Genomic DNA, 72089 nt, shown 5'->3' on the forward strand with positions numbered 1-72089 from the left:
ATTTAAAGACATACTGATAGTTTCTTTTGCATTTGTGTAATGTTGAGATTTGATTACTGGCCATTGTTTTCAAAGCCCCTTAGAATCTGGAAAATAACATTTCTTCTGCCATCCTACTGCCTGGATTGTGATAAGATTCTATTGCACTTCCTCACTCCCAGAATGTGAGGGGGCTGCGTGCATTGTTCTAGCCACATAGGGTGTGGGAAGGTGTGAGGGCATATACCCCTTTTTTGGAGGAACTCAAGAAAATAGCTCCTGTGGGGAAGCAATACATGTAGGAGACCCTGAGTGTCTATTAACATAGTTGTGCATTGACATTAACACGTTCTCTCTACATGCCTCAAGTGCCTGCTGCATGATGCCTCTCCTTCCTCCTAGTAATTATTTCCTCTTCATGGGCAATCCAAAGGAGACGTCAGTAAGTGGTTCTGGCATTTCTGATTGCCCTTTCAACAACTGCCAATGTGAGTCTTGTGTTCTCATAGAATCAGTTCCTCTCCCCAGAAGAGCAAAGCACCTATCACACTTGTAGCGCCTGTCCTTCGGGTTTTGTGCCCAATTCTGGCGGCCTCTAGCACAGGTGCTCCAGACAGGGACCAGGCTCAGGGAGCCCTCACACACCTGTTCAGGTGCAGGCAGCTAACAAAGCACTGCTTGCATTCCTGGTGAGCGAGGGGAGTTACAGCATCATTAGATGTGCCCAAGCCCCTGCTAAGGGAATGAGCACGTGTGTGCAGGGCTCTGCCCATCTCTGTGCACCAGCTAGCAGGCTAAGGTTATTTGCTGGGGGGACCACATGCTGCACCTCCAAAAAGGACATGTAGAAAGCAGTCCTAAGCACCCTTCCCTTGCCTCACTTCTCCGTGCACCTAGAGGTCCAAAGGCAAAATACCTCTAGTAACTGCTACCCAAGCTCTGCACCTCTACACCCAGCCGGGTGCACTAAAATGCCTAATCACTCTTGCTAGTCTAGACAACCTCTTAAGGTGGCAAAATTGGGACCTAAGTCAGTACAGTTCTGCACCCCCTTAATCAGAAGTCCGTTTCTGCTAAGACATTAATTTTGTTGGTCATTTGAGTGGTTGCTTAAGATTGATTGTACTGTACAAAATGAAGATTTACTATGTAAGAGTCCTAGCAGTGTTTTATTTATTAGGCCTTAAGTCTTCTGTTCAAACAGAAATCCCATTGGACCAGTATTAAAATAAATAATGTTGTCAGGAACTGTCAATGAAGATGGAAAAAATGCTCTTCTCTGGCTAACAGGAAGTAGATTATTGAAAATGGATATTGTCACAGAGCTCACTCTGTGCTGGAGAGTTATTATGGACATTCTAAATGATTTGACAGGGAGGCTTGGACTGATGGCTTTTGTGCAAAAAAGGCAGCAATCAATGCTATTTCTCAGAAAGTTTTAAATAAAATGGAACGGCAAACTAGCAGGACTGGCATGTTTTCTGCATTGATGCAACAGAACTGGTCTGAAGAATGACTGCCGGACTTAAATCCATATTGACTGCAATAGTGATTATAGTGCACTGAATAGCATTTATAGATGTCTTAACTTTCTTTAGATCAGAGAACGGGTCCCTGGAACAGATGGGCAAATGATGGAAAAATAAAAAGCCTATCATTACTGCCCTCAGGGCCCGATCCTGCAAAGTGCTGAGTGTCCACACCTCCTATTGACTTCAGTACTCCACAGGGTCAGATCCTCAGCATGTTTTTTTAAACACTAGCCTCAGTTTTGAAGTCCACTTTAAAAGAACACTGATAAGTTATTTTTAATATTTTTAAGTGAGCGTATGGCTCAGGTGGTTAGTAATGGGTTACAGAACTTCTCAATGCTTTTATGCCTCCAGTTCAAATTGAGCCTAAGTCCATTAGTGATCAAAAGTTACCATTTGATGTTCCTCTGGGTGCACCAGCCCCTAATGCTACCAACTAGTGTTCTAGTTGGAATTCTCAGGAGACAGGCCAATTCCCCTTTTACCCAGGTCCGAGTTGGGGCACACGCATGAGGCAATGGGAAGAACCCTGCCACACATTGCTACTGTCCAGGGTGTGTGATGTCACTAACCCACAACAGATCTGTACAACTAGTCAAACAGGACTGTGGTACATAGTACAGCTTAGGGAGATCATTAAAACACACTTGCATTACAAATGTGAACAGGGTTTTAATTGTCATCAGGGAATTGTAACCAGTTCCAAAAACCTGACTGTTTTTAGTGTGGAAGGGCCTCAAGAGTGTTGATGTTTTAAGGAGGCGATTGTAGGCGGCATAGGTTTTGTACACATAAAAATTAAGTTTGTAAGTGAAAATCAGCCCGTTTGTGCCACATTAATCTATTTACTGGTAGAAGCAGCAGTCTCTCCAGTTGGAAAAATATACTGATCACAAGATCATTGGTCATGTGTGTTCAGTATTCAATGAAAATCAAAGGTTAATGTTTGGTATTCAGCTGCATGCCCCCCAAAAAGTGAATCCCTGCAATCCCTGGGCAACTGCTACTTTAGGAGATTAGCCACGATGTAGGATTAATACTCATTAGTAGTTATATAGTGAACAATTTTATTCCTCTTTGGCAGCCCACCTTATCATTTTGCAGAGCAGCCTTTACAGTGGCAATGTATCCTAATCTTCAAATGTAGGACCTGATCTTGCAACCTTTATGTGAGTCATCCAATTGAAGTAAATGGGATGACTCCCATGAGTAATATATGTAAGAATTTTGGGCCCAGAAGGCTGAGTGCCATGAAGAGAGCCAGGGCAATGATGACTTTAGGTTAAAATACCTGAAATGCAAACTGAAGACAGTCCAGAGTTTTGATGTTCTACCAATCCCTGACCCTTAGCCTGACACTGACCTCCTCCAAAAATGAGGCTAGAAATATCCTTCCAGTCAAAGAAAACCCCAGAATGTTTCACTCTGTGTATTCTAAGATGTACATTCCTTACTCATGTAATATCACTTTCCCTGTTACCATAAGCCATAGTATTCCAATTGCTCATGCCTTCTACATGTTTTTGTCCCCAGTCGATATTGAAGTAAAAAGTTAAAGTGAACAGAAAGCAGAAATCTAGACCCAGGTATTCTACCAGTGTAAATCTGCATGACTACATGGAAACCAAAAGACCTACACTGTTTTATATCTGCTGAGGATCTGGCTCCAAGTTTTTTATATTAGCTGAATTAAGGACTGAATCCTATTATGCTTAGATCTACTATCAAAACTGTGGGAAAATAACTTTTCCCTATTATTTTTTTAACTAATTGCTTTTAGTTTATTCACTGTACAATGTCTTGCCATTGTTATTTATGTAAAATGGTAACTGTAGATGGCCCTTAACTGACAGGTACATTTTTCTAAGGCTTTGTCTACACTGGCAAGTGAAAGACAAAACTTTTGTAGTTCAGAGGTGTTAAAAAACCACCACCAACAACCCTTCCCCCCCGAAAGACAAAAGTTTTGCCGAGGACAAGCAGTGGTGTGAACAGCGCTTCGTCTCCTGCCAACAATGCTAACACTGCTCGTTGGGGATGGAAATTTTTTGTCGGCAGGAGAGCTCTCTCCTGCCGACAAACAGCAGTTACACTGCACGTCTTTTAGCGGCACAGCTGTAATGGCACAGCCGTGTTGCTAAAAGCTGCGTAGTGTAGACATAACCTAACAGTGAGCAAAATCCCTGCTGTTCAGAGCCACAAGCAGCTACAGTGCAATGTAATACAGTGCAATACAGTGTGGCATGTGGTAATTATAGTTTCATGAGAAAGCAGTGTTTTCAGTGGGCTGGGTTTTTTTTAGGCACTTAGCTGTTTTTTTGTTTTTTTTTTAAATCCTGTTGTTTTCTGTAATTTAGATCCATATACATCTTGCTACATAACTTGTATTACTTAACCCTGAAAAGAGTTGGGAGAGAGTTTATATGAGAGATACTGTACTAAATACACTTGTATTCTAATGCATGCTATGAGCTGGAAAAGAGCAAGCCCTTTGCTGGCAGTAAGAATAAAACTCCTAGTTGTAAACTGTCTCTCTCAGCAGTTTGCCCTGTGTGTGTGTCTTGCGTCACATGCTGTCGTCTTGCAGTCATGAGTCACTTACTTCAGTTCCCATTGCTCTGGGATATAAGCTTAGTGAAGCCATGTCTCTACATATTTTATGCCCTGTAGAAATGTGCACACAAAGCAGTAGAAACTCAGGCCACTGCTGTGATTTAAACGGAACAGATTTGCATTTGAGTTAGAACTCCAGGGGGTGGATGGTAAGCTGAGTAATATTGCATCTATTTTCAGTCTTGTTACCTGGGTGATAGTAATTGTTTTGTTGCTCTTTTCCTACAGTGCTCGAAAAAATATCCCCTCTACTTGAAGTGAATGGAATTTAGATTTTTAAAAATTCAGTCGCTTCCCCAAAATTTTAACATCACTGTGTACAATATAACTGATCAGCTAAATGCCAAATATCCAATATAAGACAAAATCTTGGAGTTATAAGGATGACTGTTTTGTGTCACATTGCACTTCCTCTAATGAAGGATGTAAATATCTTTTAAAAAGATAACCATATAAACTATTAAAATTATATCGTTTAACTGATTAAAGGGAGAGGGGCCCTAGGTACCTAGTTTGTCTTGATTCAGCTTCTACGGATGCTCTGTGCCACCCCAGCAGCAGCAGCTGCTTCCTTTCACTGGCACAGGGGGAGGCCAGGGACTACTTTATCCCCCACAGGACCCATAGCCCCTGCCCACACTCCCCGGCCTCAATGCACTCCCCTTTCTTGATTGGCCATCCCCCACGAAGCCCCTAGCACGGCCTAGGGCGCGCCAGGGCTGGTCGGTGTGGCCTGGGGCTGGAGAACCGGTTCGAGACCTGCACACAGAGGGGGTAACGGTTAGGGTGGGTTAACGATCAGACCAATACTTACCAGTTAACCGTTTAATATTTTACATTCCTACCGCTAACTTGCATTTGGTTTGCCTGTGTAATAATGCAACCTTTATGATATCACAGCTCTGCTTTTACTGACTAGCCGTGGCTGTATGCTTGTTTAGCTTTGAAGGATTCCTGCCCTTCCCTATCTACTTCAAAAATATATTTCTAGGGTGAAATCAGTTGATTTAAATGAGGCCACGATTTTACCCCTACTATCTGGTTTCGCTCCCAAATGTAACAGGCAGAGCTGTGAATGGTTTCAGAAGGATCCTAGGTTTGAATAAACTAACAGATTTATTTGGGAAGATAAGGTTAGTGGAAAAGTAAACTATGGCTTTGATACCTGCTAGCATCCTCAGACAACCCCTCCCACCGCCCGCTCAAGTAAATTGCAAATTCACATGAACTGTCAAATCCAGGCCCAGATCATCATAAGTATATGTCTTTCCATTCTGAAGTCATGCTGTACCAAATCCCACTCTGGGGAGCTAACTGCAAGCATTTGGGAGAGCCCAGAATGTTCAGTAGGTGCCATAATCTGTATATAAATCCCCCAAATAATCTATACCATGTTTCCATTATTATTCCTATACTTGTGCAAGGTGACAAATTGTAAGAAAATGGAAGGAAGGCCTGTTAGTACTGCCCCTAGTTTAATTAGCTCTTAAACCCCAAACTGTCAAAAGGCAATCGATGTATGCAGTGTTGTTGTAGTCGTATTGGTCCCAGGATATGAGAGAGACAAGGTCGGTGAGGTCATATCTTTTATTGCACCAACTTCTGTTGGTGAGAGAGATACGCATTCAAGCAACACAGAGCTCTTTGTGACCTGAAGAACAGCTCTGTGTAGCTCAAAAGCTTGGCTCGCTCACCAACAAAAGATGGTCCAATAAAAGATATTGCCTCACCCACCTTGTCTCTCTAAAAGGCAATAGAGGCAGTCAAGTGACTTAAAACGATTCTGTTCTGGGGTTTTAGAGGAACAGGTAATGACATCTCACGGTCATACCCTCGAAAGTCAGAGATGCAAAAATTGCGGTTCCATTTTCTTTTTCCCTGAAAAAGTGTTTGCTCTCTGATATCAGTAAACAACTTGAAAAATTCAAAGGCAGCCCCAAGAAGTTTTAGTAGCAGTGAAAGGGATGGAATGAAAAACCAGAGAAATGTGGACATTCAAATAAAATAGAATAGAATTATAACTATGAGTCTATAAGTCTATGAGTCTATAACTTGTTTGAGAGCCACAGAATCTGGATTTGGATAATCTAAAGAGAGAAATCATGATTTTGACGCATTTTAGCGTCAAAGGTGGGATCCATGAAGGGACTCAGGCTGCAACACTGAGTGTCGTGGTGCCTCATTTTTAGAAAATCACAGGAACAACACTGAGATCCACCAAGCTGAGTTAGGTGTCTAAGATCCCTATACAATGAATAGGGAGAGATAGGTGCCTAAGAATGGGATCCACAAAAGCCAGCACTCTAGGCAGGGAGCTCCCTAAGCCAGATAATGTGAGCTTCTGTCCTGGGGGCTGAGTGCTAAGCCCTGCATCTCCTCAGAGCCTAAGGCCAGGCTGCAGGGACATGTGCATCTTTGCTTAGCGATCCACAAACGGGAACCCGGTACATGGAGTCAGGCAGCTTAGGTGCTGAAGGTGTTTCTGGAGGGAGGGAGTTCGGCACCTGCCTTGCTCCACCCAAAATGGCTGAAGGAGCAGTACAGCCACCAAAGCTCTAACTAGTTTCTTACATAGCTTATATAGCCCCCATTACCTGCTATATGTTAATGACAAAAAGACGTTAAAATTAGGCCCTGGGAGGTGGAGTTTTGCTCATCATGCGCTGCTGGAAAGCATAAGATCTCCATAATCTTGAAAACTGCCTCTTGTTTACATTCCTTGTACATCACAGCTGTGCTGAGGAGTTAGAGCCAACACATAACATCTCCCTTGGCTGATCTTAGGCAGCAACTATAATTCTATCCAGCTGAGGAAAGCGATATCCAGCCCAAATGTGCACACACGCAGTCAGAAGACTAAGGGACTAAAACTAAAAAATTCCATGATGGCTGGAGTTCAAGATCCAGTTAATGCATAATCAGTGAAAGCTCATCCAAAGCTGCAGCTACAATAGGATTTTGGGGCACAAAATTTTCCAAGGGGTGTATCTCCACTAGTGGAGACTGGAGTGTATTCAGGGCTTGGGCAGGCTCAGACATTTTTTCCATTATTGTCTGATCCAATAGAAATTGGTCAAACTGCACCCTCAGCCATTAGTATTCTGAACAATCCTAGATTGGGCACAACTTCTTTGACAACATATTAAAAAAATGAGGAGGTACCAGTAGGATTCCACAGGGGAAGGATCTCAACATCTGCAACTGGGAGGACAGGACAGGGAGACAGCAAGATGTTTAAAAGAGTGATGTGTATGAATCATAGAAATGTGGGGCTAGAAGGGACCTTGAAAGGTCATCAAGTCCAGCCCCCTGCCCTGAGGAAGGACCAAGTAAACCTCTTAGACCATCCCTGACAGGGGTTTGTCCAAACTGTTCTTAAAAACCTCCAGTGATGGGAATTCCAGAGCCTCCCTTAGAAGCCTATTCTAGAGTTTAACAATCCCTAAAGTTAGAAAGGTTTTCCTAATATCTAACCTAAATCTCCCTTGCTGTAGATTAAGCCCACTACTTCTTGTCCTACCATCAGTGAACATGGAGAACAACTGATCACAGTCCCCTTTGTAACACCCTTAATGTATTTGAAGACTGTTATCCAGTCTCCCTTCAGCCTTTTCTCAAGACTAAACATGCCTAGTTTTTTTAACCTTTCCTCATAGGTCAGGTTTTCTAACCTTGTCGTTTTTGTTGCTCTCCTTTGGACTCTCTGCAATTTGTCACTATCTTTCCTAATGTGTGGCATCCAGGACTGGACACAGAACTCTAGCTGCGGCCTCACCAGTGTCAAGTAAAATTGGACAATTCCAAACTGTGTCTTACATATGGTACTCCTGTTAATACAACCCAGAATGACAGTAGCCTTTTTTGCAATTGCATTATGTTGACAACTCTCATTCAATTTGCGATCCACTATAACCTCCAGAGCCTGTTCAGCAGTTCTTCCAGGTTTTCAGTTATTCCCCATTTTGTAGTTGTATGTTTGATTTTTTCCTTCCCAAGTGAAGTACTTTGCACTTATTATTACTGAATTTCATCTTGCTGATTTCAGACCAATTCTCCAATTTATGAAGGTCATTTTGAATTTTAATCTTCTCTTCTAACATGCTTGCAACCCCCTCAGCTTGGTGTCATCTGCATACTCTCTACTTCATTGTCCAAGTCTATTAATGGGGTCTGGCTAATTCAGCTCTGTAGCCATTTTCTGCCTTATTCATGGTTCCATAGCACAGCCATTGGGAAATGTTCATTGTAGAATGCAGACTTGAGATGCAAGTGCTTATAGTAATTTTTGATTACTTTTCACTATGAGCAAATTTCACCCATGTGAATGAGCCCATAACAAGCCCTTCCACATCCCTGAAACCTCATGACAGGAGGGGCAGGATCCACAGAGGAGGTCTCAGTGTTAGATCCAAATTGGGTGACACAGAGAGGCCATGAGGGAAAATGCCCTATGATTTTGCTTACACATCCAGTCACCAAGAACCCTTATGCAAGAGGCACAGAGGGGCAGCAGGTGCTATGCTTGTGAATAGTGGCTGTGGAGGCACGGTCTTCCAGCCCTGTAGCTGGCCTGTGATTTGGGAGGAGTAAATTCCAACCCCCTCCCACAAACGCACATACAAAGGCCAAGTAATGGGATTGTGTGTGAAGAAAGGTTGGATTTTATTCTAACTAAGCAGAGAAAGTAGGATTCTAGGGACAGTACTGTGAATACTAGGTGCAGTTTTTGTTAATGAGTTCTGCAACTGTCCTAAGGCATGGTTAGGAATGACACCTACATCATATTCACACCCTAAAAAGTCTGCGGGCTGGTCTACACTGGAAACTTACCTTGGCACAGCTCACTCTCTCAGGGGTGTGAAAAATCCACCCCGCTGTGAGAAGTAGCTGGGCCAACCTAACCCCTGGTGTAGACAGTGCTAGGTCGAAAGAAAATTCTTCTGTTGACCTGGCTACTGCCTCTCAGGGAGGTGGATTAACTACAGCCACAGGAGAACCTCTCCCATTGCTGTAGTGAGTGTCTACACTGAAGTGCTGCAGCTGTAACACTATAGTGTTTTCAGTGTCGACATAGCCTCAGGCAATGCTATTGGTCTGCCAAGAAGCATGGTTGATGGCAGTGATATATATGTGAAGGAGTCTTTATCTAGTATTGACAATACCTTCTCAGTGAAGGAGGAGGTTGTCTGGAATCATTCATACAGTATATCCTTCTCCATGTAGCTTTTGTATTCATTTAGCTTGTTTAATGATAAACATTGAGCATTGAGATAACAATTGGTTGCCCTTGTGATAAACATTGGTTGCCCTTGTGAAATCTCAGAGTTGTCTAATCTTTTTGCCATGGACCACGTGTCTTGCTCTTTTTACAGAGGAAGTGGAACAATCTACTGGTTTTTCTAATGCAAGGCTCAGCAAAGGGAGGGATTTCATAGGAAATCACAGAATGATGTGTGTGCCTTAAAAAAGCATAAACATTTGGGGTGGGATCTACAAAAGTACTTAGGCACCTAAACCCTAGACTTAGATGCCTAAGTCCCTGTTTCAGGCATCTAATTCCATTTTGGCTCAACTATGATTCACAAAACTTCTGCTGACCCTATAGGTGCCTGCTTTTTGCTGTAAAGGTTCCCTGGGCGCCTACTTTCCTGCCTCTGTGCATGTGCACTGCAGCCTGACTCTGTGTGTCCAGATGCCTAGCTCTCACCTAAGCCCCAGGGTGATCCATGAACTGGGGAAAACAGGCATTCGGCTGCTTAAGTCACCTGCAGGACACTATCAGATAGGTGTGCTCAGAGGCCACTTACTATATTGGGTCTGATTCAAAATCTGGCAGCTGGAGGAGGAGGTGCCTACCTTATGACTTTAAGCCCAGTGGTTAGAGCACTTGCCTGGAATTTGGGAGACCCAGGTTCAATTTCCCCCTCTCTGCCAGAGGGGAAGAAAAGATTTGAGGTGGCGGCGGCGGCTGGCTGCATCATTTCCATGGGAAGTTTCAATTTGGCTGAATCAGCATTGTCTGATGAAGAACTGTTCTCCTCAGAAAATTTTTGTCCAGCTCTGCAAAAAAAGCTCAGAAAGGACGCTACGCAGGAAATTCTTTCACACAGTTTACAAAATAGTAACTTCAGGCCAATCTTATTTTTATTATTTGATATGCACATCTGAAAAAACATCTTACTAAACTGTCCATTCAGCTCATGAACTGGATAATTATACCAGGCTGTGTTTTGGGTGGCATTTTCAAAGTGCTGAGCTTTGGCTTAACTCTGCTCCCATTGGAGTAAGTGAGAGCACTTTTTCACACAACTCTGAACTAGACTCTGGAACTCACTGCCACAGGAAGTAGTTAAGACCAAGAACATAGCAAGATTCAAAAAGTCATGGAACTTCTATGGACAAGAATATCCAGAGTAATATCCAAAAATTTGGAAGAGATATAAACCTCATGTTTCAAGTCTTAAGCCACTCTCTAACTAATGGGTGAGATCTAATATGGGGGACAGATTATTCAACATCTGCCTACTGTGGGATTTTTACATTTTCCTCTGAAACAGCCGGTACTAGCCACCTTTGGAGGAAGGATCCGTTTTGCCAGATTTCAGTGGAAGCAGAGTTAGGCCAACATTGGGCACTTGAAAATTCCATCCTTCCAATTTAGTGTTACATCTGCTAGATTTTTGGAGAGCAGATGGTATTTACTATAAAGAGACAACGTCATCTTGAAATCCAGGTAAAAGTAGTTTCAGGTAATATACCCCTCAAAGTTCCCCTGCCAACTTATGTGTTTTTACAATCACATTTAAAGTACTTTTCTCCCTTGCTACTACGTGAAAGACCCACGCAAAACAAAATAAACTAATTGTATGTGGGAAACCACACCCTAAATTTTCTAAAGTCACTAGAGATTTTGGGTGCTTTCATTTTTGGGTGCCCAAATTCAGGCCCCTTATAAAGGGAGCTGATTTTCAGAGGATGTGAACTCAGCACTCTCAAAATCAGAGTCCTTTAAGGTGTCACAAGTTGGGCACCTAAAAATTACTTTTAAAAATCTGGGCCGCCCATGACTATACACCAAGTGCTGTCAAATATACAACTGAAGACAGACACATTTCTTCTCTAATCTTTCAGTTTTAGTCATCTTTAAATAAAAAAATTCAGACAGCCGTGCTGGGTTTTTTAATCCAAAAGAAAATATCAAAGAATAAAAAAGGTCACACATGGTAAACAGAACGTACAGTGTATATACAGCATAAAAACAAGTGGAAGTTTGTGTATTCTTGATTAGGAAGAGAGTGACCTTACAGAATGCTAATTTCTTAATCCAGTTTAAGCTTTATCACACGTGATTAAGGTAGCTTTGCATTCCAAAATCGGTCACATGAATTTGCTTTTAAAGCTAGTGACTTTTTCTATGCCTCAACCCCACCAGATTTTCACAAATCACCTGCATTTGGTGCATTAAAATCCCCCTCCTCCCCCCAGGTCATAGCAATGGCAATCCTAGCAACTAACACCCACCTTGGCAAAGATGGAGGAGTACTTGTTAACACCTAACAAAGCTAAATACAAAGAGTCTCATTTAAAATTAAGTTGCAATGTTTCTCCGGAAAAACAAACAAACCCCTCTCTCTCTCTTTTTTTTTTTTTTTTGAGAATTCAACCATATATGATTCAGGAACCCAATTGTTCACAATCTCTCCCATCGAAGTCATGGATGGAAAAGCCTGCCCTATATCATGTGTTTAGAGTGAGGTAAGAGAAAAAGAATTTGATATTAAGTAATCCTATAATTCAGAAAAAGACTTTTTGCACATACTGAAAACCAAATGCTAAGCTTATGAGTGTTAGAAGCATAGAGATCTCTTTGCCAGATCTCCATGCAAACATAGCTATTAAGTTTAGTTCAGCACCTAGTAAACTCTAAATGTTAGCCTGTGGCCAAACTAACCTTACAATGTACCCTATCTCATCTGTCTTGGAAGATAACCAGCTTCACACTTGGTGAGCACTTGGATGGAAGCAGCATGATTTTTAAGGTGTTTCTAGCTTAGTAATGTTTCTTTGAGTGAATTAATTGCTTTGTAAAAGAACTATTCTATGGGAAGATCTTAGTCAGATGGCATCCTCCCATTGCTAGCTATGGTGTTTGCTGCATTCTTCTTCTGGAGATGAGATAACAAAGAGAGAAAAAGCCCACAGTCAGGATATAAAGAAATGAATACAAAATAAAGATAAATTCTTAATAGTGTATTGGACAATTTGCAGCAATGTACATTAGAAGTGAGCCTGTATACTTTAGTTGCATATTCTTATTTTTTCTTGGTCATAAGATACAAGTACAGCTCAGTGTGTGCCAGTGAAGAAGTCTGACACTAGGTGGTGGCTGCAGGAAGTACAGATTGAAAACCCGTGTTCTTTTGTTTTTGCCAAATACTGTAAAATGTATTCTTCTTCGAGTGATTGCTCATATGTATTCCACAATAATTGTGCGTGCTCACCACGTGCACCGGTGCCGGACGTTTTCCCCCTAGCAGTATCCATGGAGTGGCGCCTGCCTTGCGCGGTATAAGGGGAGCTGCGCGCTCCCCCCACCCTCAGAAGTTCCTTCTTGCCGCCAGTGAAGGTGCGTTGGAACTGCTCTGCTCCAGCTTCGCTGTAGCTCGTCCCCAGAACTGTTCGTTTGTTTAGTATGTGTAGTTAGTTAGCTGTTTAGTTAGTCAGTGAGCCCAGGGCGGGGCATGCCCCGAGCCCCAGGATTTAAGTCTTGCGGTTCTTGTCGGCATTCTATGCCAAGGAGCGACCCGCACACAGATTGTTTGTGCTGTTTGGGAGAGATCCACATCAGCGAAAGGTGCAAAATTTGCAAATCGTTTAAGCCCTGGACCAAAAGGGAAAGAGACATTAGGCTCCGGGCCATTCTGATGGAGTTGGCGCTGACCCCAACCCCGGCACGCCGCTCCGAGACGGTACCGGGCACCGCGGTGTCAGTATGCGGCGATCAGCCGGTGCCTTCGACCAGTGGGCACCGCTCTCTGTTCACGGGACACACTAAGTGGACCAAGATTCCCTCCTTGTAACATCACCGAGGGAAGTCTGGGAAAGATGCTAGGCCCATGTCGGGCAGTCCTCGATCCCCATCGGGCCCCAGGCCTCCGACTCACGTAGAGCGGAGTAGCCCAGCCTCTTCGGAACAGGCCTCTCCAGATGTCCGGATACCTTCCACACCCAAAGTCCTCCAGGCGGCCCAGGACGTCATGTCCATGCCGGTGTCCAGAGCCCCGCCGATGTCGGCCCAGTGCTCCAGAGGCAAGCCGCCGCTGGGATCTCTGCAGTCGTCCCCGGCTTGGTACCGGTCGCGGTTGAGGGAACGTTCCCGACGCCGATCACCGCCCAGCGTCTGCTCGGGGCAGAGTCCATGTGGATCACCCCCGACGCCGGCTAGACTGTTGCGCTGGGTTCCGTCCGGCCGGGACTCAAGGCACCGGTCCTCCTCAGAGAGCGGATATCAACAGGACCACAGCGGATGTCATCATTGGTCATTGTCCCGGAAAAGATATCGCAGTCGGTCACGGCACGGTCGTCGACGCCATTCCCACTCGAACTCCCGCTCCGAGTCTCCACCAAGACATCTCAGCCCCGGGCGTCGATCGCCGGTGTCTTGCTGTCGTGGGTCTGCCCGTCGAGGCTGTTCACGGAGCAGCTATTACCATCGGTACCGGTCCTCCACGTCGAGATCGCGGTCCCATGACTGTCGCAGATCCTGGCACCGCCGCTCCTCTTGGTCAAGAGACAGCAGCGGATCCTATGCCAGCCAGGTCTCCGCTTGTAGCCGCCCTTCAACAAGCCAGACCGGCCACCCCGGACAGCTGGCCCCGTCGGTGCCACAGCAAGTGCAGTGGCATTGAGCGTCGTGGCCGGCCCAGTGGTACCAGTGGGCACCGTGGCCTCCGACGCAGCCCCCGGTGGGAGCTTGCTTGGTGGCCGGAGCTTCAGAGGCTCTGTCGGCCTCCCTCTCCAGACCCCCAACGAAGGAGTCGGTGGGACACACGTCCTTGGCACTGTGGCCAGAGTCCGACCAGGTGGTGGATCCTCCGGTGCCGGCTGACACCCAGGGCACCGCACCGGCCTCTTCACCCCGCCTGGAGGAGGCGATTGCGGCCCCGCCCCCCTCCATCCCGCAGGAGGGCTTTAGGGCCCACCAAGACCTCTTAAAGAGGGTGGCAGCAAGCCTCCACCTCCAGGCAGAGGAGATGGAAGAGCCTGCGGACTCCCTGTTTAATGTGTTGTCCCTATCAGCACCGAGTAGGGTGGCCTTGCTGCTCCATGAAGGGGTGGCTAAGATTTCAAATGCCCTGTGGCAAACACTGGCCTCATTGGCCCCTACATCAAAAAAGTCTGAGTGAAAGTACTTCGTACCCGCTAAGGGGCATGAGTACCTATATACCCACCCGGCGCCCAACTCCCTGGTGATCGAGTCAGTCAACCACAGGGAACGACAAGGTCAGCCAGCCCCGACCCCAAAGAACAAAGACTCTCGGAGACTGGACTCTTTCGGAAGAAAAATTTATTCATCTTTGAGCTTCCAGTTATGGGTGGCGAACCACCAGGCTCTCCTGGACCAGTACGAATTCAATCTGTGGGGCTCCCTGCCCAAGTTTGAGGACTCCCTCCAGGAGTGTGATAAGAAGGAGTTCAGGGCACTTGTGGAGGAAGGGGCAATGGTAGCTCGAGCTTCCCTACAGGCTGCTTCGGATGCCGCAGACATGGCCATGCGGTCGATGGCCTCAGCGGTGTCCATGAGACGGGCATTGTGGCTCTTACTCTCTGGGCTGTCCAGCGAGGCGCAGTCTTCCATGCAGGACCTCCCATTTGATGGGAAAGCCCTGTTTGCAGAGGAAACAGATACAAGGCTGCATGGCAAGAAGGACTCCCGCACGACCCTCCAGACACTGGGGCTATATGTCCCGGCTCCGGCTAAACCTAAATTTAAGCCGCAGCAGACTTCTACCCCAGCTGCCCTCCCGAAGTATGAGGCCGCCCATAAGAAGCAGCAGGACTATAAGAGACGCCCTCACAGGCAGTCTCGACCTGCCCCCCAGCCTGGACCCTCTAAGGGTAAGCAGGCGGGGAAAAGGCGGTTTTGACGGGACGCTCAGGGACAACCCGCCAGTCCTCATCAGGGATCCAACCCCAATAAAGCTTCCTTTGTCCAACCGGTTGTGTGCTTTCCTTCCGGAATGGTCGTGGATCACCTTGGACCGATGGGTCCTCAACACCATCTCCCGGGGTTACACCCTCCAGTTTACCTCCTCCCCACCCAACCACCCTCCGTCCCTCCTGAGGGACCCTTCTCACAAAGCTCTGCTCAAGCAGGAGGTGGGGCGGCTCCTGGAACTAGGAGCGATAGAGGCGGTGCCCGAGGAGTTCCTGGGCAAGGGGTACTACTCCCGTTACTTCCTTATCCCGAAGGCCAAAGGGGGGCTCAGACCCATACTGGACCTACAGGGCCTAAACCAGCACATGGTGAAGCTCAAATTCCGCATGGTCTCCCTGGCCTCCATCATCCCCTCCCTGGATCCCGGGGACTGGTACACTGCCCTTGATCTATAGGACACGTACTTCCACATCCACATATTTGAGGGGCATGGGCGCTTCCTCTGGTTTGTGGTGGGACACAATCATTACCAATTTACGGTCCTCCCGTTTGGACTGTCCACTGCCCCCAGGGTGTTTACAAAATGCATGTCGGTGGTAGCGGCCTACCTGAGACGGCGGGGGGTACAGATATTTCCTTATCTGGACGATTGGTTTGTCAAGGGCACCTCCCGGTCGCAGGTGAGGGATCACGTGGTGCTCCTCCTGTCCACATGCACCGCCTTGGGCCTGCTGGTAAACAATACCAAGTCCACGTTAGTCCTGGTCCAACGCATCGAGTTTATCGGGGCACTCCTGGATGCAGTGTCAGCCAGGGCCTCTCTCCTGCCAGACAGGTTCGAGACCCTGAAGGGTCTCATCGACTCAGTCACAAGGTTCCTGGTTAAAACAGCCAGGGTTTGCCTGCAGCTCTTGGGCCATATGTCAGCATGCACGTTGGGATGAGGCCCCTCCAGCTCTGGCTGGCCTCGAATTTCTCCCAGGCCATGGACAGGATGGACAAGGTCCTCACAGTGCCAGACTCGGTGATCACCTCCCTGAGGTGGTGGTCCACCCCAAGCAACATGCTCCAAGGGGTCCCGTTCAAGGACAAGGCCCCGTCGTTGGAGCTGGTGTCCAGTGCATCGGACCTGGGTTGGGGAGCGTTCAGACCCAAGGCCTGTGGTCAGCTCAAGACCTGACCCTACATATAAATGTCAAAGAACAGAAGGGCGATGCGGCTGGCGTGTATGGCCTTCCGCTCGCGCCTGGACAGCAAGGTAGTCAAGATCCTCACGGACAACATGGCCTCCATGTTCTAGATCAACAGGCAAGGTGGGGCCCGGTCCTCTGCCATGAAGCCCTCAGGCTGTGGGACTACTGTATAACCCACGGTATCCACCTGAAGGCCTTCCACTTACCGGGCGCCCGGAACGAGAGGGTGGATCGCCTAAGCAGGGACTTCTCCTTGCAACACGAGTGGTCCCTCCACCCGGAAGTGGCCCACTGGCTCTTCTGAAGGTGGGGAACTCCCCAGATGGACCTGTTCGCGTCTCGACAGAACCGGCGAGGCCCCTGTTCTGCTCCGGGGAGGCCTGGGAAGGAGCTCTATCTCTGATGTCTTTCTCCTGTCCTGGTCAGGCAGGCTCCTCTATGCTTTTCCCCCGTTCCCTCTAATCAGCAGGGTCCTGGAAAAGATAAAGTTGGACAAGGCCCAGGTCCTCCTGATTGCCCCCGCAGTATTGGTACGGGACCCTCATGAGCCTGGCGGTAGCTCCGCCGTGGCGGTTACCGCTCCGCCTAGACCTGCTCTCACAGGATCAAGGCTGCCTCCTCCACCCCAACCTGGTGGCTCTCCATCTCATGGCATGGCTGCTCAATGGCTAGGGGGAGAGGAGAGGGCGTGCTCGGAACAGATTCAGCGCGTCCTCCTTGAAAGTAGACAGCCCTCCACTTGCCGTGCTTACTTGGCTAAGTGGTCACGATTCTCTAAGTGGGCGACGGACCAGGGTGTCCCCCCAGTGTCCGCCCCATCCAGCTTGTCCTTGATTAGTTCCTCCACCTGAGGGCCCAGGGCCTGGCGCCCTCGTCGGTCAAGGTGCACCTGGCGGCCATATCGGCCTTCCATCCGCCAGTGCAAAGGCACACGGTGTTCTCCCACGCTATGACTGGCTGGTTCCTTAAAGGTCTGGAATGCCTCTTTCCATACTCTAGATCCCTGGTTCCACAGTGGGACTTAAACCTAGTCTTAGCTTGTCTCACGGGGCCCCTGTTTAAGTCGTTGACCACGTGCTCCTGGTCTGACCTTTCGTGGAAGGTGGCATTTCTGGTTGCTATCACGTCGGCTAGAAGAGTCTCGGAGCTCAGGGCCCTGACCTCTGAACCCCTGTACACGGTTTTTCACAAGGACAAGGTCCAGCTCCGCCCACACCCCGCGTTCCTCCCTAAGGTGGTCTCCGCATACCACATGAGTCAGGACATTTTTCTACCGGTCCTCTAACCCAAGTCTCACGCATCCATTGAGGAACGCCGCCTCCACACGCTCGACATACGGCGAGCTTTGGATTTCTACCTCAAGCGGACTAAGCCATTCAGAAAGTCCTCGCAACTGTTCATCGCCTCAGCTGAGCGTGTGAGAGGCCAGCCAATCTCCACCCAGAGGCTTTCCAACTGGATCACTTCGTGCATCTGGTCCTGTTATGAGCTGGTGGGCGTTCCCCCGCCACCCATTGTGAGGGCACACTTGACCCGGGCGCAGGCCTCATCGGCTGCCTTCGTGGCCCACATCCCCATCCAGAACATTTGTAGGGCTGCCACGTGGTCCTCAGTTCACACGTTCACCTCGCATTATGCAATCGTATCCCAAACCAGGAATGACGCTGGGTTCAGCAGGGCCGTCCTCCCTCCTGGGAACTTGTGAACTCCTACCCACCTCCAACAGATATAGCTTGGAATCACATACTGTGGAATACACACGAGCAATCACTTGAAGAAGAAAAAGCAGTTACCTTTCCGTAACTGGTGTTCTTCGAGATGTGTAGGTCATGTCTATTCCACATCCCACCCTCCTTCCCCTCTGTCGGAGTTGTCTGGCAAGAAGGACCTGAGGGTGGGAAGAGCGCGCAGCTCCCCTTATACTGCGCCAGGCAGGCGCCACTCCAGAGGTTGCGGGGAGCGCTCCCCCCCTACGGGTACTGCTAGGGGAAAAACTTCCGGCACCGGTGCATGTGGTGAGCACGCACACCTACTGTGGAATAGACATGAGCAACACATGTCGAAGAACACCAGTTACGGAAAGGTAACTGCTTTTTCCAGGTGCCTAAAAAAAAAAAAAAGACATTTAGGGAAGAAGACTGCAAGGATGTATGCAGCTGTTTAGTACCACTAGAGATCCATATCTGTTCTTTAAAAGGGACATAGTCAACCTCAATTTTTTGAAAACTAATTTTCCGTTTTCCTGATATAAAAACCCTGTAACTAGTATGTCCTGAAATTAAAAAAAAAAAAGTCTTAAAGAATCTTTAAGAAGTTTTCCACTCTTCTACTTATAAGAAGTAGGGTCTGTTCTGCAAGTTAACTCACTATATGGGGAAACAATGAAAATTACTATGCACAAAGTGCTGTCAAATGCACAAAGTAAACAAACTTCTTCCCCTGTTACTCCACCACTAACTTCCTTCAGTTTTACTAATCTTAGGGGTTACTTGCAACAACAGTAAGTTAAAAAGTTTTCAACTAGTTATTTTTAGAGTTGACATCCTTTTAACTTTCATATGTCAAATGTTTTATGTTAATTCCTATAAAGGAGAGCAGGCTCCTCTGAAATATCCCTGCTGGTTACAGGAAGGTCCAGATATCTTTCAAGTTCTGTTACCTGAATTCCATGAACCATGAAATCCAAGTCTTCAGTCAGTGCAGTGGCTCTGTAGGCCTGATACCAGTACACTATTGTCAAATAAATATGTTCTAGGGACAGATAACAGGGGCACCGCAATTCTGGGAACAGAACCCTCAGTTACCATATTTGCATCCTCTTCAAAATAGCAGACATCAGAATTATTTTAGCATTATTTTTAAGTAAGGCTACATTTTAGTCACAGGTATTTTTAGTAAAAGTCATGGACAGGTCATGGGCAGTAAACAAAAATTCACGGCCTGTGACCTGTCCATGACTTTTACTACATACCCCGATTAAAACTTTGTGGGGACGGACTGCCCGGGGGCACCCTGGTGGCCTGAGACAGTCCCAGCAGTGGCTGGTGCGACTGGGGCTGAGGCTGCCTGAGCTGCCCCTGAGCCAGGCGCATGGGCCACTGCAGAAGTCACTGAGATCACGGAAAGTCACAGAATCCGGGACCTCTGTGACAAACTCGCAGCCTTATTATTAAGTAATGAAATCCAGGACAGCTGTAATAAGATTCCAATCTTAACTGCAAAAATATTTAAAATAGTTATGCTGTCACTTGAAAAATATACAGATAGTCCTGTGGCACCTTTAAGACTAACAGATGTATTGGAGCATAAGCTTTCGTGGGTGAATACCCATTTCGTCACATGCGTCTGTGACCCCACCCAAGACATTTATTAAAGTCTGAAGAAATGTATTTTTTTATCTTTCACATTGCAAGAGATCCATTGCCTGTAACAGATTTTATTTGGAAAGAAGTCACTCTTTCTGGGGTCTTTAGGATATTCATTTTACATTACTCCCACAGCCTGTTGCTGTGGGTGGACAGATCACATTTTCGTGACTGAAGAATTAGATTTCCAGTATCTCTCAGATACTGAAGATTTAGTTCAGTCAGGAAAATGTGACCTGACAGTGTCTTAGATCAGGGGTCAGCAACGTTTGGCACGCGGCTCGCCAGGGTAAGCACCCTGGCGGGCCGGGCCAGTTTTATTTACCTGCTGACGCGGCAGGTTCGGCCGATCGTGGCCCCCACTGGCCGTGGTTCGCCGTCCCGGGCCAACGGGGGCGGCGAGAAGCGGCGCGGGTGAGCGATGTGCTGGCCGTGGCTTCCCGCCGCCCCCATTGGCCCAGGACGGCGAACCGCGGCCAGTGGGGGCCACGATCGGCCGAACCTGCCGCATCAGCAGGTAAATAAAACTGGCCCGGCCCGCCAGGGTGCTTACCCTGGCGAGCCGCATGCCGAACATTGCCGACCCGTCTTAGATGCATGCATATAGCATAGTTCTTGGAATTCTTAGTACTTATGTGATCATTGTAATTGAATACATTATGTTTTACTGCTGGAGAATATGCAGAGAACCATCACATTGCCCAACTCTACCCATTTGGGCATCTGAGTGAAGCATAGGGATTATAGCTTTGAGGTATACCTCCTCCCACAATACTTCCTCAGCTTGGAGTTTTAATTGCCAAGTAGTTATGGCATCTTACTTTGTTTCTTTTAAGGAGTCTTTATTCTTCTGTTGACATCTACTCAATGGTTCCTATTACAACGGCCAATGTGGACAGGCATGTTCAGCCACTAACTTCTTTACTTCCAATATGCACATGATACCTCCTCAGTTCTGGGTATTACAAAAAAAAGGAAACAGACCCCAGGTTGCTACCAAAAAAAATTAAAAATTCACTCCAAGATACAAACTCCACAGAAATGAGTTTTATTGGACTTGACTAAAAGATCCAATGTTTAACCATCCATATTTATATTAACAGTGCAGTTGAAGATGTACACAAAGTAATGCAAGAAACAATTTCCTGCCTGCAGTAAAAGTTATGTTCAGGAAACAAGAGAATAAAAGGAACAAGAGTGCACAAAGCTTTAAGCTTTGATAAAAAATAAAAGCTTTTACAGCCAGATATTTTAAATACAATTTTAAACAGGTTTTCCTAGAGGAGTCGTTCTGTGCTTTTGAGTTCATCTAAAATTATAAAGAATTACAAACCATCAGAAAAGTTTCACAAGTACAAAGTTGTCCAGATTTATAAAAAAACGGAGAGAGAGAGAGAGAGAGAGAGATCCCCATTACAAAATATTGTCCTTTTAATCTTAACCACATTAATTCCATCCTTCTGTTTATTTCAACTCTCAATATGGTTGGCAGCTACAGATTTGGAATAAAATTATTAAGTGATATCAACCTGATTGGAACCCACTTCTTTTAAAAATCCATCTCTTTGTACTACAATTGTGTTTGCACAGTGGGTATCCCAGATGTTGCATTGATTTCTCCTTTTATTTATCTTCAATGTTTACTGGAATTTCCATTACTGAAATGTTCTGGGTAATTTAATCAATTTAATCTAGCAACTGCATTGACAATTTTTTGGGTTTTCTTAAAAACTTGTCCTTAATGAAATTCCAGGCACCACTGAAGCAAATGAAATACATATTACACATGCATATTTACAAGACATTCCACCAATATAATGGTACAGACACAGAATGCATAAATCCATGAGCCCCAATGAGCAATCATATCACTACAATATTCATTAAACTGTGACTGCCATTTTTACCCACACCATTTAGCATCTGTGGGAGATAGGACATTTGGACAAGCACTCGGTCACAGGATCCAGAACCAGTAAAGAGGGACGAGATAATTTAAAGATGCTTGCAGAAAGATGGGAAAAAAAATAGACATTTTGTTCAAACTTCTGATCCCCAGTATCTCTATACACACCAAGTTCAACCCCCTGATTGTGTTGCATCTACATCCTTGGAGGAATACTGAATCTCAAACATAATGCATTAAAGTCCATGCACCTACAAATGCTATTATGCATATTCCACAAGAGACTTCTTACCCACAGTACAAGATAAACAGCACAACATATTATTGATTAGTCCTTGTTAACTCCTACTCACCACTGTCTTCTCAGAATAAGTCATTTTCTTCGATAATGAGAATTTCTCATATTTATAAATTAATAATGTACCAAACAGCAAATATTAATATTGTTGTCAGATGTATGCTCCTTAGTTCTTTATTGAGCAGCCAGATCAATAACAAAAAATACAGCCCACTGAAATTCAGTCCTTCATTTTGACTGAGTAGTAACATTCAAACAGCAGGACTAAACGATTTTCTAAAGCTCTTATGTCAGTACCACAAGTCGTGGACTGGCATTAATTTGGTGTAATAGCAAGAGCCATTTAACACTGAGCACCATCATTAATTTACAATTATACAAACATTTTGGAGAAATTGTAAATGAACTGGTCTCTCAGAAGGTAGAGTTTCATTCTAGTAGCTTTTGGAACTATTTGGCAGAGGACAGCAGGCACCAAATACTGGTCAAAAGATATGGATCTATCTATCTTTCTAGATAGATTTTACATATTTACTCCGCTGGCTAAAGTAAACATCTGCATTTTGATATGACAAGATAATGATATAGGCTTTCTGTGCCTATGGATTCCCAGAGGAAATGGAGGGAAATTAAATGAATAGCTGTGTCCTGACACTCCACTGTGCTTTAAGACTGAAGTCCAATGCAGAGGTCTGGTACAAATCCTTTTTTGTATAGGTAGGTCTTTCAGCAAAGACCTACTGCACCAGATTACAGAATAGTTTCTGCATCATAATTTGTCAGAATAAATTAATGGTCTGTTACAGAAGTTTCTCTCATTCTTGACTGAAGTTATAAGAGTAAGAAACGAAATTAAAACAAAGTCAAATCATAGGGATAATCATAGAATACCTGAGTATTCCATGCAGAATAAAACAGACCAGAAATAAATCCTGTAGAAATAATTCTTCTGATTCTACCTTAAAGAAAAAGCTATGAGCTGCTTGGGCTATAAAGCTCTACCTTGTATTTAAAGGCACCAAGGTTTTCAGAGAGATGCGTATCCTAAACAAAGATGCACTACTCTGATCTAGCTTGCTTTAATATGGTATAAACTTCATTCAGTGAATGAAAGTCTGACCTCTGCTCAAATGTAGTGACACCAATTGATAGAGGAGGAAACAAAGATTGTTTTGAAACTTTTGCAATCTCTTTGGGAAAGAAGACAGAACTGAACATTAGAATACAAGAGACTTCTCAAATATGATAGCATTATTTCAGTTGTAGTAGGTAAAAGAAAGAATGTGGAGGAGCCAACTCCGCCACCACAAGTGATAGTGAAGTACAAGTCAGATTTGGCACTTGTTTTACAGATATTCATGTGGTTTGCATATAAGCAGCTGATTGGCCAATCAATGTCAGGGGTTTATGGATGAAATGATCATCTGAACAGCTACTTTATTTCTAATCCATGGAAACGTTTTGCTGCCATGAGTAAGGCTACTGAAAGTGAAGTGGTCCATTAAAACAGACACTAGGTTTTCATTGTCAGAAGTCGATTAAACAGCTCATTAGCAGAAACAGGCTAAACCAGAATGCCAGTGATCAGATGACACACGAGGCAAGAATCAGGAGCAAATCTGTAAATACAGACATCTGCCTAGTAGGTTTAAACATCTACATTTTCTCTTTAACATCCTGACCTGCTGAAGACAGTCAAGCAGCTTGAAGAGCAAGTTTTCTTAATCAGTCTCGAAGTATTGACCCTAACAGTTCTTTAACTAGCAAGTCTCTTGAGAATGTCATGGGGAGAGACCACAACTTTTAGAAACCTGGGCAGACTCTCATTTTAATCCCTTTTCTGTAACAGGTGGAACAAGGTACTTCACAAGGTACAGCTGAAAAGGTGGAAAAAGCAGCAGCGTCACAGGTCACAATCAGAACCTTTTATATACAGTTCAGAGCAATTTAAAAAAATAGAGAAGTCCAAAATACCTCCAGAGAAAGTTCTAGTTTCCTGAAATGTCATGTACAAAAGTAGGCCACTCTGAGTTGGCTTAAAAGAAGTCCATAGCGGTTGGTCTCTTCTTAGCTGGTGTTACAAATGATTTCTTCATCTGGGGCTCTGCTGTGGGTGTACCAGGTGACTTCAGCACCCCATGGGGAGGCTTTTGTTCGGGGTTGAAAGCCACCCGGGAGGCTCCTTCTGGGCTCACTAAGATACTTTTGTCTGTCTTTTTAAATTCTGTCAAATAAAAATTAAAGGACAAAGTTATTAGAGATCCAGACACAGAGATTTAGGCAGTTCCACAGTTCCCTGATTGCTCTGGCACCCAAATGGGTACCAAGGAAATCTGCCATTAATGCACGAGATCCAGGCTGTTAGCAAAAATCAAAAACCTAAGATTTGCGGGGATGGGGTATGGAAGAGGTCAGCCTGAATCTCCAGCTCCTGATGGTGCCTTATCACTCTCTCTTTAGGTTGTGCTACCACCTCCAGCTGTAACCCATGGACTGACTGGTGGTACCCAGAGAGAACTGGCTGGCCATGTGGTGCAGCTCTCCTTGTTACCAGATCCTCTATTGTGTTAAAAGCCAGCTAAATACTTTCCTCCTATTCCTGCAGTTGCCAGTTATTCCACGATTGTAAGTGGGAGGCAAGGTGCCCACAAAACAATCTCTCTATAAAGATGCAATTGAGACTGAGAGCCCCTGATCTAGGTTTCTTAACAAACTTTACATCTTCTTATTGAAAGGAAGGAAGGGAACAAACACTATTCATACTGTTTAAATCCCATGGTCCTAGCGGTTGATGACCATTGCTGGCAGTAGGGTTTAAGATGGTTTATGAGCACACACACTTACTGTGGTAAAATATACAGAGTCTGCTACTCCAGTGCTGAAATAATAAGATGTGGTCTACATCTTAGAGAGGGATGAAAAGGTAAGAAAATGGATACTTTGCCTTATTACATTAGAAATCAATTTCAATTTTATACACATCAATATGTCCCCAAGAAAAGCATGAACATGTAAGAGTTCGTGTGTGGGGATACTTATTTGTTAATATCATGGTCAGTAGAGGCAGCCAAAGTAAAACTGGAATTTTTCCATAATAATGGCGATTCCCCTGCCTTGGAGCATGGACCGTCAGCGTTTCACAGATGTTTCTATTGGGAGGCAGAACGAAGCAATGGGGAATTTGAAGACAAGGAGCTTCACAGAATCACAGAAATGTCAGACTGGACAGAACTTCAATAGGTCATCTAGTCCAATCCTTCCGCAGTGCAGGGGATTAAGTATTACCTAGACCATCCCTGACAGGTGTTCGTCATTGGAGGTTTTTAAGAACAGGTTTGACAGAGATTTCACAACCTACCTAGGTAATTTGTTCCAGTGCTTAACTATTAGGAAATTGTTCCTAATGTTTAACCTAAATTTCCCCTGCTGCAATGTAGGCCCATTACGTCTTGTCCTGACCTCAGTGGAACAGGAGAACAATTTATCACCCTTCTCTTTAAAACAGCCTTTTATGAACTTGAACACTGTTATCATATCCCCATCAGTCTTCTCTACTCCAAACTAAACAAACACAATTTTTTCAATCTTTCCTCATAGCTCATGTTTTCTAGAACCTTTAATCATTTTTGTTGCTCTTCTCTGGACTTTCTCCAATTTGTCCACATCTTTCCTGAAGAGTGGAGTCCAAAACTGGACACAGTACTCCAGTTGAGGTCTTCTCAGTGCTGAGTAGAGTGGAAGAATTACTTGTCATATCTTGCTTACAACACTCCTGCTAATATATCCCAGAATGATCTTTGATTTTTCTGCAACAGTGTTACAGTGACAACTCATATTTAGTTTGTGATCCCCCAGATCCCTTTCTGCAGTACTCCCTCCTAAGCAATTTCCCATTTTGTATTTGTGCAATTGATTACTCCTCCCTAAGTGGAGTACTTTGCATTTGATCCTTATTGAATTTCATCCCTTTTCTCCAGTTTATCAATTTGAATTCTAACCCTGCCCTCCAAAGCACTTGCAACTGCTCCCAGCTTGGTATCGTCTGCAAACTTTATAAGTGTGCTCTCTATACTATTATCCAAATAATTTATAAGGATATTGAATAGAACCGGACACAGGACAGATCCATGCGGGACCCTACTTGATATGCCCGTCCAGCTTGACTGTGAACCATTGATAACTAATTTTTAAGAATGGTTTTCCAACCAGTTGTCCACCCACCTTATAGTAGGTTCGTGTAGGATATATTTCCTTAATTTAGGAGAACATTAAACTCACCTGCAGTCATGTTCTTATTCAATCCAAAGGTGACTTTTTTGGAGCTGGAACATTGCAGCTTGTTTAACTACAGAATAAAATGAAGATGGCAAATAAAGATTGATTTGAGGCAACATTACGTCTGTTTCCCTGCTGGAACTCTGAGGAGTCCCAGTTTCTTCCCTTGTTGTAGATACCCTCCCCACCTTAAAGGCCTAGGCATAGCAGCCTTTGCTTAGCAGCCACCATCGTAATGGACAAGAAGGAATAATATTTCTTAAAGTTGACTAGATCGCTCGCCAACAATCGAGAAGATTGTCTTTCCTCCCAGATGTTAAGTACGCTGGCCTCACAGCACTCTTAGCCCACCGAGCTACGAGGGTGTTACAAAGCATAATTTTAATAGGGCTTAGAAATATTGAGAGAAAGTTTAAGAGGCTTATATGGAAACAAGTTGGCGGTTTCAGAAGACCTCTTCTGTTACAAGCTTCCATGAAAAGAAAGAACTGCAAAAAATGTAGAGCCCATCTGTAAGAGCAATAATTATTTGTTCTTTTATTATTCTCAAAATAATGTAAACCCTCAAAACTACACTTTAGACAAGAGGGATTTCTTTTAAACAATGAAAGATGTCACCATCCCAATTTGTCAGCCTTAGGAAATATGCCTGAATCAGCTTACACTACTCAAGTGGTTTGTTTGGTTATTTTATTTTTTTAAATTATTTTAAAACTGCCTATCTTGGGCAGATTAGGTGTCGAGAAGATTAGTGCAGTTTATTGGGGGAGAAGGAGGCAGGGGAGACTAAAGTGGTGGCAGAGTTTGGTTAGACGTAGACAGAGGCTTCACTTTCCACCTTACCCCCTGAAGAGGAAGACAGCCACCAGCAAGAGCAACCCAGATAGACGACGTTGCAACTGTGGGGATGATCATTCTAATCAACTCAGATGGCAGATAATCCAGCCACATACAAGCAACAAGTTACATAATATTACTTTTGAAGAGTTTAAACTGCTCACATTGACAGCTTTGCTTTTGTGTGTGGGGGGGAGGGGAGAGGAAATATATGTATATAGATTGAATTATTGAATGGACAATTAAAAACCCCATGGCAATCACAACTGTATCTGCTGAGGAACTCCAGGCCCGTTTTCATTGAGGGTAGGGTTCCCAAATTTTTATCAAGTATGAACCGTGCTGAGAATTTGTCAGGAGCCTCAGGGCCACATCTAGTTTGCACAGGATGGAGCAGACAACAGCTGCCCTTCCACAGTCATAGATGCTGCCTATGGAGACTATAGGTCCCAGCAAAACTAGATTGAGACACTGGTGTGATCCAGATGGAGTATCACAGGCTGAGACCCACACCTGGGCAAGCTGCCCTCTGTTTTCAGATGCGGGTGGCCATGAGCCACGTCGTGGAGTTCCGTGAGCCATACTTAAGGCAACCCCCCAATTTTGGCAGACCAAATCAGGGTCACTTTACCTGCATGGAGGCTCTGGTTGAAGAGAGGCTGCCTTTGGCTTTCCTGAAGAACACCGGCTTTGGTAAAGTTGTTTTTTCAAATTTCACAAAGTCATTCCCTGTCTTTGCCTTCTTTTTCTTTAATGGAGTGAGAGTGCCACCAACCTCCTATGAGGGGAAAAATAAAACAAAAGTTTACTCAGCGTGAGAAAGAGCAACAGCTAACTGAGAAATAGAGGGTGCTAGGGTTAGTGCTAGCCATTTGCCAGTGGTGGCCATAGTTAAACAATGGTCACTCGTCATGAATGAATGCTAGTTTGTGGTCACTTGTTAGTCCCCTGGTTAACATTTGCCGCCATTACAAAAATGCCTCATAAGTTTGCATGATTGGAAGTCTCTGTTCAAGAAAGGTCAGCGCTGGAATAGCAAGACCGTTGAATGGGAAGAGGAGGTGCATTGATGGAGTTCTGGAAGGTGAAGGGAACTTGTAAGTTCCCCGTCAGGGTCCAGATAATGGCATCATTTTCAGGAGCACAAGGTTTCCCTACTCCCTTCTATGTCCATCTGGGAGCTCTGAAGCTTTCCCCTTTCCCTCTGCCCCACTAGGGTCAAGGATTACATGGGATTGCTTTTGGGTCCGTTTAACTCTACTCCTTTAGCTGGATGGACAGAGATGTGGACAGGATGCTACTGAGAAATACAAAGCATGCTTTCCTCTCTAGGGACTGAATATGCGAACAATACATTTTAGCCTGGGGACCAAGAAAGCTACCAGGAACGAAACCAAAGTCTCTTGCAGAGCACTGGCCACTGAGTGGCTGCCCTCTCCTCATAGACAAACTGAGTAATGTTAGTTTAGATTATATTAAAAATATACAAATAAATAAAAGGAGGGGGAGATCAGAGGGGTCCCTTTTCAACACAATCTGAATCTCATGGCCACTGGGACTAGAACTAATAAAATTATGCTCCACTTTAAACAATGCAGAAGTCTTAGCTTCCCAATTTTAGCAGGCAAACTGTGAAGCAATTCTGAACATTCCTGGTTTTGCCCTTTCCTGTTCTTTTATGATGTATAGAGTTAGCTTCTTCCGATTCTCAAAATTTTTCATGCTTGGGAAACCAAGACTCAAAACATCTCCAACTCCTCTCTGCTGGAAGCAGGGCAATTTGCAATTCAGGATACAGCTTTGCGGGACATCATTTTTGAGTTCTAACCTCCTCCATCAAAGACAGAGAAGTGAGAACTTGATATTACACAATTTAAAACAAGATTTAAAAAAAGGGGAATCCGTCTTTGTACATCATAAAGGAGTGAAGCAGTATTTAGTTCTGCACCAGAGATAGGTTTAAAGATCCAATATTTTGCAAACTCTCCAATGGCAGAAATGTGAGATTTGCAATTTGGAAATGCCAATTTCCAATACTATCACGAAGCACTCACTCTCTGAACACATAGCCCTTTAAAAAAAATGATCACAGTACTACGTATAAAAAGCTCTGGAAACTTTCTAACAGTATCATATGTATGAGTTATTAGTCCTCCGAGGACTATACCGTTAGTCCTCATCTATACACAAATTTGCACAGGTTTAACTAAAGATGTGTATTAAAACGTGTTTAAATTGGTGTGTAACCAAGGCATACACAGTACTTAAGTAGCCTGGTTTTTAAGGCAGAGGAACAAAGAACGTGCATAAATGTTTGCAGAATAGTTTCCTTTGAACCATAGCAAAGACAAAATGAATGGTGTGAGGTGCAAAACTTGGACTAAAATGTTTGAAATACATCAGTAAACAAAATGAAAATATATAACTTGTAAATATTCAATAATTTTCATTAAGGAAAAAACTCTGAATATTTCAAGGAAAAACTGCCAGGATTCCTGCAGTGTTGTCTAAGTCATAACCTGCGAAGTATTTTTGGACCCTAAATGCTTTCTAAATTCAGGCTGCCTCCACTTACCCACAAGGGAGGGTGTAGGGGACAAAAACCAAAATGACCATAAATTATTGCAAGGAACAACAATTGCTGCATCAGAGATGGCCTCCTGGCCAAGAACAAGTTGAGCACAGCATTGGATGCAATGCCCTCCTTCCAAGAATTTGGCCCATTCACACAAGTAGTCATGGAAGCACTACGAGCAATGAAAGTCCCCATCTTAGATTCAGATCCATGACATTCCTGGGTGGTGAAATATACACATGGGACCCTCCCACTCCCTTAATTCCCAATTGATATTGTTATCCCTTGACAAGGGGAATTTAACGCATGTAAAAAAACATCCCATAAACCACTCAGCTCATACTGAATTCAAACAAGCCTCACAGGCAAAAGACAATTAGAGCCCTCTGCTTACACTCTTTTTGCTTTTCTTGCATGCAGCCTCAAGAACTCCCTTCACTTCAACAGAGTTTATCACCTCCTTGATCTTCCTCTTCTTTTTCAGGGATGGTGGTTTCTGGTTTGAGACCCTGAGCCCATCTAAACTGCCCAACTTAGGTTTTTTCTTCAATTTGACTTTTTGGGGCAGTGTGGATTCAGAGTCCCCTTCTCCTGTAAGGCTATTCTGCAAGCTTTCCTGTTCTGACTGCAGAGCAGCCTGTTCAGATAAGCCATTGAGTAAGACAGTCCTCATTTTCTGTTTCTTTTTCACCATCTTGGTAGTAGTTACAGTGGCACAGTCACTGCCATCCCACAGGGCATTGGCATTAGCTGGTCCATTTTGAGATACAGGTTTTACATGAACTTTCTGCAGTTTTGTGTTCTTTTTCTTGAGTTGTCTCCTTTTAGTCTGCATTACGTCAGTCCGAGCATCCTGTGCACAGTTGTCACCATCTCCTTCGCTGCCAGTTACGCCAATTCCAGTCTCAGTTGCCTCTTTGTCTAGAGATTTGTTTTTTCTTTTTCTTTTACTAGTTTCTGGTGCTCTGCCCTTGTTGGGTTCTTTGGGTCCTACTGCATCAGGCACCCCCTCCTCACTTCTCCCATCAGCTGTGCTGGAGTCTGCAATTTGACAGTCCCTCTTCTTCCGCCTCTTCCTCTTCTTCTGGAGTCCTGATGCATCATCTTCCTCTGTACTTGATGCCTCTTTTCCATCCTTCTCTGCAAGGAGGCAAAATCAGAAAGCAGCAACATTTAACCCAAATATAAAATGAAAAGACAACTGCAATAGAGGAGTTGCTTTCCTTTCATCCCTAAATCTTTACTACACGTACGGCCACAGAGTCTATACCATTTTTTCCAGGCCTATTAATGCTTTTCTTGCCTTTTTTCATGTTACTGCTGGGTTGCCAGCAGTTGCCCATGAGTGGTTCTAATGTAGTAATATCTCCACCCCGTCAAGGTGCTCTCTCTTGGAGGCCTTCCTGATGGTAAACCCATTAAAAGGCAGCTCATGTGTCAGCTGACTCTGGTAGATTTTCTTGAAGAACATTAAGCTTGTAGCAATGTAAATGCAAACCCTGATGGTAGAAACAGTTGTAAAGCCTCCTAGATAGCTTATTTCCATTCCTCTCTTCCAGACATTCCCCCTACTTGCTTATGTTCTAATGGCATTCCTCTTTCAAGGGGACAGAGATGTTCTTGCTTTCACAGTAAATACCAATAGTACTGCTTGACTGGGTAAAGGCAAAGCACAGCTTCTTCCCAATCTGCCGCATATTGGGTGAAATCCTAGCTCCACTGACGTCAATGGCAAAATTCAATGAGGTCAAGATTTCAACCTTTACCCTTCATTGCAATGAGACTCAGAAATGGTGAATCCCAAGCAACTGATCACTCACTTAAAACAATCTCAGCCTGTTATGTTGCCAGGCCACACTAGGTATGTCTGTTCTGCAGCTGGGAGCAAGCCTCCCAGCTTGGGTAGACAAACTTGTACTAGCAGGGTTTGAGCTAGCATGCTAAAAAGAGAAGTGTGAGCACTGCAGCTCAGTCTCTCAAGCCCACCGGACCCCCTAGGCTTGAGAACCAGAGTCTTAGTGAACCACACATCTATTTCTAGCATGAGCCCTGCTAGCCTGAGTCCATCTACGCAGACTAGGAGACTCACTCACCGCTGCAGTGTAGACGTACCTACGGACTGGCGAGAGTGGTCTCACTTCCCTAGCTTTGCCTCCTACCTTTCTCTTTTTCCAGCTTGGCTTTCTCCATGGATTTGACAACTTTTTTCTTTCGCCTGCCCCTGCTGAATGTATCGTCATCTTCATCTGTAGAAATATCTTCAGGGAAATCATCTTGTGGGAAGATTCCTGTTGAGCAAAAAGTCTGATGAGATGTCTGAAAATACCCCCTTCCCCCCCCCCCCCCCCCAAGTAGTTTCTGTGTTCACATACAGCACAAGGGGCACAACCACTGATTCCCCACTCCACTTGTCTATCAGTTCGTTTAAAGCACTGCAAAGAAATGTGCACAGAAGTGTGCGGTTTCTTCATTATTCTGAATCAAACTGATCATGTTTCTCACTTAAGAAGCAAAGCATTTGAATAAAAAGGCAAGACCTCAGCTTATAAAATTACAATGCTGCCCCAAGTTGTGAAGCATTAGATATGGGGACCTGACCTCCTTTGTGAATCTGAGCAAGTTATACCTCCTAACGAGAAAACTACATCACAGCAATAACCTCTGAAACTAATATCCTTCAAACATAAGTAAAAACAGCACACGAAGACAACATTCACTGCAAATCTACACTGAGAACAGGATGAATCATTTAGCAGAATAAAAGTGCTTCTTTTTTGATGCTCAATTCTCACCTTCTGCTAGGTCCTGGAACCTGAAAAAGTTAAAAAAAAAAAAAAAAGTCTTACTGTTACAATATTTGACTGAAATGTCACCACGTTATTGCATTTATGATGCACACGTCCCACTTTTGAGGAAAGCATAATACATCGGAGGGCTACAAAAGGCTAGCTCGCCAAGAGAACTGCCTCAGAACTCCAGCAACTCAAAGCCAAACTACTGAAGAAGTCTTGGCAAGAGTGCGATTTAACACTGCCGCTCCCCTCCCCCGCAGTTTGAGCACAGTGCTGTTCAAATACTGCATAATTTAAGCGAGGGTGGAGTAATCTGCGAAGTGAAGGCGTGGAAGCCTGATCACTTGAAATACTTAGAACTATACAAGACAAAGCGCTTGACAATGCAACGCAGGGAACAATCCTAAACTGGTACGAAGTACAGACAAGACAATTCAAGTCCCTTCCAACTCTAGTGTCTAGGAATCTGTGAAAAACACAAAATCAAAACCAAAATCGGTCTCAGACCCATACATATATCCATGTCTGACAGAGATTTTGTACTCATATTACCACATACTGTAAGCAAGGTCTTCTTTCTAAGATATCTGGGCCAAGTAGGAATGTACTGGACAGTAAATTCACTGCAGAAACACTTTCATTAAAAGGATGGCAATCTCTTGATGTAGACACTAGCAGTAGAGGGGGTTGGGGAAACAGAATGTCAAGTCTATTTAGACAAATCATCATACAGAGCTTTGTTTCAAGAGAACTCACTTTTTGACCAATTTGTACAGACGTTTTCTGTTAAAGGCAGGTGTATTTTTTCTGCTGGCCAATTCAAAGAGTCTGTCAGCAACAGCTTTGTAGTTAAACTGCCAAAAGAAAGCAAGCACAATACAGTATCTTTGTTAGGCTATCATACTGAACCGCCAAGTATAGCTGTTGTTATAAATACTTCAAGCAGCATATGCTTTTTACTACTTCCAATTCCTTCCACTACACTTGATCTCTGCCAAGATTCAACCCCCGAATGCACATGCTAGCTTTATGAATGGGTTTTGTCTGACTACATAACAATGGGAGAAACCAGGTAGGTGAGGTAATATCTTATTGGACCCACTTCTGTTGGTCGAAGAGACAACCTAAGAGCTCTGTGTAGCTTGAACACTTGTGTCTTCCACCAAGAGAAGTTGGTCCAATAAAAGATACTACCTTATCCACCTGGTCTCTCTCATACCCTGGGATAAACATGGCTACAAAAACACTACATTACAATGAAGCATTCAAATAATATTTTTTCAGAACACTTCTAACCTGGACTCTCATTCAGAAGGAAAAAGCAAACAAATAAATGTGCAACATTCTAGTCCCTGCTTAAGAGCCATAGCCCAACACAGGAACATGAGGCATCTCTGTTGTAGCATAATCCTGGATCCCAGCAGTTTGTTCCAACAAGTTCATAAGATCTGTCACGCGTTTTAGTGCCCAGCCCCATCTCCTGTGTACCCTCCCACCCTATCACTTGTGCTGTCAACATCAATAAGGGATATGCTGACTCCTGGGACAGACAGAACACAATATGCTTTTAGCAACTTTTTTGGTACCTCTTGAGCAGGGCCGGCTCTAACTTTTTTGCCGCCCCAAGCAAAAAAGCCATAACACCTCCCCCCCGCCCCCCAAGCGCTGCACTGCCCCGCCGAAACACCCCCCTCCCCGAGCGCCGCGCCGCCGAAACACTCCCCCCGAGCGCCGCCGAAACACAAAAAAAACCTTGAGCGCCGCTCCGCCGAACCAAAAAAAAAACAAAAACAAAAAACCCCGGGCGCCCCCCTGCGATTGGCCGCCCCTTACAAGGTGTTGCCCCAAGCACGTGCTTGGTCGGCTGGTGCCTGGAGCCGGCCCTGCTCTTGAGGTGAAAGGGGGAAAAAAGGGGGCAGGGGAGAGAGAAGAAAAAGAATTTGGCACATGTACGTCTCTTTTGTCATTTGTTTTGTAACCTACTCACAAGAAATATGTTATTAATGTGACACTCAGCTGAAGACATTTAGGGTATGTCTACACTGTAATTAAAAACCCATGGCTGGCCCGTGCCAGCTCACAGGGGCTCGTGGGGCTGTTTAATTGTGGTGGGGATGTTCCAGCGTGGGCTGTACCCTGAGCTCTGGGACCCTCCCGCCTTGCAGGTCCTATGGCCCAGGCTTCAGCCCAAGCCCAGAAGTCTACACTGCAATTAAACAGCCCTGCAGCCTGACTCAGCTGGTCTGGGCCAGCCACAAGATTTTACTTGCAGTGTAGACATACCCTAAGAGATGTGTACCTTATTATTCGACTGGTGATGTCTCCACTATCCACTAAGTGACAAATAAAAAAGGCCTAGGATTATTCATGGGGATATCATGTTAACATGAAGGAAGCAAGGCACAAACCTGGAGAACAGGACCAATGTTTTCATCAGCATTTTCAGAAAGGTCCTCTTGCACTTCAATGCCCAGTGCAGATTTTTTTGATAAACGTTTGTCTGTTATTACACAAAAAAGATTTTAAAGATCAGTCGGAAAGAATGGGGGAAAAGCGCTGTCCAGTACAGTAGAATAAGAGGAGTACTTGAGCCATGAAACTCTCCCCCCAGGCAGGGAGATGGCATGCAGGTATCATTTACCATATAAGCATAGGGCTGAGTCAGGAGACCTTGATATTTTTCCTTCCTCTAGCACAGACATTCTGTGTTACCTTCGGAAACTAATGCAGATGCTCTACACCTCAGTTACCTGCTCTTTATATTGGGAATGATACATACCCATTTATATCCAAGCATTTTAGTTCTAAGGATGAAAAAGCAATTCAGAACAGCAGTATTGTTTCTGGGTCTTTGAAATGACCATCCCCATAGTAGAAGAAATAGCTTGGAGCAATTCCCTCCTAGAGCATTGCCACAAAATACTAGTTTTTGGACAGTCCTGGGTACTCTACGGCTGTTGCTGTAAGTAGACTGAAATGTGGAACTGTATGGCCTGGTATATAAAGGGAGCACTAAGATGTTTGTAATTGACTAGCATATGGTTACTTTGTCTACTAGATCACCCGAAGAGAACAGAAGCAAGATTTGCTGTTCCTGTATCACCTGCGTGCCCTAAGTTGGCTGAGAGTAGGAATGATATTTTTAAGAGGTGGGATACATATTTGGATCTTGTCAATAGTTACCGTATTTCTTTAAAGAGTGGGCTAAATTTTCATCACTTCTTCCTCACCTTTTGTCACTAGTGGCTCCTTGTTTTCAGCTTCATCTCCCTCGGACAGCTCAACATCGCCATCGCAGCTTGTTTTCAATTCTTTCATTAGATCTTCAATGGCAAAAGGGGACTGATCCACAATGGCTTCAAAGATACCCCGGGCTACTGCCTGCATCAGGTGACGACTGTATTATATAAAAAAGGATGAGAGTGGGAGGGAACACACGCAGAGTGTTAAAAGCCCCTTTTCCTTCCCATTTACATTTAAAACACTTTGAAGACGGTGAGAGAGAGAGAGAGAGAGATGCATCTAACTTTGGGGAAAAAAGTCACCAATTACTTAAACAAGTTGCTTAACTCCAAACAGATTTTCCAGTTTCGTATTTGGTTCTTCCAATGTTATAGCTTGGAGAATTTGCTTGGTTTATTAATTAATATTTTATATTCCAATAGTACCAGATCAGAGTCAGGGCTCTGTTGTGTTAGGTACTCTATAAACACAGGTATAGGTGGTTCCTATATTTACACACCCACTTCACTTATGGTTTTCAGGAACATAAAGGTGAGTTAAGCTAGCCACAAAGGCCTGCCCAGGCAGTTGTTTCTCTATGACCTGAACTTTATTATGTTCTTTGCTTTGCTTCAGTCCATTTGTTTATTAACTTTTGAAATGGCATTTCAAGAACTTCCTAGATCTTAGACTAAATAAATAAATAAAATGGAAAATCCAATATTCATCCATCAAACTTACTCTTTAGATTTGGCAGCAATTTTGCAGAATGGTTCAATAAACTTGAGATTCTGGTCTGCTGTGAGCTATGAGATTAGGAGATAGAAAGACTTAGTATAGTAGAGCAGGCAGGTCGAGTAACTCATTGTAGATTGTGAGGTAGGAGATCTTTCTAAGAGGCTACACGCCAGCACTTTTCATTGTTTTTCCCCCACTAAAATTGACCCGAGTAACACTTCAGCACCACCACCGAGATATTTGATAGACGCACTATAGAAATAGAGTGCTTTGTATACATCGATTTATTAAACTGCACAATATGCACTTGATCCTCAATTCACAGATGGCGAAATGAGACAGAGGAAAAAGTTAAGTGAGTCAGCCGAAGGTCACAAAGGAAGTCTGCAGCACACTAAACCCTGGGTGTCTTCTGACTTGCAGACCTTAACCTAAAGACCATCAAACAAAATAGTAATGAACAATAAGATCTGATCCCTTTGCTAAGCTCAACATAGGAATATAGGCTGAGACTTTCAAAGCAGTCTAGGGGATTTACACACATCTTTCATTACAATTAATCTAAATCCCTTAGGGTACGTTTATACTTACCTCCGGGTCTGGCGGTAAGCAATCGATCTTCTGGGATCGATTTATGGCGTCTTGTCTAGACGCGATAAATTGATCCCGGATCGATCCCGGAAGTGCTCGCCGTCGACGCCGGTACTCCTGCTCCGCGAGAGGAGTACGCGGAGTCGACGGGGGAGCCTGCCTGCCGCGTGTGGACCCGCGGTAAGTTCGAACTAAGATAGTTCGACTTTAGCTACGTGAATAACGTAGCTGAAGTTGTGTATCTTAGTTCGAAGTGGGGGGTTAGTGTGGACCAGCCCTTAGACTGTTTTGAAAGTCTCAGTTATAGGCCATATGAACCGTATGCAATTCTGGGGCTGGAGGAACTGTTGCTGAATTAGAGCCCTGATTGTAGACACTGTCCCCTGCTACAGAAGCTCCCCCCGCCCCACACTTCCTACACCTGCCAACAGAATTGCCTGCTGGGCCACCCATTGCATTCTGCTGTCTCTTCTTTAGCGAGCACTGCTACAAAACTGCTAATAAGCACATCTTGTCTGTTAAAGAGAAAATAGTTACCAGGAGGGCATCTGCCAGCAGCACCACATATGGACTAGCAAAGCGAAGGCTACGAATTAGTATATTGGGGCTGCAGGGACTCCTCCCTAGCAGGCTAAGAAGAACGACATTATGGGGAGGGATTTCAAGTAGTAATGAAATGGTCAGCAGAATTCAGATTCCTGCAGCAGAATTCCACAGCAGGTGCTGTAGAATCAGACTTTAGACTGCTGCAAAATTCTGCTGCTTTGCAATAGCCAGTAAGACTTAAGTAAGAGAGAGGAAGGTCTATACTGAAAGAGATAACAGGCAAACTAAATTAAAGATATTGCTGGTACCTGGCAAATTGTGTAATTTGTTCTTTATGGGGCAGTCTATCAAAATACACATGTCTGAATCCAGTAGTGCCCAAGTCATTGAAGACAGTTTTAAAATTATATTTCTGAATCTCTACAACATGTGGTTAAACAGTCAGGTCAAGTATGGGCTCAAAGTGAATTTTTATAAAAGAAAAGAGTGATGAGAATTTTAAAAATCCCAACAGAAACAACAATTGGGTTTTCTTTTTCCCCTCCCAAAGAAAAAAAAGGAGGGAATCAAAATCAAAAAGATTCCCTCATTATATTTACAATCTAAAATTGGACCAATTGTAGCAGAGTGTGAGAATTGGAAAGTGACCAATCTACGTTCCTTGTCCAAGCTCAGAGAAATGCAAAACTTAGCAGCATAAATAGTGATAAGGAAACAGGATTTTCAGAAATGTCTTCAGTGTTAATGAGTTTTTATTTAAAAATATAAATATAAATAAACGAGGATTTAAAAACACTGATAAGAGATGGTTGTATAATACAGCAATAATAATCACAAAGAGAATTACGTGTTTTCTACCTCCTTGGCTCCAGCTTTAGCCAGTTCTTCCAGATAGATGTCAATAAAATGGAATTTTATCCCATTGGGAGCATTACTTTCTGGGTGTATGACTTCCTTCATTAGCAGATGCAGAAATGGCTCAATCAGACTGGGGAAGGAAAAAAAAAAAAGGCAAGCAGGATACATAAATTTAAAAGTCTGGGTTTAGTTTGCTTTTTTTTAAACCAACTACTAAAAGGTGGCTTTTTGACACTTGTCAGAAATAAAGAAAATATTCAGAGAAGTCCAGTCATAATTTTTACTGCTTAAAAAAATTGTTATTGTCAGAGTTTCCTGAGGTCAGAATATTGTTTGCCGGCAGTAAGGAAATCCACTCAACACAAGTGATTATAGTGGAGTGGCAACTCTATTATAGTTAAGGTTTAGTCTCTTTTATCGTTTAAAAGACTATTCTAAGTGCTTGAGAATCCATATTCTGACTCAGAATGCCTTGAAATTTACTGTGTCTCATGGTGGTAAGGGGGTCCAGATTTGGGGTCATTTGAGCCAGGGGTTCCCATGATACAACTCCCCCTAAAACACCCGCAGCATTTTACAAAATAATCTAGCTCTTCTAATTTTGTGTGCACACCTGGAGCTCAGGCTATGGCTCTAGTCCTCTCCAAAAACTGATCTCAGCTGCTCAGAATTGATCTTACCTAGTGTCTGGCTCCCATTGCCTCTTTGGGAGTGTTATACTGAAGTTATTTAGGATTAGTTTAGGAACTTGGGGTTGGATCGTCAGTAGCTCGAGGCAAAGAGAAATACACACGCCCTGCAAAACTAGGGCCCCTTAAAAGCAAAAGGGTTTCCAGTCAGCCTGCTGTCAGGATAATTGAGTGGCTCCAGGAGATATGCTGCGATCACTGAATCTCAACAACACCCAGGCACTGGGTGTTCGAGCCTTTTCCTTGGCAGCTATCAAAGTATGTATGTTGTCCTTGCTCTAAGCCTAGGCTTTTCTTGGAAGTTTCTTCCCCTCTGAAACCAACATTTCTGGTTTAAGAGAGAGATTTTGAAATCCACATACAGATGGATTTTATTATATAAGTACTGTGGCAAGATGGCTGATGTTAGCATGGTGGGTCCTGCGCTTTTCTTGGCGGGGTGGGGGGGAGGGGCGCTAAGATGCTACCCCTTGCCCCTGCTCTTGGGCGCCGAGGTCCCAGCTAGTGGCCCGGGAAGGTGGTAGAAGAGGGAAGCAGGGGAGGGGTCTGGGTTTGCTCCTCACTCTGAGCCCCAGACCCTCTCAACCCCTGTGGGTTCTTACCCTCTTCCCCCTTGGGTGGGGTACCTTCAGTCCTTAGATGCTGGAGAAGGAAGTCTCTTTCCCCTGCTGGAGCAGAGTCTCCCTTACTTTGGTTCTCTGGTCTTTCAACTCTCACAGCACACCTCCAAGCTCCAGTCCTCTCTCCTTCCTCCTCCTACCCTGACTGCCTGAAGCAGGGGGTTTTATTAGGTTCCTGACAGGGCCTTAATTGACTACAGGTGCTTCAATTAACCTGTAGCAACCCTCCCTAATCTACAGGGACCCACGCCTTAATTAGTCTAGGGCAGGGATTGGCAACCTTTGGCCCCTGGCGGGCCGGGACAGTTTGTTTACCTGCCGCGTCCGCAGGTTTGGCCGATCACAGCTCCCACTGGCCGCGGTTTGCCGCTCCAGGCCAATGGGGGCTGTGGGAAGCGGTGCGGGACGAGGGACTTGTTGGCCGCCGCTTCCCGCAGCCCCCATTGGCCTGGGGCAGCGAACCGTGGCCAGTGGGAGCCGCGATTGGCTGAACCTGCGGACGCGGCAGGTAAACAAACCGGTTCGGCCCGCCAGGGTGCTTACCCTGGCAGGCCGCGTGCCAAAGGTTGCCGATCCCTGGCCTAGGGCTTATATATTCCCCCTCTACCATTCTCCCACTGCTCCCTGGCCCTCCTGTATCACAATACCGTCAAAGAAATTGGCATTAATCAAAAGGAAGAGGACAGACTCTAAGAAGCAATTGGGATACTGTAAACATCCTGAACAATGGTACTGAGTATGAGCAAAGGAAAGCAAGTCCCTAGGTCCTCATACACAGCACCCCTAATGTGAACTGCTCATAACATTTTCAGAGTCTTATACTTTGGTTGATGAAGTGGTAAGTGTAGTAAGAGGAGGCCCTGAGAGATAAAACTTGGTATCAGAGGCCTGGTATGAGGCCTAAGGCCTGAACTAAAGTAATAGTCAAGACTTTGCTAACATAAAGCAAAGTTAAGCTGTGAGCCAGAGGCAGGCCCTGCTCATAGAAGCTGGCAAGGAAAGGGCTGATGCTGCAAAAAGATACATACCTAAAAAGTACTGAACACTAGATATTAAAACACTCCTATACTGGAACATTCCACAGATAACATGGAACAGGCCGACCCATCCCAATGACAGGTGCAAAAGGGTAAAATGATGGATAGATCGAACCAACATGTACAAGGTGAGAGGCGGCACCTTACTACGTAGAAGGGTTGTACCTTGCTGCGTAGAGGGGTTGCACCTCAATACGTCAGGAGTGATGTGTAACTTGTTTGTACCTGTGTATAAAAATGTATCCCTGGGGTGGTGTCTTTGTCCGGCCACGGGGGCAGTGGAAAGTCCCGCCACTGAGCCGGGTCCTTGCCAAGAGGCATTTTCTCGTAGTATGCCCTGAATTAGGCTCAGAAACCTACAGGGAACTGCAATTGTGTCCGAGATCGCAATAAACCTAGTCCGAAGTGACTTTGCATCTTACTAGACTCTGTGGTTATTGCGGGTTCTTGTCGGGTTTGCTGTGTCAGCTATCTGCGCAGAGCTGGGACAGCACACAGAGGGAACACACGCACGCAGCCGAGTGATATCAACAGGAGAAAGCAGAGCACCACACCAGTAGCATCTCACAACAGTAAGGACTAAAGGGGGAGGCGGAGGCGTCGTAGCAGTGAGGGGCGTGCTGGAGCAGTGCAGGGATCGTGGGGGCTGGGGAGGGTGCAGGGTAAAGAATGTCAAGTGCACTTATACTTATTTCTCTGGAAACCAGGAAATATGAAGTTACAATACACAACATACCCACAACGCAACCTTAACTCTGTGCACTGGAGCTAGCAATATTACTGTGAAGGATTCAGTAGCATCGTGCCACAATAAACAGATAAGGAGAACTAAAAGAACGCAGCATTGTTGGTGCTGTGTTCCACAGATTTGCACATCCAGCATTTATCTGCATGCACTCCAGTTGTCTTGCCCGTGTTACGTGTAGCTGTACCAAATAGTGGAGGGATTACTTGGAGCATCTTGGCAAAGCTGTGATTGTGATATGAGAAAAGGAGCATATGTCCCTTGAAGGATCAAACATTTCTCAATTCAGCACTCAGTTCTGAGGATTGTATCAGCAGAAGTATCTTGCTATCAGGATGATCAGCAATCTGGTGCCCTATGTGGCAGTCACCAGGGCAGAGTGAGGGGTAAGTGAAGGCAATGTCTTTGAAGCAATACTTGAGCAAGGGTGAAAATATTATAACATTTAGCAAGTCTGAGATGGTTTGTGTAGATTAAAATCAGAGTAGGTAGCTCCTGTTTACTACACCTGACCTAAATCCAAGTTTTGCTTTAGCAAAGAGAAGATGTAAGATTTTATCTTACAGCGCTTGTGTACTCTGCAGCATCTGTAAGATTAGTGTGTCAGTGTGTGTGTGTGTTATTGGCATGTCTGGATATTGCTCAAAGAAAACAGAGTTAAGGGTACATGGTAGGGATGGCGTGTATCTTTTGTATTTCCCGTTTTCAGAAGCTTAAGTTTCCATTACCTTAACTCTCCATTTCCTGGTTTTCAGAGAAATAAATAAAATGCACTTGACATTGTGGAAGGGCATGAGGCACCACTAGGCAACCTTTCCTCTTCTTTAATTAATAATGAGAAGTACTAGTTTTGAAAGTCATCACCACTCTAAGAGAAGGCCAATCCAGCAGACTGAAGTCAGAGGTTTAGACACAGCATGGAAGTTAGACATTAGAACCACCATCTTGTTTAACAGCTTGTTGAAAATATACAAGACAGTGCATACGAAACAGGACAGACTGGACAGAGAAGTCAGTTTACAGTGAAAGACTGCTATAAGCTGCTTTTATCAAGAAATTGTCACCCCAGACAAGGAAAACGGAATTCCTAAAACATGGATAACAAGATTCCCTTTTCCAGATTTTCTGTGCTAGGACTTCATTATTATTATTATGCATATTCTAAAATTCCACTGCTGGTTCTCCTGGATGCAACGCCAAAAAGCCTGGCAACACCAGTATGCACGGGGACCACTGAATGCAAGACCTGTTATGCCATCATGCTAAAAGCCCTTATATTCAGTATGTGTACATATACTGTGATAGACCCAGACCAGTTGGGAACAGCAGAGTAGCAGAAGGGAGATATACTGGCCACTGGATAAGTAGTTTTCTGTTCCCTGAGTGACCAGAGCAGGGGCTGCTCCAGGCTAATAGACCACCTGACTCCAATTAACCTGCTAAGAGTCAGGTGAGGCAGTTAAGCACCTGACTCTAATTAAGGCCCCTCTGATGCTATAAAAGGCCTCACTCCAGTCAAGCAAGGGGGAGCCAGAGGAGAGGAAGTGTGTGTGTGAGGAACTGGGAGCAAGAGGTGTGCAAGAAGCTGAGAGTGAGTAGGCGTACTGCTGGAGGACGGAGAAGTACAAGCGTTATCAGACATCAGGAGGAAGGTCCGGTGGTGAGGACAAAGAAGGTGTTGGGAGGAGGCCATGGGGAAGTAGCCCAGGGAGTTGTAGGTGTCGTGCAACTGTACCAGGAGACACTCTAAACAGCTGCAGTCCACAGGGCCCTGGGCTGAAACCCGGAGTAGAGGGCGGGCCCGGGTTCCCCCCATACCTCCCAACTCCTGATCAAACACAGGAGGAATTGACCTGGACTATAGCTTCTACCAGAGGGGAAGGTCTCTGGACTGTTTCCTGACCCACAGGTGAATCTGTGAAGCGAGCAAATCCGCCACTAAGCGCAGGACCCACCAAGGTAGAGGAGGAACTTTGTCACAATACCCATATAGCTTTTTCACAAAAGCCTTACTGTGGAATGCACGTTTAGACTAATTGCCTAGGCAAACTTGAGTGTTATCAATTACAACAAATGTTTAACTTAATAAAAAATGTAGACTTTAATCTATGTATTAACTAGATAGCACAAATGATGTGATACATAAAAGGCTTAAACAGAACAAAGAAAGCCAATGACTAAGAAGAGCCATCTAGAGAGGAAGAAGGCACGTTAAATTAAAATATTTTTGATATGGGCAAACCGTGCAACTTCTTTATTATACAATTACATCTAGCAGTTTATTTACCTTTCATCCCATCCATTTCTTTTCAGTACCTCGAAAGATTGCCTCAAAACCATGCGGATTAGCTACAAAGCAGAAGATTTGTTATATGACACTACAGTTTTCTAACTATTTGAGTCAATAAAATAGCTACTCTGACAGTCACATAGGCAGACTCTTTAGTTGAGCTTTTGATGGCCTACAAAGTTTGCTGGAAAGGTTCTTTCATGAGTACATGAGAAGTCTCTCCACTACTGGGAGATGGGGTATAGGCAGCGTGTGATCTGAAGTTCCAACAGCATCACTATTTGCGGTCATTACACTGCAAGCCAAACAAAATACAGTGACCATGGTACATCCCCCCCGCACCGTTCTATGCTGCTCCCCCACCCCCAAAATCCTCCAAAGCAGTTAAGGTGCATTCCTCCACTTAACCATTTACAGAAATTCCAATTTAATAAATTCAAACCAATTAAAAATGTTAACAACTTCATACTTATGTTAGTTTGTCCTGTTGTATATACATTAATTAAGAGACAGGAACACTACACATGTAACAGCCATAATAAATTAACCTCTAGGAACCTTACATTTTTGATGTTCTCAATTTGGAGTAGTTAACTTCTCAACCATAACACTACAATAATGCAAGTTTTTGAATTTAGCTATCTTTTTTTAAGGAAATAAACATAAAAATTGGAAGACAAAATACTAATCTGATTTTACTGTGTATTTCAATTAATAAATATTTTATGCTTAGAATATGCCTTTAAAAATTAATTTACCTCACTTCAATACTTCAATCTAATATATTTCCTATATGTAGGAATCTAGTACACTGTGGTAAGTTTAACTACTGTAGATGGTAACTTTTTTTGTTTTTAAATGGCACCTCCAGAAAAATCTCAAAGTAGCCTTACTTTTATTTAAGTATTAATTTTGATGAGGTAGCCATTAACATGCCCTCTGGATATCATTGCAAACACTTATGCATGTGCTTAACTTTATCCGCAGGAGTAGTCCTACTGAAGTCAATGAGGAATACCCATGTGGTGTGAAGCTAAGCAAATGTATAAGCCTGTGCAGGATCAGACACTTAAATAAAAATAGTGTCATGACTTCTAGACCTGCCAGGGCACCAATTAAAGGCCTATAAACAAATATGCTTTGCATTGTGTATCCTGAAACTAGCAAAATCCTTTCGCTATAACATATGCAAAGACATAAGAAGAGATGGCAACTCTCCAGTACAGCAGCATCATGCTTTGTCCGTTCAAAATATATATACCAAAAAGAAAAGGAAAAAAAAAACCCCAATCCCACCACCTGAAAAAAGTTAATATTACCATGTAGTATTTATCAAGGCGCAATCTGTCTATCCCATTCCATTCACGGTTCATGGTTTGCCAAAAGGTCTGAATGAACAGGTGCTCTGCAACAGAACAAAAATAGTGAATGTGCATGTTCAACACCAATACTATTTTATGTTACTGAAAGCAGCCTAGAGAGACTACTTTTCCAACTTAATTTTTTTTTCACGCTTCTCTACATACTGGTCCAGCAGTTTCAACACCAGCCTAGAAATACATACTCAAGATTGTTGTGAGGATAGATACAATACAGACTGTAAGGTGCTCAGATACTACAGTAATAGGGAGCAAACAAGTACTTTACATAGATAGGTGTGGCAAACAGTTACAGTGACTGATCTTTGTAAAATATTAAATGCAAAATGCACATCTACGCAAGGGAGAAGAAAGCGTTGATTTTGCACTAAGTTGTACCTATACCCATTTAGGCCCTGATTCAGCAAAGCAGTTACGCACATTTTTAATACTGAATTAAGGCCTTACAGTTCAAAAACCAAGACATAAAAACAAATCAGCAGCTGAATAAGAGTGAAGTAGAAAGGCAATCTTAGGGTTTTGTGTTGTTACCCATCATTGTAATATGAGCACTTTTTATGTCAGACTGGTAATAAGCACACGTTACCATACTGCAAACAAACTTTATCAAGACAAATCTAGATACAAATAAGAACTGATTGGATTCTGAACATGTGACAGAGAGCTGCCTCATATATTGCAATCACAAACAAATCTTGGATGACAGCTGGAAAAGAACAATGACAACAAAATAAACAACAATCCTACCTGTCTCTGTTCTGGACTCTGTGACAACTGACTAAAAGTCCCAAAGTATAAAGGCACTTTGGAGAAAAATTAGAGAAAACAAAATGAAATAGTAAACTTACGAGCCTCTATATTCTGAACGACATGGATAAGTTGGGAGATAGTACTTGCTAGTTCCTCCTTAAAAATATAAAATAAAATAAAGTTAGCACCTTGTTTCAGGGTTTAGCCTCCTTCCGATCTGCAGCAAAACAATATTGGTTAATCTAAACTTTTAAATTAACTTTATACTAAAAAAATGTTGAGTTAGCAAGTATCTGAGTCCATGTTTCCACACACAGAATCTCATGTAGTTGTGGATATGACAAAGCATCATCGAGCTTGAAAATGTTTTTTTAACCTACATTGTCGTGCTGTGGCTGCACTTCTGTTAGTATGGATTACACATAAGAGAAGACTCAAGGATACCAAGGATCTGCTCATCTTGACAAGTCTACAAAAGAACAGCTTTCCAGCAGCAGACAAAACTAGATTATCAGGAGAATAAATGCACACCTTTGAGTTTACACATCTGTATAAAACCTTATGGGCATTTATAATATGTAGTCCTCAATTATATGCAGCACACACTGTATTCTTTACAAAATGAATATTGGCTATACAAATGGAGATTTAAACTGTTGCAAGGAATGAAGTTACTAGGATTAGGAGTGATTTTAAGGTCAGGAATCAACATCTTCCTCTATGCTTGCATAGAGTTGAGCACAAAGCAGCACTCAAGTTTCAAAGAATCTGCAGACAATGTAAGGGAAGAAAGCTGGCACTGGATGGAGTACCACACAGCCCACTTAGAACTGACAGTAAAGGAGAAAGTTATCCAAACTTCCTGGCCAAAGTTGTTGCACTAAAAAACTAGTTACCTCAATAGAATTATTAACCTTTAGTTTCCTCTCCATCCCCAACCACCTTAAATTAAAAAAAAAAAAAAAAAAAAAAGGACGAGGCGCTACGCTAGAGTCTTCCAAAATTCCAAATGTGGATGACAAACTGTAAAGTTCCCTGCTCCCCCAGGACAGAAACTGTACCAATACTGACTGAAATTGCAGAAAATTATCGTTGAAGCCAAATGGCAAGCGAAAGAAAGATTGTCTGAATCCCTCGTGACAAAGAAAAGGGTTCTCTTCTGTAGCCTGACATGAAAAAAAAGGCAAGCAAAACTTTCAAACTGGGTTAAATCAGAGGCCAGGATATGCTGTAGTTAAAGGATTCCTACTTTGTTTACAGAGGCAACTGTGGTAGGGCACACGCAAACCAATACAATTCCAGGGGGTACATATACAAAATAAAATTATTTGAAGGAAAAGGTTTTACATTTCCCTGGAACAGGCTGCTGAAAATTCCAAGTCCAATTACACTCCCATTCAAGTAAATCTACAGGTGCCTCCTTTTAGTGAAGGACTGCCAGTTGCAATTAACTCTCCCACATGCGCTTAATTCCAACTTATCCTTATGAATGAAATGTGGCAAGAGTGTTAAATTGGGTCAGTGTTGCTACCCAAAATGAAAGGGGACTACATCTTCATGGTGCATTTCAGAAGGATATCCACTATATACACAAAAACCCACTGGATGACACACCTGTAGCAGAGGTTTATCCTGCATCCACATACAGTAAAATAGTCCTTTCCATATTTTTAATAATTCTTCTTGGCTGAAGCAACCTAGAGTGCAAAAAAAAAAAAAAAAATTATGCATAAAAAAAAAAAAAGACACTTCCACCAAACGCTTACAAGCAGATTTCTCATTTTCCCCTCACCCTCTTCCACCCCTTTAAATTCCTTTTGGGCAAACATTTTTTTCTCCTATTTTGAATGGAACTGAAGCTAATATGACGGTTTTGCATATGGAAAAATGTGGTTAATGCAGTGATACAGTGCCTTTAAGCCTCCAATTTGTCTCATATAAAGTATATAGTACATTAACAAGGGTTTTGAAGAAGTCAGATGGGAAAAACCTATTAGTTCATTCTGATCCATCCCCCTGCCAGCACAGCATTGCACTAAAAGAAAACATACTATAGGGAACAAAGTCCCAGTGTTATGTTTAAGTGAGGGCATCATATTTAATATTGCATGGAAAGGATGAGAGGGGAAGAGAAAGACTAAGTACCAACCAGGGAGAGTAAGTGACTTTCTCTGCACTAAGAAACATGAACGCCCAATCTATACATTCAAAATGGGTCTGTATTTTGGAATCTTATTTTAATGTGGTTCAAACATTGAACTGATTTCTCAGTGGTCAGAAGTCGTGGATGGGATAAAACGATGTTAGAACGCAGATCACTGAATCACATTTAATATTTTTGAGCATGACTCAGTCCTAAACATAGATAACGAGGAGTCCTTGTGGCACCTTAGAGGCTAACAAATTTATTTGGGCATAAGCTTTCGTGGGCTAAAACCCACTTGGAGACTAACAATTTTATTTGGGCATAAGCGTTCGTGGGCTAAAACCCACTTCATCAGATGAAGGGGTTTTAGCCCACGAAAGCTTATGCCCAAATAAATTTGTTAGTCTCTAAGGTGCCACAAGGACTCCTCATTATTTTTGCTGATATAGACTAACATGGCTACCACTCTGAAACCTAAACATAGATAGTAATTAAGTTATTTTGATTGTAGTGAGAGTTGAACTCTTACCAATAGAAACCCCATGCACCGCACTGCAAAAGTTGTGTTTATATTAGAACAAAGTGTTTCTTTTCCTGAGCTTGCACAGCTCCTTTTTTTCTGGTTTAAAACACGCTCTCCACTGTGTTTTCCTTTTAATTTGATACACTGAAGTAGCATTCCCTTTCCGTTTCGTAATCTCCTACATCAACACGGACTGTTCATTCTTTCTCCTTCCCACTGTATCTTACCACTTCTATTTACACATATTGCTAAATTTCCCTTGACCATGTTTTTAATAAAAGTTTCACTTTATATGTAGCACAAGTCAAGAGATACCTCTTAAAGGGCACCTATATGTGAGTCTTTAGTTATCAGCAAAATATGGCATATTCCCTTTTTTATTAAATCAAGCTGCACAAACAAATATAATGAAAATATTTTAGTCACAAATTAAACTTGAGGTACATTACTACCTCTTTATTTTAATTGTTCAGAGTCTTTCTGATAGTACTAAAAATTCAAGAGTCTCTAATTTTGACTAGAATTTGTGCAGTTGTCTTACACTCAATTCCAAGATATGGCATGTGGACTTCTAAGAAAAGTAACTAGAATCAGTGGAGCCAGTTGAACACCTACATATTTTAGGTTCTCTATTATTAGTGATGCTAAAAATAGTGCTCAGAGCCTTTTAATTATAGCAGAGTGATACTAAGGTTTAAGATAGGATTTATCACCACAAGACTTGAGTGCTAGTTGAGTGTCCCTATCACTACTGTACCGTATCAAACACACATTTCAGCCTGATCCACCAACATTTCCAAATACAGGAAATAGAAGTGGGTGAGGGAAACATGCAAAGTGCTACATGTGAGCCTTGAAAAACCATCAGGCTCAGATCGTAAGTTGTAATCAAAGGAGACTTATACTCAACATCAACATTTTAAAGCTGTGCCAGCTTCAGCCATCCAAGCAAATGTTCAGAAAAGATGGTGTTTTGTGACAATAAGATTGCCTTTTAGCTGGTATATAGCTACATAAGCAAGTTATGGGAATATCTCAGCGGGATCTGCTCCTCCAAAATCTCGACAAAATTAAACAGCTCCCTAGCAACTGTAAATGAGATGTGACTATCAAGCCAATGCATCTTGAGCAGAATTCAAGGTAGACCAACCTTCTGAAGATAAAAAATGGCCACATATAAATTAAGAATTGTTATTTGGAGTTTTACATAGATATCCTGTTATAGGTTATGTGTGGATTACAAAATAAAAGTTTCGGGGTTTTGGCAGCTTCTCTGAAACACAGGCTTTGCTACTTGAAAGATGTTTTTTCATATGGATACTGAACCTGGGTCTGCTGCTTTACACCATTTTAAGTACACTATGGTCAATAATTTACAATAGTGTAACAGAAAGAAGGTCTGAGTGTATGTTCAACCTTCATTATAGAGTCATGACTCCATAATAAGGCCTGTCACAGATTATGCCAGTTGTTACATTTTGAAAAGGTCAAGGGGAACTTTTCCATGGGTAAGGAGACAGACTTTTAAAACATTTTTATTTCACAAGGGTAACATTTAGAATGCAACACTATCAATTCCTCATGCTTTTCCCACAGGTGGATTATTAAAATATCATCACTTCATGTGTATGTTAAAACTGAACCCCCTATATTAGTGATCATAGTGTGCATAAGATGAGGCCTGCATTAAGTTATAGGTATCTTGTCGTGAAGGGGCAGTGTTTCAGTTAGTGCGGGTACAAATAGATTGTTAGCTACAGCTCAGAAATGGCCCTTCTACAATGTGGGGGGATGTTGCCCTGGGGTATCTGCACACCTGCAATGTAGACAGAATGACGTGTATGCAGGCCCATAACCCTCTCCTTGGATTGTGGCGAAGTCCTGGACAGAGTAAAAACATGCTTAGTCTACACTAAGGGTATGTCTTCACTACCCGCCGATCGATCCAGTGGGGATCAATTTATCGTGTCTAGTCTAGACGCGATAAATTGACCCCCGAGCGCTCTCCCGTAAACTCCTGTACTCCAGCGCCGCGAGAGGCGCAAACAGAATTGACAGGGGAGCGGCAGCAGTTGACTCACTGCGGTGAAGACACCACGGTAAGTCGATCTAAGTACGTCGACTTCAGCTACGTTATTGACGTAGCTGAAGTTGCATAACTTAGATCGATTCCCCCCCCCAGTGTAGAACAGGGCTAAGAGGTCAAAACAGGCCACAACATGCGTAGTGAGGTGGAAAGAGGACCTAAAATCCCTCTTTCCACTATAATTGCAGCCGAATATTAAGGCATGCAATATGGTTGTGCACCAATCTTGTTATAATATGGTCTAATATTGCTAACATTGATGGGACTGAATTCTGCCCATACTAGCTATACCAAGACATTTTCTAACAAGTTTGGTACACAGTCATATTGTAAATGGGTGCTCCCATGTACAATTGAAGTGTAGACCCTATTGAATTGTCAGGCAGAAAACATGTAACAGCTATGAATTACACCCATTCATCTCAGGGTAGGTCTATACTGCAATGGTTCAGCTACGGAGCTGCACCTGTGCTGCTGTAGTGCCATAATGTAGATACTTCTGACATTGATGGAATGAGTTTTTCTGTTGATGTAGTTAATCCATCTCTCCGCAAGGCAGTAGCCAGGTAGACAGAGGAATTCTTTTGCTCACCTAGCCGCATTTACAGTGGGGATTAGGTCAGCATACCTATAGCATTCAGGATGCAAAGTTTTACAGAGCTGACATAGCTAGGTCGATCTAATTTTTAAGCGTAGATTAGGCCTCAGTCTGTTGTCAACTCTAAAGCATGTTTCCACTTAACGTTTCCTCAGTCATCCAACTAGGGTGCTTCATTTGCGAGCTCAAATGCTTGTATCCATCTGGCAACCATAACTGGGTTACATGCAGTTTCAAAACATAAATTCAATGAACAGGCTTAAAAAATTCATTCTGGTTCTAGTGATACTCCCCATTTTGAACACAGAATCTCTCTGAAACCTGTAATATTTCTAAAGCTGCAAGAAACTTAAGTGCACCCACTGTACATATGGTCCACTGAAGAAATGTGATTGTCCATGTTATAGTACTTGAAGTCTCTGTGCTCTTAAGAGCTGCTAATCATCCCCTCCACACTTGTAGAACTATATTTCAGGAAAAATGCTTCCTGTGGTAAAAGTCAATTAAAAATAATATACAATAAGGACATTGGGCATACTAATCCTCCCTAGAAAAGATGGGAGTGTACAAGACATCCCACTCCCATCTGAGCAGCAGCATCGCTTACTCTCTCCTAATTTGGCCCTGCTGTACCACACACCACGTGTCAACCCCACATCTCCATTCTCAGAGGCTCCCAACAACTCCACGTGCCTCTCTCACACATTCTATGACTCCACTTCCTTTTCCTAACCCCACTGGCCCTCAGCAGTCTGCTGCCAGTGCCGTTGCCAATCCCATATGCCTGCCCTACCTACCCTCATTCTCTAATGTCGATGCCTCCCATAGCACCATGTGCTTGACTCAGCCGCTGTGACCCTTATCCCAGTCATGTGCGTCTCCTACGCCCACCGCGTCTCCGCAAAGTTGCCACTGCCCCCACTACTCGTCTTCCCTACCCACCCTGGGGCTGCCTGCCCCAGCACCACGTGCCTGTCCCACCACCGCCGCCGCCCAGCACCACGCGCCTCTCCCAGTCTTTACCCGCCGGGCTCTGGGTCCTGAGGCTGATGTAGCCCCGCAGCTTCTTCACCGCCCGGTCCCGGCTCCGCTTCTCGTTGGCAGCCAATCTCTGCGCGAACTGGATCTCGGGCGGCTGCACGACGGCGGCAGCAGCAGGAGCCATGGTCCCTGCTCCACCATCCCCCTTCGCTCCCCCTCCCTCTGCTGGGTAGAAGGCGTCCCTCCCGCCGACCCGCTGGAACCGGCTGACGCGTTCCATCGAACGCCCGCTGATTGCGTCACAAGCGCTCTCTGTCGCAAAAGTTCCAGGTCTCTCCGGGGAGGGTTCTGCTCTTAAAGGGCTAGTAGTCACTTGAAAAGGTCCTTCCTCCTGCTGGGAAAATGTGCCGGTTGCAGTTTGTGCCACTACATGTGAGACAGCAAACAACGTAGGCCATTGCTACAAATGGATATATACAGGTGAGTCATGCCTTCCTGTCTCCAACTATTGGTGTGGGCATCACCCACACAGAGAAATTTTCATGGTCAGGAGGGCCTTGAGTTATGGAAAGTCAAGTAAGAAGTCTCTTGTAGGGACTCAAGCTGAATTTAGATCCCCTAAACGCCAGTGCAGTGCCTTAATCACCAGACCGAGCTTCCTACTTTGCAATTACACAGTGTTTTTTTAACTTCAAAACGTTATATGGAAAACAGAGTCTGTATGTGCAGTTATAATGCCAAATCAAGGAGAGACTGCCTAGATCTGTTCTTCTATTCTCATAAAATACTGCAATATAGGGTATGTCTACACTACGGGATTAATCCGAATTTACAGAATTCGAATTTTGGAAACAGATTGTATAAAGTTGAATGTATGCGGCCACACTAAGCACATTAATTCGGCGGTGTGCGTCCATGTATTGGAGCTAGCGTCGATTTCCAGGGCGTTGCACTGTGGATAGTTATCCCATAGCTATCCCATAGTTCCCACAGTCTCCCCCGCCCATTGGAATTCTGGGTTGAGATCTCAGTGTCTGATGGGGCAAAAAACATTGTCGCAGGTGGTTCTGGGTACAGCCTCACCCCTCCCTCCATGAAAGCAACGGCAGACAACCGTTTCGCGCCTTTTTTCCTGGGTGAACACTGCAGACGCCATACCATGGCAAGCATGGAGCCCGCTCAGCTCAAGACAGCAGTCATGAACATTGTAAACACCTCGCGCATTCTCGTGCAGTTTATGCTGAACCAGGACCAGAAAAACGAGGCGAGGAGGAGGCGGCATTGCAGCGCAGCGACGAGAGTGATGAGGACATGGACACAGAATTCTCTCAAGCCGCGGGCCCCGGTGCTTTGGATATCATGTTGTTAATGGGGCAGGTTCTATCCGTGGAACGCCGATTCTAGGCCCGGGAAACAAGCACAGACTGGTGGGACCGCATAGTGTTGCAGGTGTGGGACGATTCCCAGTGGCTGCGAAACTTTCGCATGCGTAAGGGTACTTTCATGGAACTTTGTGACTTGCTGTCCCCTGCCCTGAAGCACGAGAATACCAAGATGAGAGCAGCCCTCACAGTTGAGAAGCGAGTGGCGATAGCCCTGTGGAAGCTTGCAACGCCAGACAGCTACCGGTCAGACGGGAATCAATTTGGAGTGGCCAAATCTACTGTGGGGGCTGCTGTGATGCAAGTAGCCAAAGCAATCACTGAGCTGCTGCTACGAAAGGTAGTGACTCTAGGAAATGTGCAGGTCATAGTGGATGGCTTTACCGCAATGGGATTCCCTAACTGTGGTTGGGCGATAGATGGAACCCATATCCCTATCTTGGCACCGGAGCACCAGGGTACCCAGTACATAAACCGCAAGGGGTACTTTTCAGTGGTGCTGCAAGCACTGGTGGATCACAAGGGACGTTTCACCAACATCAACGTGGGCTGGCCGGGAAGGGTTCATGATGCTCACGTCTTCAGGAACACTACTCTGTTTAAACAGCTGCAGCAAGGGACTTACTTCCCGGACCAGAAAATAACAGTTGGGGATGTTGAAATGCCAATAGTTATCCTTGGGGACCCAGCCTACCCCTTAATTTCATGGCTCATGAAGCCATACACAAGCAGCCTGGACAGGAGTCAGGAGCTGTTCAACTACAGGCTGAGCAAGTGCAGAATGGTGGTAGAATGTGCATTTGGACATTTAAAAGGTTGCTGGCGCTCGTTACTGACTCGCTCAGACCTCAGCCAAACCAATATCCCCATTGTTATTGCTGCTTGCTGTGTGCTCCACAATCTCTGTGAAAGTAAGGGGGAGACCTTTATGGCGGGGTGGGAGGCTGAGGCAAATCGCCTGGCTGCTGATTACGCGCAGCCAGACACCAGGGCGATTAGAAGAGCACACCAGGAAGCGCTGCGCATCAGAGAAGCTTTGAAAACCAGTTTCATGACTGGCCAGGCGACAGTGTGAAATTTCTGTTTGTTTCTCCTTGATGAAAACCCGCCCCCTTTATTGACTCATTCTCTGTAAGGAACCCACCCTCCCCCTTCGATCACAGCTTGCTTTCAAGGGAAATAAAGTCACTATTGTTTAAAAATCATTTATTCTTTATTAATTGATTATAAAAAGAGGGAGAGAACCCGGGTGGGGTTTGGGAGGAGGATCGGCGGGAAGGAAAAGGCCACTAAAAAAAGGTTAAAAAAATGACAGCCTTTTGCTTGGGCTGTCCACTGGGGTGGAATGGGAGGGTGCACGGAGCCTCCCCCCCGCGTTCTTACACGTCTGGGTGAGGAGGCTATGGAACATGGGGAGGGGGGAGGGGGTTATACAGGGGCTGTAGTGCCAGTCTGTGATCCTGCTGCCGTTCCTGAAGCTCCACCAGACGCCGGAGCATGTCTGTTTGCTCACGCAGCAGCCCCAGCGTTGCATCCTGCCTCCTCTGATCTTCCTGCCGCCACCTCTCATCTCGAGCGTCTCTCCTCTCCTCACATTGGTCCCTCCTGTCCTCACGTTCACTGGCATCTTTCCTATACTTTGAAACCGTGTCCTTCCACTCATTCAGATGAGCTCTTTCACTGCGGGTGGATTCCATGATTTCCGTGAACATCTCGTCTTGCATCCTCTTTTTCCGGCGCCTTATCTGAGATAGCCTTCGGGACGGAGGAGGGAGGCTTGAAAAATTTGCAGCTGCTGGAGGGAGGGGAAAAAGGAGAGAATTTTTTAAAAAGATACATTTTACAGAACAATGCTTATACTCTTTCACGGTAAAAAACACTATTCACATTACATAGCACATGTGATTTCTGTGCAAGGTCGCATTTTGCCTCTTAATATTGAGTGCCTGTGGCTTTGCTGCTAGAGATCACAGATGCAGGTCTGGACAACAGAATTCGGCTTGAATGCGGCCATGGTAAGCCATTGTCTTTCGGCTTCTGCGCCCTCCTTTCCCACATACCAAGCAAAGCCTGTTGAGTGCTGCAGTTTTCCTGTTAACTTTCAGCAGCAGCAAACAAACTAACCCCCCCCCCATCCAATTCTCTGATCGCTTTATCCCTCCCCCCACCGCGTGGCTGGTATCAGGGAAGATCCCTGCTAGCCAAACGCGAAAAGCTCAGGGCCAATTCCCGCCCCCACACACACTTGGCTAACTGCAGGGAAGGATTTCTTTTCAGCCACAGGCAAACAGCCCAGTAGGAACGACCACCTCTGCCCCCTTAATTAAATTCCCGTATTTCAACCAGGTTACCATGAGCGATATCACTCTCCTGAGGATTACACAGCAAGATAAAGAACGGATGTTGCTTGAATGCCAGCAAACACCGGGACCATACGCTGCCAGCCTTTGTCATGCAATGATACCAAATTACTTGCTACTAGCATGGCGTGGTCAAGTGTCCTACCATGGAGGATGGAATAAGGCTGCACTGCCCAGAAACCTTCTGGAAAGGCTTTTGGAGTACCTCCAGGAGAGCTTCATGGAGATGTCCCTGGAGGATTTCTGCTCCATCCCCAGACACGTTAACAGACTTTTCCAGTAGCTGTACTGGCCGCGAATGCATCCCAAGTTCTCAGGGCAAAGTAATCATTAAAAAACGCTTGCTTTTAAAACAAGTTTTATATTTTAAAAGGTAAACTCACCTGAGGTCCCTTCCATGGGGTCATGGGCTTGGATACTGGCTTGGGAGGATACTTCAGTCAGGCTGAGATAAAGATCCCGGCTGTTGGGGAGAACGGAGTGCTGTGTGCTCTCCGCAAGCTCGTCCTCCTCCTCTTCCCCGTCCACAGAATCCTCAGGTGTGGCTGATGAGATTACCCACGCCTCGGAATCCACGGTCAGAGGTGGGGTAGTGGTGGCGGCCCCACCTAGAATTGCACGCAGCTCGGCGTAGAAGCGGCATGTCCGCAGCTCTGACCCGGAGCGACCGTTTGTCTCCTTTGTTTTTTGATAGGCTTGTCTGAGCTCCTTGACTTTCACGCGGCACTGCTCTGAGTCCCTATTGTGGCCTCTCTCCATCATGCCCTTGGAGATTTTTTCAAAAGTTTTGGTATTTCGTCTTTTCGAACGAAGTTCTGCTAGCACTGAATCCTCTCCCCATATAGCGATCAGATCCAGTACCTCCCGTACGGTCCATGCTGGTGCTCTTTTTCGATTATCGGCCTGCATGGTTACCTGTGCTGATGAGCTCTCTGTGGTCACCTGTCCTCTCCACGCTGGGCAAACAGGAAATAAAATTCAAATGTTCGCGGGGCTTTTCCTGTCTACCTGGCCAGTGCATCCGAGTTCAGATTGCTGTCCAGAGCGGTCCCAATGGTGCACTGTGGGATAGCTCCCGGAGGTCAATACCATCGAATTGCGGCCACACTAACCCTAATTCGAAATGGCAATGTCGATTTCGGCGCTACTCCGCTCGTCGGGGAGGAGTACAGAAATCGATTTTAAGAGCCCTTTATTTCGAAATAAATGGCTTCGTTGTGTGGACGGGTGCAGGGTTAATTCGATTTAACACTGCTAAATTTGAATTAAACTCATAGTGTAGACCAGGCCAAAATTGTCAGTCCACAGAATCCAAAACACACAGGCCCAGGCTCAATGGGAGTTAGGCACCTAAATACCTCTGAGGATTACAATGGAGACTTTTGCCTGCAAAAACAGAGACAGCACACTTGACACGCTAATTTTTCTACATTCTTTCAACAGCACATACCTCTGATTTTTTCTTTCAGACTATGTATTTTTTCTAATCTTCCAGATATCATGTCATACACCTTATGCAAGTACATGCAAAAGAAAATTTCTGCAAAATGCTTTGAATATTTACCTTAAGTAGTTAATTTATGTGGGGGAGATAGATCAGTTTTGGAAGTTACTCTGCTCAAAAATGACTCTTGCCAAGTGAAAGCCAATAATGAGTTTATTTATTTATTCATTCAGGGACTTCATCCTGCAATAAATTCTGTGTGGCTGGACCTAGCTACAGGTTTGGGGCCCAGCTAAAGTTGTAGCCCTAAATGTTTGTAACAAAAGATTGAATTCTGACTTTTACCCAGACCTTGTGACTACTTTCTACTTTAAGGCACACAATCAATTTTAAATTCACACTTCTGTTTGAGTATCAGAGGGGTAGCCGTGTTAGTCTGAATCTGTAAAAAGCAACAGACGGTCCTGTGGCACCTTTGAGACTAACAGAAGTATTGGGAGCATAAGCTTTCGTGGGTAAGAACCTCACTTCTTCAGATGCAAGTAATGGAAATCTCTAGAGGCAGGTATAAATCAGTGTGGAGATAACGAGGTTAGTTCAATCAGGGAGGGTGAGGTGCTCTGCTAGCAGTTGAGGTGTGAACACCAAGGGAGGAGAAACTGCTTCTGTAGTTGGATAGCCATTCACAGTCTTTGTTTAATCCTGATCTGATGGTGTCAAATTTGCAAATGAACTGGAGCTCAGCAGTTTCTCTTTGGAGTCTGGTCCTGAAGTTTTTTTGCTGTAAGATGGCTACCTTAACATCTGCTATTGTGTGGCCAGGGAGGTTGAAGTGTTCTCCTACAGGTTTTTGTATATTGCCATTCCTGATATCTGACTTGTGTCCATTTATCCTCTTGCGTAGTGACTGTCCAGTTTGGCCAATGTACATAGCAGAGGGGCATTGCTGGCATATGATGGCATATATAACATTGGTGGACGTGCAGGTGAATGAGCCGGTGATGTTGTAGCTGATCTGGTTAGATCTGGTTAAAGACTGTGAATGGCTATCCAACTACAGAAGCAGTTTCTCCTCCCTTGGTGTTCACACCTCAACTGCTAGCAGAGCACCTCACCCTCCCTGATTGAACTAACCTCGTTATCTCCACACTGATTTATACCTGCCTCTAGAGATTTCCATTACTTGCATCTGAAGAAGTGAGGTTCTTACCCACGAAAGCTTATGCTCCCAATACTTCTGTTAGTCTCAAAGGTGCCACAGGACCCTCTGTTGCTTTTTACTTCTGTTTGAAACTGTTTATATCTACTATAGTTACAAGTAATATCTAAGATGACTAGAAATGACAGAGGAATAAACATTTTTTTTCAGCTTGCTTACTTTGTGCATTTGACAACACGTAAGGCTCCATCCTACAAGCTGTTCCACCGGGTCAGATCCCTGTGCCCATGTCGTTCCCATAGAGACCAGTGGAACACCATGCAGGCACAAGAGGCCAGCTATGTAAAATGCAAAGAGGATGAGAATCTTGTTTCCCTGTTGTCTGTGTACATTTTTCACAAACAACAGGAAAGAGAAAAGTATTTTTAAGGGATAGGAAACCATGATAGTAAAATCACAAAGAGTAGAGGCAGTATTCAGGGGTAAGTGTATAAAAAATTAAATGTTTAATTAAAACTGACTATATTGCAAATTGGCAGTGTCTTTGTAACCTCTCTCGTGCTTAAGCTTTAAGCTTAAAACATTTTAACAATTTCTGTGATTCCTCCATTAAGCCCAGTGTTGTAATTAATTATATTTTAAAAAGGCTGTAATGGTGATCTAGGGAATTACAGACCAGTAAGACTTACATCTATACCCGGCAAATTATTTGAAACAATGATTAAAAAAAACAAACAAAACACCTGGAAGGTCATGGTATGATGATAGGGTCTAACCAGCATGGTTTCCACACAGGAAAATAATGTCTCACTAATCCCTTACAGTTCTTTGAACACACTGGTAAAGCAGTGGATAAAGGAGAACCAGATGACAATTTATTTAGATGTCCAAACAGGTCTTTGACAAAGTCCCACACAAAAGACTATAAGAAGCTAAGCAGTCACGGGGTAAGAGGCAAAGCATTGTTATGGATCAAAAATTGGCTAGGAGAAAGTAAGCAAAGAGTAGGATTAGTTGGTTTTCCTTAGGGTAAAAAGTTAACAGGGTGCCTCAAAATTCCAGAGTAGGCCCTGTAGTATTAAACAATGGTCTGGAAATAGTGGTGAGAAGTGAGGTGTAAAAGTTGCAATGACAAAGTTATTCAGGTTAGTCAGGAACAGAGAGGACTGTGATGAACTTCAGAGGCAGCAACAAGCTAGGCAAATAGGCAACAAAATGGTGAATAAAATTCAGTATTGATAAATGCAAGTAATATATACTGAAGGGAAAAATTATCTTATACATTGTATAGAGTCTAGATTAACTCTCTCAACCCAGGACAAGGACCTGGGCATCACTATGAACAGCACAATGAAGCCTTTGGCTTCAAGAACTTAGTAAAATAAAATTAAAAAAAATTGATGGACAATTATATCAAGAATATGGTAAACATTTTGAAAATAATATTAAAGTTGATGTTTCAAGGCTTAAACCAATTTTTTAGCTACTAGAAACTAGGATGAGCACTAATGTGGGACAGGGCAGGTTATCCCACATCTGCCTACTGCAAGCGCTCTTACACATTGCTCTGAAGCATCTAGTGCTGTCCAGTGTCAGAGACGATACTGGACTAGTAGGGCCAGAGACCTGATTCAGTATGGCACTGGCACTCCATATGTTACATTGGCCTCATTACCACTACAAAAGTGATTTTTCCTCCCTTGGTATTCGACTGTTGAGAGTATCCCACTTCCACTTTCATTGAATGGTCTCGCTAGCACTGACCTCTCACTTGGTAAGGCAACTCCCATCTTTTCATGTACTGTGTATATATACCTGCCTACTGTATTTTCCCCTCCATGCATCTGATGAAGTGGGTTTTAGCCCACGGAAGCTTACGGCCAAATGAATTTGTTAGTATCTAAGGTGCCACAGGTACTCCTCATTGTTTTTGTTGATACAGACTAACACGGCTACCCCTCTGAAACCAGACATCAAACAGCTGCACTTTGTAGAAAATCCAAGTTGCCTGATTTCATTCCTCTTCCTATTGACTTTACTTATTGTTACTAGCTACACTCCCGCTCGCCTGTTTGTTCCTTTGGAGCTGAAACCTCCATAGGTATCAGTAGCCACCTAAAAACCAAAAAACCGCCCCCAGCACCAGCCATCCCTACCCACACAGCAGCAGCGTCTGTACCCAGCGCCCAGCCCGGGCACAACGGGCACTAGCAATAGGGCAGGTCCTTATACCAACCCCTTCAAACGCTCCCCCTTGATTGGCCAGCGTTGCCCACCGTCTGCTCCCCAAACACGCGCTCGCCCCCCCGCAGCTACCGAGCTGGCCCAGGCACCCATGGGGGCGGGGCCCACCCGCTTAGGCGCAGCTCAGGGTAGGGGTGCCCCGCCCCTTAACAACGGAGAGGGTGCCCCTCCCCCAGCGGGCCCGGCGCCCACGCGGCAGCGGGCAGCGCTTCCAACCAAGGCCGGAACCCGCCAGGCTCCGCCCCTCGCCGATGTGAGACTGGGAGGGCGGGGCGTTCAGGGGAGTCACGTGGCGCGGAGACGCGTGGCTGGTGACGGCGCCGCCGAGCTCCTCGCGCCGCGCGGCAGAGGGGCGAGGCCGGCACTATGAAGCGGAGCGCGCGCCCCGCAGGGGACGGGCAGGTAGAGCGGGCGGCGCCACCCGCTTTCCCGCGCGGCCCCCGCTCCCCCGCCGCGCAAACCCCGGGGAGGCGGCAGCCAGGGACCCGGCCTAGGCCTCCCGCCCACAAAGTGGGGGGCGGGGCGTGTCCCCAGGTGTAGGCGGGGGGGGGGAGCAGCGCCCTGACCCAGGCTGTGCAGTGCAGGGAGGCCCAGGGGCGCTGAGAGAAACGCTGGAGAAACAATCTGCCCAGGGAGGGGGGGCCTGACTGCCTAGGGGATGGAGGTGACTTTAAAGTGTGGAGAGAAATGTTGCAGGGCGGTTCTTGCTCGTGGGAGTTTTTGATCTTACACAGACCTGAAAAAGAGCTATAAGCTCGAAAACGTGTCTCTCTCACCAAAAGAAGTTGGCCCATTAAAAGATATTACCTCACCCACCCTGTGTCCCTAGTTACTTATGAAGCAGCCATTGCCACATAGCAGCTGAGCACCACACGGTACCTTTGTGCATTAGCGAAATAGTAACCACGTTTTACAGATGGGGAACTGAGACACACAGTTAAATGATCTGCCCACTATTGCACAGGGAAGTCTGTGGCAGTGTCAGGAATTGATCCCAACAGGTCTTCTGAGTCTAGACTGGGGCCTTAATCACAAAACCATCCTTCTTTCCTCTGCAAAATAGTTTGTATCTAGTTACTTTCTTTTTAAAAAATATTCCAACATGTGGGAGGTTTGAAAATACTCATTTCTGAGTGGAGGAAAGAAAATTAAACTTGGCTGCTGTAACTCTCATGTTGCATGAGATGAACTATATTCACTGAGAGAACTGTAAATTAGAATTTTCTCAATTTAACATCTCAATCCAAATGTTCCAATAACAGGCTTTTTTAAATTTAGTGTTCAATACTGAATATATCCATCTTTGATGCCAATTCCAAATTGCTTTCCATTTTTCTTAAAACTACTGATTTGCTGTTTCATCCTTGTTTGATCACTTATCTACCCAGTCCACTGATTGGTCCCACTGTTCATCTAAAGCAGGGGTCGGCAACCTTTCAGAAGTGGTGTGCCGAGTCTTCATTTATTCACTCTGATTTAAGGTTTCGCATGCCAGTCATACATTTTAACGTTTTTAGAAGGTCTCTTTCTATAAGTCTATAATATATAACTAAATTATTGTTGTATGTAAAGTAAAGAAGGTTTTTAAAATGTTTAAGAAGCTTCATTTAAAATTAAATTAAAATGCAGAGCCCCCCGGACTGGTGGCCAGGACCCGGGCAGTGTGAGTGCCACTGAAAATCAGCTCATGTGCCGCCTTCTGCACGCGTGCCATAGGTTGCCTACCCCTGATCTAAAGTCTTGCTGCCCCATTTATCTTCCCCTCCCTCTGAGTCCCTTGAGATTTAATTCATTTTAATATTTATTATTTGTAATATGGTAGCACTTAGAGACCCCAATGTTGTTGATGGGCACTGTACAAACATATGACAAAGAGATGCTCTCTGCCCTGAAAAGCTTACAGTCTATGTAAAGAATGTTACTTTAATATTTTCATTTTCACTCTGTTGCCTGAACCAGAACAACTGGGATTTTGTTAAATGCAAGACAGCACGGGTATGTTTTTGAAGTGGGGGTGGTGGTTGGGGGGAACTGCAAAAGAAACAAACAAAATGAGAAGTAAGGGAAGCATAGAAAAAGAAGAGAAAGAGGAGGAAGCAAGCAACCAAGAAGGGAGAGGAAATAATAGAAAAGGTGTGGGAGACATACAAATGCCATAGGTGTTGTCCTGATAGTTTAGTGGCAATGCATACTTGGAATGACCCTCACTCCCTCATCCAGCTGGAGGTGGGAATGTTGCAGAGACAGCTTAGCACTTTAGGGAAAAGGCTACATGTATAGTTCTTTAGCAACCCCTTGTGGCTGACTGAAGGAAGTTTGTATGCAGTGTTGTAGTCATGCTGGTCCCAGGATATTAGAGACAAGGTGGGTGAGGTAATATATTTTATTTCGCCAACTTCTGTTGGTGATAGAGACACGTTTTTGAGCTTAAACAGAGCTCTTCTTCAGAAGGAAGTTTGACAGGTTTGAGGGGGAACTGTTTTCACTAGAGGTTTCTTGCCAGCATGGTAGTTGCTGGCTTATTTTAAACATTAACTGACCAGTGTGGGCATACAGCTGTTAGGGCAGGTGGATTTGCAAGGCAAGAGGTGATAATCAGTTGCCTATCTATTTGCAAATTTTTCAGGGTTACTATCTGAACATCTCTGACTAGTACACATCAAATAAAGATTGGGGGATTTCAACATATCTCTAGTTTTGTGTCCTTTTTGGTAGGTGAGGTAGTCCCCATAATGCAAGGTTCTTGGAGAGGGAGAAGGGGGGAAATTAAGGTTCCTGGAAGGATGTTCCCTCCTGTCCCCCCTAAAAGAGCAGAATTTAAATAAAAAGGGGAAACAAGAGGGGAGAGAGAGACAACAAGAGAGACTTGTGGAAATGGACGGGATTGTAAGTAAAAAATTAGACACATATAATACAAAGTGATCAGAGTAGAAGAGAGTAAGAAATATGTTGCTTCATTCTAGGGAGAAAAAATTTGTGGGTTTTTTTTAGCACCCAGTCTAGTCCTTGGATGTAACATAAATATTATAATTGGATTGGTGGTTGAAATAAGCAAAATATCACTCTGAAATTTTGCAATCCTGCCTTTTGAAAGCATGTTGGAGAACAGATATTCCAGACAAAGAAAACTGAATCTCTTAGTGATAACTCTTGAATGTACAGCAGAGTTTTCAAGACAGTGCAATGTGCACCTTCACCGCTGAGATTAGAGTTCAGTCCTCAGTTTATTTTGGAACTGAGATTTTTTTTTTTAAATCATGGGTTTTTTTTAAAAACAGAGCTAATTTTCTCAGGCTGCAGAGTAGAAATGGATGCTATAGTAATAGTTAGATACAAGAAGAGGAATTGCATGACTGTTACTGGTCTAAACTCAGAATTTGCTTGTGTGTGTTTTTGGTTCATCATGAATGTTAATTTCATTTTTTTTATTTAATTGATCTTTTGTGGTGAATAGAAATATTTCCAGTAGAACAACTATTATAGCAACATGGTTGGGGGGTGGTTCAGAAAACTTCTGAGTTCATTTAAAAATATGAAAGGCATATTTCATAAGCCTTAGGACATTCTAAATACAGTAGTTCAGCATGTGTATGACACTTGCTATTTTCAAAGTCCCATGCTTTAAAAGACCACTAGATAACATTTCCTTTCAAAATAAAATTCTGTATTTCTGAACAGATATTGAACGGAGGGAGATGCATTTGTGGGAGTGAAGGAAGGATGTGTAACTAGAATACAAATGAGAGAATATTGCAGAGTAACAAAGATATCTGTGGTCTGTTCCATGTTTCAGAAGGCTGAGACCAAAGAGGAATTTGTTAAAGTCAGAAAGAGAGATTTGGAGAGATTGACAACTGAAGTGATGCAGTTACGAGACTTCCTACCTAGAATACTGAATGGAGATGTCTTGGAGAGCTTCCAGAAATTGGATGTTATTGAAACAAGTAAGTTGCACCACATTAGCAGCAATCATAAATACTTCCAACACTGTTTAGAACAAACACAGCCCAGTTTGTACAGATGGCTATAGATTTTTGTTGACACATTCTGCTTAAATATTTTGTTAAAGGATAACCCTGGTGTTTTTTAAAATTTCAGAATTAGCTAGACATATGTCAATCAATTAAATTTTTTTAAAATCTTTTAAAATTAGTTAACTGAAGACAAAACCTTTATTGATTCACGCAAGCTACCATTTTCCTATCAAAAGACAGAAAGGAAGAGAGATTGGGACAGAAGAAACTCATTCTGCACTGAAAATCATGAGAGAAGTGCAACGGCAGATGAGGCTCCAAAGAAATTCGACCTTTTGAACATAAGGCATATCTATCTGCTTCCCTTCAACTTTATATCGCAAACTACTAGGCTTCCCCCCCCCCAGCAAAATACAGGTTTTTTGAGATGGCAGAGGGTAACCCCTTTCCTATCCAAGCTCAACAGCTGTGGAGAAGAACTGAGGGAGACCATCAAAGAGGTCCAAATAGTAGTAAAGATGGTGCTGCCAGTGGCTGTTGATGCATCGTACATGGTTGCCAGATCCATGGTCATGGCCATTACACCTACATGGCTCTTGGTTGCAGACATCTGGTATTCCGAAAGAAGTACAAACTTCTATAAAAGACTTGTCCTTCAAGGAGATGAAGTACTTCAGTAACCAGATGGATGAAGTGCTCCATTCCTTCAAAGATTCAAGAGCTCTGCTGAGGTCAGTAGTAAACTATTCTCCAGTACCATACTATAAGCTGTTCTAATACCAGCTCCTACACGACAAAGAATGTTATCCTACCCCCGTAACTGCCAAGCAGAATAACCATCCAGGAAACAGCTTATTATTCCAGAAGAGACCCGTCATCTTCCATCGTGCACCCGAATCCCTTTCAGAGGCAGCAGGTTTGATGGGAGTGTTGGGAGCCTCATCAAGAGCAATCTGGAGTTGATCATCAGAAAATGCTTTACTCCCTTCCTGGGGGTGTGGCCAGAGATCACTGCTGACAAACGGGTGTTAAACATCATTGCCCACTGCTACCCCATCCTCTTTCATTTTTTTGCACCTTACCTACCACCTTCTACTGTCCCTCTTCAGGGACCCTTCTTGCGAGTGCCTGTTACAGAAAGAAGTGGCCTCTCGGAAGCCACAGAGAAGGTGCTGCAAGAGTACGGGGGTAGGGGCATGTGCTTTTAATTCTTCCTTATTATTATGAAGAAAAGGGGATTTTCGTCCTATCCTACACCCGAGGAGACCAAACAAATATGTACACTACCTCAGATTCAGGATTATTTCATCTCTTCAGGGTCAAGATCGGTTCGTGGCTCTCAACTCACAAGATAGACTTCCACATAGCCACCATCCGCCTGGCCCACAGGAAGTACCTGAGATTTACAGTGGGGCCTACTCACTAACAGAACAAGGTATTGTTATTCCGGCTCTTCACATCACCAAGAGACTTAACAAAATGCCTAACTGTGGTGATGGCAGCAGTGCACCTGAGAAAGAGGGTCATCCATATCTATTCATGGCCAGATGATGAGTTAATTGGAGGCAGCTCACGACAAGAGACATTGACAAGTTTCAGTTAAATCCTCTGTCCATTTTCCCAGCTGTACTTCCGGGAAATGTCCCTGTGGCTCGCCGCCTCCCCAACTCCCATTGGCTGGGAACGGCAAACCACGGCCATTGTGAGCTGTTTGGAGCCGTGCCTGCAGACGGACAACGTCAGCAAAATGTCTCGCGGTCCGCAAGCAGATTACCCTGATGGGCCGCATGTGACTCATGGGCTGCAGATTGCCCACCACTGGCCTAATGTATACTTACTGGCCAGAGAACTTATGTCAGCATGGAACCTCAGTGTTATTCTCCTAAAACTTATGGAGCGCACCCCCCGCTTTTGAGCCTGTCTCCTACTGTGCTCCATCCACCATCTCTCAAAACAATATTTTTTGGTGGCCACCAGCCAGCAGAGTGCGTGAGCTTCAGGCGCACATGACTGAACCCCCATACACATTGTTTCACACAGACAATGTGGTACTGGGATCTTATGAAGATTCATACCCAAAATGGTTTCTGAGTTCCAGTTAAGTCAATTCATTAACTTACCTCACAAAACAACACTCAAGACAAAGGGAGAAGAAACTACACAGTCTGGATGTATCCAGAGCTCTTTGAAATTATACTGACATGAATACATTTTCCAAAATGTCCTCTAATCAGTTTTGGCTACAGCTGGTTGTTTCATCGGAAAGTTTGTCAAACTGGATAACACAAAGTGTCTTGACATGTTACCAGTTGGCTGGTGTACCTCCCCCACCAAATATTAAGGCTCACTCCATCAGAACGCAAACAACATCTTCTGCAATTGCCTTATATTTCTCAAGCATTATTCCAAATTTGGGAGAGCAGTACTCCAATTTTCATTTGATTGACACAGCTGATACTCCTCATTCATACCATCTGGAGAAGATACTGTTTGCGAGTCACGTACAGTAGGATCCACGCTGGCACATACTTGAAGAAGAAAGAATAGATATTTACCCTACAGTAACTGTGATTTCGTGAGATGATGCTCCTTCCCTGCTTGTCAGAGTCCTCAGCAGCACAGGTTTGAGTTGCAAGGGAACTGAGGGAGGATTGCACCCAGTCTGCCCTTTATGCCCTCATGCAGGAGCATAAGGAGGCACAAGGTGCATCTGTAGCCCTGACAATCACTGCTGTTCAGACAACATTCCGAGCTTGTGCGCAGGTGGGGCATGTGCACTTACAATAGGATCCACACTGACTGCAACATTTCGAAGAATCACAGTTACCGTAGGGTAAGTAAGTAATTCTTTCTTTGTGTGGCAGTAAATAGAGCCACTTTAAGAACATAAGAACGGCCATACTGGTCAGACCGAAGGTCCATCTAGCCTAGCATCCTGTCTTTCGACAGTGGCCAATGCCGGGTGCCCCAGAGGGAATGAACAGAACAGGTAATCATCAAGTGATCCATTCCCTGTCGTCCATTCCCAGTTTCTGGCAAACAGAGGCTAGGGAAACCATCCCTGCCCATCCTGGCTAATAGTCATTGATGGACCTATCCTCCATGAATTTATCTAGTTCTTTTTTGAACCCTGTTATAGTCTTGGCCTTCACAACATCCTCTGGCAAAGAGTTCCACTGGTTGACTGTGTGTTGTGTGAAAAAATACTTCCTTTTGTTTGTTTTAAACCTGCTCTCTGTTAATTTCATTTGGTGGCACCTAGTTCTTGTGTTATGAGAAGGAGTAAATAACACTTCCTTATTTACTTTCTCCACACCAGTCATGATTTTATAGGCCGCTACTATATCCCCCCTTAGTCATCTCTTTTCCAAGCTGAAAAGTCCCAGTGTTATTAATCTCTCCTCATATGGCAGCCGTTTCATACCACAATCATTTTTGTTGCCCTTTTCTGAATCTTTTCCAATTCCAACATACATTTTTTGAGATGAGGCGACCACATCCTTACGTAGTATTCAAGATGTGGGCAAACCATGGATTTATATAGAGGCAGTATGATATTTTCTGTCTTATTATCTATTCCTTTCTTAATGATGCCCAACATTCTGTTTGCTTTTTTGACTTCCGCTGCACATTGAGTGGATGTTTTCAGAGAATTATCCATAATGACTCCAAGATCTCTTTCTTGAGTGGTAACAGCTAATTTAGACCCCATCATTTTATATGTATAGTTGGGATTATGTTTTCCAATGTGCATTACTTTGCATTTATCAACTTTGAATTTCATCTGCCATTTTGTTGCCCAGTCACCCAGTTTTGAGAGATCCTTTTGTGGCTCTTTGCAGTCTGCATGGGACTTCACTATCTTGAGTAGTTTTATATCATCTGCAAATTTTGCTGCCTCATTGTTTACCCCTTTTTCCAGATCATTTATGAATATGTTAAATAGGACTGGTCCCAGAACAGACCCCTGGGGGACACCACTATTTACCTCTCTCCATTCTGAAAATGGACCATTTATTCCGACCATTTGTTTCCTATCTTTTAACCAGTTACCAATCCATGAGATGACTTTCCCTCTTATCCCATGACTGCTTACTTTGCTTAAGAGCCCTTGGTGAGGAACCTTGTCAAAGGCTTTCTGAAAATCTAAGTACACTATATCCATTGGATCCCCCCTTGTCCACATGCTTGTTGACCCCCTCAAAGAATTCTAGTAGATTGGTGAGGCATGATTTCCCTTTACAAAAACCATGTTGACTATTCCCCAACCAATTATGTTCATCTATGTGTCTGGCAGTTTAGTTCTTTACTATAGTTTCAACCAGTTTGCCGTCCTGTAATTGCTGGGGTCACCTCTGGAGCCACTTTGTTCTTTCCCAGTGAATTGTGGGAGAACTAGTCTGTCCTTCTGAGCACATGGGGGGATTTGTGAGACGGCACTGGAGGAAGTTTTTAAAATTAATTTTTTTCCCTTCAGAATTTCACAGTTCGTTATTCAAATATAAGAGAAATTAATATTTAAAGTGATTATTCAGTTAACTAAGTGGTACTCTATGTTCAGAGAGGAGACCTGGTCCTGGTCTCTCATTCTGCAGATTGCAGTGGGTGAGACTGTCCTATGAAGACAGCCCACCTAGTGATGCAGGCTAGTTTGAAGTGGCATGGGGCTAATCTCTTGATTTGTTAGCATTATAATTGTGATGGGTTGGATCACAGAAACCCCCTTGGGGCTGCCAGCTTATGTGCCAAGACTACTTCTGCCCCTGCTTTCCCTGCCCACTTGGGACTCCAGCACCCTGTCTTGTTGAGCCAGACACGCCAGTTTGCTCTAACACAGACCCAGGGTCTGAACCATGTGCCCCAAAGCTGCAGACTTAACTGAAAGCAATTTAAGAAGTGTTCTTGTCTTTAACACTCAGATGCCCATATAAAGCTTAAACAGGGTTTATCTCATAAATTGTTCCCCCTCTATAACACTGATAGAGAGATATGCACAGCTGTTTGCTCTCCCCCCCCCTCCCCCGGTATTAATACATACTCAGGGTTAATTAGTAAGTAAAAAGTGATTGTATTAAATATAGAAAGTAGGATTTAAGTGGTTCCAAGTAATAGCAGACAGAACAAAGTGAATTACCAAGCAAAATAAAATAGAACACGCAAGTCTATGTCTAATACAGTAAGAAAACTGAATACAGATAAAAACCTCACCCTCAGAGGAATTCCAGTAAGCTTCCTTTTACAGACTAGTCTCCTTCTAGTCTGGGTCCAGCAATCACTCACACCCCCCGTAGTTACTCTCCTTTGTTCCAGTTTCTTTCAGGTATTCTTGGGGGTGGAGAGGCTATCTCTTTAGCCAACTGAAGACCAAATGGAGGGGTTTAAATAGACTTTCTCTTGTGGGTGGAGACCCCCTCCTCTCTCCTATGCAAAGTCCAGCTCCAAGATGGAGTTTTGGGGTCACATGGGCAAGTCACATGTCCATGCATGACTCAGTTTTTACAGGCAGCCGCCATTGTCTACATGTTACCCTGAATGTTCTCAGGTAGACTTCTTATGTGGATTGGAGGCTTCCAAGATTCATTGTCCTTTAAGTGTTTCTTGATTGGGCACTTAATTTGCACATTCCTTTCTCAAGAAGCTGACCAAATGCTTTACTAAGGCCACTTAGAAATCAAGCAAGTACACAGCCAATATTTATAACTTCGAACACAACAATGACACATGCATACAAATAGGATGAATATATTCAGTAGAGCATAACCTTTACATAGATATGTTACATAGCATATGTAGCATAAAACATTCCAGTTATATCATATATACATTCATAAGGATATTTCCATGAAGCCTTATGGGGTGCAACGTCACAATAATAATTTGCACTTGATTTCTATTTATTACAGCAAAGCACTTTAAATAAAATCATATTTCTAATAAATTTGGAGATCAGTTTCTCTTATTTAACTGTTTTTCTTTTTTCTTTAAAGCAATCATGGATCAGTTTTAGCCAGCTCTATAAAGATATGCGTAGCATTTATCTAGTGTTCCACAAACATTAATACATTTGGAGTGCTTGTACTACATTTTTTAATTGTTCACATACTTCATCCCCATAGATTAAATCAACATTTACTTCTAGTTGGTATTGGTATTTTCCTCATCTTTGCCACTAAAGTTGAGGGCAAAGACTCCAGATAATCTGCAGATTATGAAAACTAATAAAAAATAGAAAATGAACGACATTAAATATAAAGTTAATATTCTGGGCAAAAGGGAGCTCAGTTTCAACATAGCGTACTGTACCCTGTTGTGGTCAAGTAAGAGAGATTTGATCCTTCACCGTGAATTCTCATGTATTTCCTGGTTTAAATCTAAAACTTCATGTTCATTTAATAGATTTTTTTGTAATAGTTGTTTAATAATGTGACACATGGTTATAGTCCCAGTTGGCCACAAGGAGGAGGCCTGACACAACCAAATATTAAAGCAGACTCTTCAAATTGCATTTGGCAGAATCTTCATGCTTAGTATAAGGTAGCTGCTTGTAACTTCTTATTGTTTAATTTTTTCAAATTATTTTTTGTAGACATGGAGAAAAGAGAGCAAGAACTAGAGCAGGTAAGAATGGATTGTGAACACTTCAAAGCTCGTCTGGAAACAGCCCAAGCAGATTGCATGAGGGAGAAAAAGGTACATTTGTTCACAAAAAAGTAAGCTATGATCTGTATGCTTGAGTTTTAGTAAGAAGTGCAGGGAAATACCAGTTCAGCACTTGAACCTTGCAAGATATAATATCTCTTCAAGTATATGGCTTCTGGACAACCTGGAAAACTGTTGGGCATTGAGTTCATATAGCCAAATAATATGTAAATTGTGCACCTAAAAGTTCTACGTTAATACTTTTTATATGAAAGATTGTCTAGAACAGAAAGATCCATATGATAAGAGTAGTAAAATGAAACACAGCTGTAGTACTAATAATTATTTGAAGCTGGAATCTTAAAGGGAAACAAATTCACACTTCTGTCTGAATTTCTTTACCGCTTGTTATAAATGGCTCTAAAATAACTAATTACGTATTATTCCTATAAATGGAGTTGTGGGGGGAACTAAATATGTTTGATAATTGTGTTCCGAGATCTCTCCTTTTTTTCAAACATAAAATTACACCTGAATTGGTATAATAAAGAGATTGTCTCTCAGT

The 72089-nt window shown here is 43.9% G+C and overlaps 2 protein-coding genes across 2 annotated transcripts in view; one reads left to right on the forward strand and one right to left on the reverse strand.

The window, feature by feature from the left end:
* Nucleotides 1–23855: 23855 nt before the first annotated feature.
* On the reverse strand, nt 23856–52617 carry LOC112119865 (ribosomal RNA processing protein 1 homolog A). Its single transcript, XM_024218745.2, has 16 exons — nt 52365–52617; nt 47603–47685; nt 46087–46144; nt 45179–45264; nt 43857–43918; nt 38479–38608; nt 36487–36551; nt 35754–35920; nt 34932–35023; nt 33280–33377; nt 32524–32543; nt 31891–32019; nt 30126–30871; nt 27788–27934; nt 26323–26389; nt 23856–24268 (listed from the first exon to the last, which is right to left on the reverse strand). The coding sequence occupies exons 1-16, from the start codon at nt 52600–52602 to the stop codon at nt 24081–24083; spliced, it is 2376 nt and encodes a 791-aa protein (XP_024074513.2). The 5' UTR covers nt 52603–52617; the 3' UTR covers nt 23856–24080.
* An 8615-nt stretch (nt 52618–61232) lies between these two features.
* The window catches only part of LOC113404995 (heat shock factor 2-binding protein-like), a 44682-nt gene continuing 33825 nt past the window's right edge, over nt 61233–72089 (forward strand). Inside the window, exons 1-3 of the mRNA XM_026651100.2 lie at nt 61233–61313; nt 64705–64855; nt 71472–71575. Of these exons, the coding sequence (XP_026506885.1) occupies nt 61278–61313; nt 64705–64855; nt 71472–71575 (291 nt within the window). The 5' untranslated portion in view covers nt 61233–61277. The remainder of the gene's footprint in view (nt 61314–64704; nt 64856–71471; nt 71576–72089) is intronic.

Source organism: Terrapene carolina, unplaced genomic scaffold (assembly GCF_002925995.2).
Source record: "Terrapene carolina triunguis isolate 2854851 unplaced genomic scaffold, T_m_triunguis-2.0 Scaffold30, whole genome shotgun sequence".
NCBI classification, from domain to species: Eukaryota; Metazoa; Chordata; order Testudines; family Emydidae; genus Terrapene; species Terrapene triunguis.

Bases quoted from the DNA above. Each gene is read 5' to 3' on its own strand.
- LOC112119865 (XM_024218745.2), bottom strand. From the start codon at position 52,602: ATGGAACGCGTCAGCCGGTTCCAGCGGGTCGGCGGGAGGGACGCCTTC. The intron at 35,921-36,486 runs GTAAGTTTGATG...TATATAATACAG, and splicing joins ATTGCTGCCAAATCTAAAGA to TCGTCACCTGATGCAGGCAG. The intron at 27,935-30,125 runs GTAAGCAGAGGG...TTCCCCTCATAG, and splicing joins GCAAGAAAAGCAAAAAGAGT to GAGGTTGGTGGCACTCTCAC.